Source organism: Chiloscyllium plagiosum, unplaced genomic scaffold (assembly GCF_037043375.1).
Source record: "Chiloscyllium plagiosum isolate Xiang-an unplaced genomic scaffold, Cpla_swu_hap1 HiC_scaffold_4, whole genome shotgun sequence".
Lineage (NCBI taxonomy): Eukaryota > Metazoa > Chordata > Chondrichthyes > Orectolobiformes > Hemiscylliidae > Chiloscyllium > Chiloscyllium plagiosum.
The window spans coordinates 48,113,278-48,185,366 of NW_028270142.1; positions in this window are offsets into that span (position 1 = coordinate 48,113,278).

A 72,089-nucleotide genomic window follows, 5' to 3' on the forward strand; every position below is an offset into this window, starting at 1 on the left:
GGTATGGAGGGCGATGCCGATTTCGAGGCTTGGGACTGGGATAAAGTGGGGGGAGCGAAAATGAGAAAGCTGTTGAAATCCAGATTTATCCCGTGTGGTTGGCAGGGTCCCAAGGCAGAATCTGAGGTGTTCTTCCTCCAGGTGTCAGGCGGTAACGGTTTGGCGATGGAGGAGGCACAGGAACCGCATGTCCTTGACAGAGTGGGAGGGCGAGTTGAAATGTTTAGCCATGGAGCAGTGGAGTTGATGGGTGCGGGTGCCACAGAGATGTTCTCTGAAACGATCTGCAAGCAGGTGTCCTGTCTCCCCAATGTAGAGGAGACCACATTGGGTGCAATGGATGCAGTAGATGACATTGGGAGAGGTGCAGGTGAATTTCTGATGGATCTGGAAGGATCCCTGGGGCCTTGGACGGAGGTGTGGGCACAAGTTGTGCACTTCCTGCGGTGGCAGGGAAAGGTGCCAGGAGAGGGTGTGGGCTGGTGGGGGGTGTGGACCTGACGAGGGAGTCACGGAGAGAATGGTCTTTTTGAAATGCTGATCTGCGTGGAAAGAGAACTATATCTCTGGTAGTGGAGTCCATTTGGGTGTGGCAAAAGTGGCAGAGGATAATGTGTGGTATGCGGAGGTTGGTGGGGTGGAAGGTGAGGACCAGAGGATGTTCTATCCTTGTCTTTTGGGAGGAGTGGGGTCCTCACTTTCTCCTAACATGGATTGAAGCTTGGCTAACAGACTAAAAGCCTGGATTAGGAATAAATGGGTAAATCTCAGTTTGGCATGCTGTGACCATTGGGATACTGTAAAGATCAGCACTTGGGCACAAGCTGTTCACAATCTATATCAATGATTCAAATGTGGGGGCCAACTGTAGTATTTCCATGCTTGTAGATGATACAAAACATGGAGGTAAGGTGAGTAGTGAGGAAGATGCAAAAAGGCTTCAAGGGGATTTAGACAGCTGAGGGAATGGACAAGAGCATGGCAGTTCGAATCTACATGTAAGATTTAGTTAGGAGGAATGAATGTTCAAAATATTTATTGAATAGTGAGACATTTGAAAGTGTTAATGGTCTTTTTTCATTTAGTGACTATTTTTTGTAATATTTCACAAGAAGAAAACCAGTTTTGACATTTAGAACCATGCAATCCTACAATGTGGAAAGGGCAGTTCGCCCCACTGACCCTCCAAACAGCCCCCAAGCATATCCCTGTAACCCTGCGTTTATCTTGGATAATCCACCTCGCCTGCAGATACCTGGACAGTATTGGCAATTTAGTGTGACCAATCCACCTAACCTGCACATCTTTGGACGGTGAAAGTAAAGCAGAGCACCTGGTGGAATCCCACGCAGAAACAGGGAGAATGCCCAAACTCTATGAAGACAGTCACCCAAGGCTAGAATCAAACCTGTGAGGCAACAGTGCTAACCACTGAACACTGTACCGCCAGCTTTAATTCCTATACATTTGTTTTTTCTCTCCCTTTCATTGTCATCTTCTTTAGTCAATGTATCTTAAAAAAAGGTTGTCCTGTCAATTCCCAAAACATGCTAACAATCTGAAGTGTTAGTTCAGCCTTGGTGGTTTTGCTCTTATGTATGTAGGGTTATGCTCATTTGGTCAAATAAGGCAGCCTTTATAAATGTTATGTGATTTCTGTCTGAAACAAGCTGGCTGGGACGGTGAGCTGTGAAGAGGATGTAGAGATACTTCTATGTGACTTGGACAAGCTGAGTGAGTGGACATGTGCATGGCAGATGCAGTATAATGAGGAGACATAAGGGGTTGTCCATTTAGGAACAAAAAGAAGAAGACAGTTCAACACCATGGCCAGCCAGCAATGCGTGTCTTCCCAAATTAGATTAAAAACAATTCTGAATGGTTATAAATTGAGAGGGGGGAAATGTGCAACAAGATCTGGGTGTCCTTGTACACCAGTCACCAAAGATAAATGTGCAGGTGCAGCAAGCCATGAAGAAGGCAAATGGTATGCTGGCCTTCACAGTGAGAGGATTAAAGTACAGGAACAGGGATGTCTTGCTGCAATTATAAAGGATCTTGGTGAGACCACACCTGGAATATTGTGTGCAGTTTTGATCTCCTTATTTGAGAAAGGATGTTGTTGCTATAGAGGGAGTGCAGTGAAGGTTTACCTGACAAATTCCTGGGATGGCAGGATTAAAATATAAGGACAAGTTGCATCAATTGGGATTATATTCATTGGAGTTCAGAAGAATGAGAGGGGATCTTCTAGAAACCACAGGATTAGATTGCTGCAGGAAGGATGTTCCCGAGAAGGGTGCAGTCCAGAACCAGGGGCCACAGACTAAGGATAGAGGGGAAACTATTTAGGACTGAGATGTGGAGAAATTTCTTCAACCATTCTATGGAATTCACTCACACAGAAAGCAGTCAAAGCCAAAGCATTACATTTCAAGATGGAATTGAATATAGCTCTTGGGGCCAAAGGGATCAAAGAACATGGGGAGGGAAAGTAGGAACAATCTAGAGTTCGATGATTCGCATTTCTAGGATAACACATGACTCGATGGGCCAAATAGCCTACACCTACTCTTTTCTATGTAAAATGGAAATCCTTTAAAAACTATATTTAACTTTAAACAAAAACTGGACTTCAGACAATTGTGTGAGAAAACTGCAAATCGTAGAATTAAACAAAGTTATTTCATCTGCACATTGAAACATATATAATGCACCAATTTTAACACATTTCCACTTGCAATGGAGACAGCCTACAGTGCATTACTAAATTGTAACACAAGTAAAGATTACGATAGCTTTGAGATTCAAACTTAACATGGTTTCATCCTGACATTCGAATCTTACCATGGCATTGCAACACTCCCTAGATCTCTCCTCTAACTTTTGCCCAGCTCTGCTTCTTTGAGGCCACATTTATTGTGAATGGAACCATCAGATGGAGCAACAGCGAGCACATACAGGAACATAGTGTTGCAATGTGATGCCACTGCCCAGCAACGGAGTGGCAGGAGCAGCTGTCTATCACAAAGATGGCACCGCTGATATAATCACACAGTGGTTATACACAACGGGTAGAAAGAAAGCAGCTTCTGAGAGCTCTCAGATCTTGGCTAATTGAGGAGCTTCCTTTTGAGGAGCTACATTCAACATATTGAGAAAATAACTTACATAATGTGTCAGCTTGCTTTGCAGGACAGCTTGTTGGAGTAGGAGGCACTTTGGATGGAGGATTACACAGTGTTAGTCCTGATTTAATTTAAAGGTGAAATGCTGCCCCTGCTGTGCACAAAACTGAAGGTGAAGGATTACATCAAACAACTGGCATCCTGCAGTCTCTGCTTAGCTCTTTGTTAGGCAGCTGTGTACATTAAAGCACCAATGCAATATATGTCTCTCATTCTGGCCATGCACAGAGGGTAATGTCATTATACACAGAATGTAGTGTTGTTAACTCTGCAGATGCATTGTGGCTTAAAGATATCTATTTCCAGTAACTGGCATCCCTGGGCCTTTTGGTGCTTGCGAATGCAGCCATTTTGAAGGCCAATTACTCTGTTTCTTCCTCTCATCCATTGGCTGCCTTCAACTGCCTGGGTCTTAAGATCCACAATTCTTTCCCTAAACCTCCCAACCACTCTCCTGAGCTCCCATCTGATGAACTATAACCATCTTTAAATATTTTATAATCAATTATTTTTACTTATTTCTCTTCCATTAAGAGCTCTTTAGAGCCTTACTTCTTTAACCAAGTTTATAACATTCCTGCAAAGAACCATGGAATGTTCTGCTGGGATAAAGGGTGTACATTTTTTTTAAAAAGGGTGACGTACAGACTCCCAGCATCAAGTCATGCAACCTCCAAGTCTATGTTGTTGAGATTAATGTTACTGACTGATATCATAGATCACATCTACAAATAATATAGGAAGTATATTAAAGACAATATATAGAGACAGGTTCACATGGTTCACAATCTACACCAATGAAGGCTGGCAGTTTATGGGCCTAAACTCTGATAAGCAGAAACCAGATTTGGTTAGAAACACGGGAAGACGTTTTAAAGTAACAATCCTTTTGGTGTTTTGTATCAAGGTTTGGATAATGGCCGTTGTGAACATTTGTTCATTCTGTATTCAATGATTAGTGATTTACACGCAAATACAATGTCAAAGATTGACAATATTGGTAATTTGTGAGAAAATATCAGCATATATAAAAGGAAGGCTTGTATGCATGTAACATCAGGATGTCCCAAATATTTTACAGCCAATGCAGCAGCTCCATCACTATTGCGACGTATTAAAGGCAGAAGTGAATTTGCACAGAGAAAGATCCCACAAACTGCAATGTAAATCAAACCAAACAACTTATTTTATTTTATTGAGCTTGACTAAGGGGTAACTATTAATCAGGATGAATTCCCCTTCTGCTGTTCACACTTGTGCCATAGGGTCATTCATGCACATTTGAGAGGGCATGTAGAGGACTTAGTTTATGTTGCATGTGAAAGCTAATGCCTTTGGCAGGACAACACTGAAGTGTTAGCTTGGATTTCATAATGAAATTAGTTTTGAGTCCATAACTTTTAAATAACTAATGAGGGAAGTGCCCAGCAACTGAACTACAGCCAATCATCACAATTTTCTACATTGTATTGTAATCTCAGTTACTCAGAATTGTTACGTTTCAGAAGGAGGTCCATCATGTCTGTATTAATGTGCTGGACTACAGAATAAAATAAGTTCCATGGGATGACAGAGGCATCTGCACCTTGACAGAAACATACTTGCACCAATCATTTCAACCTCAGTTTGAGCTTCCCTCTTAATGCCTGAGTTAGTTGTGGAATGAAGCAGCTGAAAATGAGAGAAATATTATTATTTTGTGTATACTTTTTAAAAATCTTTTCCTGACTTCTTATTTGGAACCAACAGTACAAAGATTTCTCATAAAAATATCACTTTTAAATCACTTCCATCCTACTCTCTGGCTCCTTGATTTAATGCTGATGATCAATAAAATACCTATATCAATAACTTTAATTGAGTGGGAAAATTTCATCCACTAAAGGAATTTATTATAATAAATTGGAAAGATAAAACTCCCTTCATAAGATCATTCTCAGAATGTTTGACATGAAAATTCAACTGAAGCTTTTGTTTTAAGGAATGAGGGGACTGAATAAATCCACTTTCTGATTTTAATGAACCTTTATCAATAGTAGCATGTAAAAATACCAGAACAAAGCTCTGACGAAGAGTCATCGAGACTCGAAAGCTTGCTCTCTCCATGGATGCTGTCTGAACCTCTGTGATCTCCAGCATTTGTTATCTTCTGTAAAAATCTTACAATCTTTTAATTAATTCGAAAATCCTTGTCAAACCAGTTTTGCAATAATTTTTACAGTTCCCTCCCACTTTCTAGCTGGTCAATGTGACCTTTTTTTGCCAAGCATCTGCCTCTCGTTCTCCCTGCCTTATTTAAAATTCTGTTCCCATATTTCCAGACTTTAACAATAATGGCCTTGACTTTATCCTGTTCTAATGATTAAAAGTATTGGCATAAAATTCTGCAGTCTGCTATTTTAACATATATTAATTGATTGATTTTAACAGAGGAATTAAGGCCAAATATTTCGAGTAAATTCACACATCGGTTGAAATAGTGGAGGGAATGAAAAATGAATTCCTTTCTGCCAATATTTACAGAATAACTTTAAAGTGATTGTTGTCAACTGCCAATTTTATAAAACAGATTAACCAGTCAGATTAACATTGTCAGTACGATTTGACCAGGTGCAACACATTTGATTTACTTACATGTACTTACATAAGAACTGTAGTGCACATCAAAATAATGCATTGTTCTTCGGAGTAGAATTATTTATGAACAGCAACAGTTGAAGATGAGGGTTCACTTACTTCTTTCTCAAGGACAAATGGGGATGAACATCATAGTCTAGTTGTTAATACCGAGATCATGCAATTTAAAAAGAAAATAGACTGGCACGTTTCTGAATGAATTGCTTGAGTTCGAGTACATTTTTCAACGTTCTCATATTCTGTGTTACACTCCTTGCCTTCTGCCATACATTCGTTTTATTTTTAAAAATCTTTGCAGTTTTTTTGTAAATTTCTGGGAATTTGCAACAAAGTAATGCAGAGACTTGCAAGATTAACACTGCCGGAGGAGCAAGCAAGTGGCAGGTTAAGCTAAAAGGTGGGCTCTGCAGTCGCCAGGATACACGTTCCGGCCAATCTTAGCTGGTGGGAGATTATGGGACTGACAAAGATCCTGGCATCTTCTAGCCCCACAAAGGAAAGATCATTTCTCATCCAACCAAACCTGGCCACGCTCACCCCACCCCCTCAACTGCTGCTTCCAAAGTCTCCACCCGGATGTCCGTGTCAAACTGCTTGAAGTTCAATAACAGCGGCATATCCTTTTTACAAGCAGAATATTTCCTGATCATTTTGCTTAAATACCTGCAGGGATCAGATAAGACAGGAGATAAAACCTTGACTGTCAATTCATTTATTCTTTTAGCGTGAAGAACCGATTCGGTTCTGTCTGTACCGCTGGGCTAAGTAGGGTTAAACGAGAAGCGGTTTGCAAAATAAGGGAGAAAAAATCCGTATGCTCTGAGCGGAAAAAAAAAGCATTTGATTATTTTCTAAACTGCGAGAAAAGTTCACCGCTGAGACTGCCAGCTCTCTGGGTGCTGATAAAAAAAAGTGTTCGCGTAATAAAATTTTAGCCATGCTCTCCTTTTCTTATTGGTGGAGACAAATTATAAGCAATTTTAAACAATTTCAATATGTTTAATGGTCCAAAGTTAAGCTAAACTGTTCCACTCACTGAGTAAAGTGCCAGATCCGTAAACGGGAACGCTGAGCTACCCCAAGAGTGTACTCATTTTAAATTTTGGTTGGAAGCGGGATGTACATGTTTATTACAATTTCAACAAAATGCTAATGTCATTAAACAAATGAGGTTTACGCAAATTAACTGCATTTTAATATTCCAAAGACTATGACACAGGACATTGTGCAACGAAACATTGGCCAGAAGTATCAGTTGCAAGCGTGCTTTTCATTGCTGCAAATCTCAGGAGAATATTTGTAATTAGTATCATTTGCCTAATACTTCAGGTTAATTAGAATATTTAATTGAATAGCTGTAATCTTCAGAGATGACTATATTATGATCAAATTAGTACCATGGTTACGCACACTGATCACTGTTGCAAAGTGGCTTTAACTTCTGCAGCATGTTGTTTCTCGAGTGTATTCCACACACACACACACAGGCGCGAACACACAAAAAAAAATCTGCTTTTTTAACACTTCTGAATTTCAATGAACCATTTGAACTCTGCCATCAACATTTAATTATTTTCAGAAAAAAAATATAAACGTCTCCGCCACAGCTCCCATATGGCGTGTTGGCAAACATACTTCCCCAGCTTGCAGTGTGTAGCAAGATTTCAAACAAGCACTGAATACAGAGGCTTCTCGCCAAAGACCCCCACCACCCATCCTGCCCCTTTCACCAACACCCCCTGCTCCCCTCACAATGTTTACAAATACAGACCATATGAAGCCTCACAGGAGAGGTTACCAGGAAACCATTCAGATGCTATTAGGTACAGATGAGTTGATTTTTACAATGCAACAATGACTTTAATTCTCCAGTGGCTGAGGTAGAGAATGCCTATTCTGCATTCCGTAACTTTTTTGACAAACAAAACTTGGGATTCAAGATGTAGGGAGTGGGTGGGTTGGGCAGAGGTAGTCGCACATGGATGGGAAATGAAACCATTCCCAATCACGGTTGTCTTGTTCAAATTAATGCCATTCATGCCAGTGTTGAGTAGAGTAAAATGAATTGATGACTAACATCTCCAGGTTGATATGTTTCCAGCCATAAGTACCTTGACAGAGAGTTGGGCCAAAACAGATGTGACCCTTTTTCAAGACATAGGGCAATCTAATAATCGGCAAGATCTGTCGTTAGCTGTCCTCTTTTCTGTGGCATAGTGGCCAAAGAATGTCTTGTCAAGTCAGTGCAATTTGGACACAGCAAAACAAAAACCACTCCTGGTACCACTCAGTAGCATTGGCCAACCCTGTGATTAGGAGCAGCATGAGCAGCATTGAATAAACAATGAAGATTTAATGTTAACTTTGAGATTATTTTATTTGATTTATTATTGTCACATGCTCCAAGGTAAAGTGAAAAAAGGGGTGTGATACGTGCTTTACAGGTAGATTGTATTATACAAGTAAGCGAATGCTTACTTAAGTGATTAAGAAAGCGAATGCAATGTTGTCTCTTTATCTCAAGAGGGTTGGAATATAAAAGCAGAGATGTACTACTAAGACTTTATAAAGCTCTGGTTAGGCCCCATTTGGAGTACTGTGTCCAGTTTTGGTCCCCACACCTCAGGAAGGACATACTGGCACTGGAACGTGTCCAGCGGAGATTCACACGGATGATCCCTGGAATGACAGGTCTAACATATGAGGAACGGCTGAGGATACTGGGATTGTATTCATTGGAGTTTAGAAGATTAAGGGGAGACTTAATAGAGACATACAAAATAATACATGGCTTGGAAAAGGTGGATGCTAGGAAATTGTTTCAGTTAGACGAGGAGACTAGGACCCGTGGACACAGCCTTAGAATTAGAGGGGGTCATTTCAGAACAGAAATGCGGAGACATTTCTTCAGCCAGAGAGTGGTGGGCCTGTGGAATTCATTGCCACGGAGTGCAGTGGAAGCCGGGACGCTAAATGTCTTCAAGGCCGAGATTGATAGATTCTTGTTGTCTCGAGGAATTAAGGGCTACGGGGAGAACGCTGGTAAGTGGAGCTGAAATGCGCATCAGCCATGATTGAATGGCGGAGTGGACTCGATGGGCCGAATGGCCTTACTTCCACTCCTATGTCTTATGGTCTTATGGTCTTAAGTACATCAAGGTAACGGAACCGAGTGCAGGATACAATGTTACAGCTGCCGAGAATGTGCAGAGAGAGATCAACTTTAACATTAAAGAGGTCCATTTAAAAGTCTGATAACAGCGAGGAAGAAGCTGTTCTTGAATCTGTTTGTTCGTGTATTCAAATTTTTATATCTTTTGCCTGATGGAACAGTTTCCTTGAGAAATTAAAACCCAGAAATTTGTGCACTTCCACTTTTTGCATCAGTATATCTGGGTGGGGCTCAAAAGTTGTTATTGGTTGCAGCCACCATTTCAACATTGAAACCATGTAACATGTTTGTACTTGAACTGGCGATGCAGAGGACTGGAGACTTGAGTTCAACCCCCAGTGTGAATTTAAATTTGGTTAATTAAATAAATCTGGAATCAATGATTAGTGGCGGTAATGGTTACCAGATTGCCAAAACCACCCATCTGGCTCATTAATGCCCTGAAAGAAATTCTGAAATATAAAAACCAAAGGATCTGCGGATGTTGGAAATTAGAACCAAAAACAGAAATTGCTGGATAAGCTCAGCAGGTCTGGCAGCAAATATGGAGAGAAATCAGAAATTACATTTCAGGTTGAGTTCTGAGGAAGGGTCACTGGACCCAGAATGTTAACTCTGACTTTTTTTGTTTCTATTGTTCTTTACCTTGTCTGACCAAGACAAAATCCAGACCATGTCATATGGTAGATTGTTAATGTCCTCTGAAAAACAGTATTTGTTAGTCTTGCCAGCAAGATTATATGTATAATTTCTTAAAAATAGTTCTATCAATGATCCTTTAGTGGGAGTTAGTTTGCACAGTGGCTATGTTGCTGGACTAATACAGAAGTCCATGATAATGCACTGCGTACATGGGTTAAAATCCCACCATGGTAGCTGATGGAATTTAAATTCAATGAATATATATGGAATATAAAGTTTGACCCAGTTACCTTGATAATAGTTACCTTGAAACTATTATCAAATGTCGTATAAACACATCTGGTTACAAATGTCTTTTTGGGAAGGAGATCTGATGTCTTTACTGGCTCTGGCTTATGTGTGACTCCAGACTCACAGTGATGTGCTTGACTCTTACCTTACCTGAAAGAATCTGAAACAAAAAGAACACCACTCAGTTCCATGGACACTTATCGGATGGGTAACACATGCTGCTGTTGCCAATGAACCCCACCTCCTCTGAAAGAATAAAGGTGAGGAATAAACTGAGCACCTTCAAACTCATAAAGAGTTATCAGGCATTCGTATCTCATCTCACAGAAATATAAAATAACTAACTTAACCCCATTGTACTAGGATGCAATGGTGTCATCTTAATTTGGTTGGTTGACTAACACAAGTGCTCATTGGTACTGAGGAAGAACAAGCTGCTAATGGTACTTACTGCACAGATCTTAACATTTCAAGGAAAAACTGGTTGAGACGACATCTGGAAGACGTCTCACATTTTACATCAGGTTCCAGAAATTTACACAAACTCATTTTTTGGAATGTGTGTGTTGGGGTGGGGTAAGATTGTCTGCTCATAATATAGATACATTCCCAGCATCTGATTGGTGAAATCTGAACCTCTCCTGATGGTGTTTTATGCCTGAATCTTATGTATGGCTGTCATCATGGTGTCAAGACTGGTTACTGCACAAAACAAGGCCTTTCTCTCACTTGTTCTCAGGATGTTGGCATTGCTGGTGAGGTCAGCATTTAATGCCTAACCCTAATTACCCAGAGGACAGTTAAAATCTAAACACATTGCTGTGCACCTGGAGTCAAGTGTAGACCAGACCAGGTAAGAAGGGCAGTTTCCCCTCCCCAAAGAAGATTAGTGAACCAGATGATTTTTTTAACAGCAATAGACTATGGCTACATGGTTGTCATTTGGTTAGCATCTTGTTTCAGATTTTTATTGGCGTCAAATTTCTCCATCTGCTATGTTGGGATTCAAACCCATATTCCCAGAACTTTAACCTGGGCCGCTGGATTACGACCCTCTGGATTTAGCCCTTTGAGTCCTTATAGCTCTTAGTAGGAGCATTTACAAACTATTCACATGTTCTGCACCTATTTGGTGGGTTTATAGTGGTGATCAGGAAAAATCCTAACTCCAGATACTCCTGATATCAACCATGAAGATTGGGTCTGTTACTATTTCTAAAGATCATGGTCTCCATGTGTATCCAATTCTGGTTTGAAAGTATTGATTGAATCTGTCTCCTCCACAGTCTCAAGAAGTGTACACCAGATTGGAACCAGTTGTTGTGAAAAGAATTATGTGCTGCTTTTAGTTCTGTTGTCTAACCATCATAATGTTAAATCTATTTCTCAACTGTCCACCATTGGGGCCGTCTCTCTGTTTTCCGTTCAGATCTCTCATGATTTTGCACACCGCTATGAAATCTCCCCTGAAACTTCTCTTTCCTGAAGCGAACAACCCCAGCTCTGCCAAAATGTCCTTCAACTGAGAATTCTTGGAAGTCTTTTCTATAACTTTAAGCTCCTACCTGAGGTACTGCGCCCAAAATTTTTAAATCAAGACCAAATAAGCATTGTATAAAGGTTCAATATGACTTCATTGTTTTGATACTCAAAAGCCTGGATTTTCATGGACCCAATCAGGATTGAAATACATATAGAGCCAGAATGTGTTTGCAGCCATGCCCAGTTACAGATTCCCAGCTCTAATCCTGGCACCAGATATTTTCAATGGTGGGAAAGGGTGTCAGTTTGTGACTACTAACTACCTGTAATTTAAAGTTGCTGACACTATTATAAATAAGAGCTGAAAATGTGTTGCTGGAAAAGCGCAGCAGCTTTTCCAGCAACACATTTTCAGCTCTGATCTCCAGCATCTGCAGTCCTCACTTTCTCCTAGACTATTATAAATAAGGCCAGTTCAAATTCCCCTGTAACTCTTCTGGAGGCGGCCACAATGAGAAAAGTCCCCAGATTTAGCTCTAATGAATAAGTTCATGAGTTTAAATCAGAGTGGTGCTGGAAAAGCACAGCAGGTCAGGCAGCATCCGAGAAGCAGGAAAATCGATGTTTCGGGCAAAAGCCCTTCATCAGGAATAGAGGCAGGGAGTCTCCAGGGTGGAGAGATAAATGGGCTGGCGGGGGGGGGGGGTGGGGGTGGGGGGGGGGGGGGGGAGGAGGGAGAAGATAGCAAAGAGTACAATAAGTGAATGGAGGTGGGGATGGAGGCGATAGGTCAGAGAGGAGGGTGGGGGAGGGTAGCAAAGAGTACAATGGGTGAATGGGGGTGGGGATGGAGGTGATAGGTCAGAGGGGAGGTGGAGCGGATAGGTGGGAAGGGAGATTGGCAGGTAGGACAGGTCATGGGGACAGTGCAGAGCTGGAAGGTTGGAACTGAGGTAAGGTGGGGGAGGGGAAATGAAGAAACTGGTAAAGTCCACATTGATGCCCTGGGGTTGAGGTGTTTTGAGGCGGAAGATGAGACATTCTTCCTCCAGGTGTCGGGTGGTGAGGGAGCGGTTGTGGAGGAGGCCCAGGACCTGCATATCCTTGACAGAGTGGGAGGGGGAGTTGAAATGTTGGGCCACGGGGCAATGGGGTTGATTGGTGCAGGTGTCCCAGAGATGTTCCCTGAAGCGCTCTGCGAGGAGGCTTCCAGTCTCCCCAACGTAGAGGAGACCACATCGGGACCAATGGATACAATAAATGACATTGGTGGATGTGCAGGTGAGAAGTGTGTTTCCTGCCTTACACGTCATCAGACAGTACTTCAATTTGAGGTATCCCTGTGTCACCCATAGGGTGAAGCTGCTTTACATGTAAAGCATAGCAAAATGTTGCCTGGTTAATTTTTACAGCTAATGGTTTTAAAACTCTGATTATTTCGAAAGCCTGATGACTACTGGGGTGATATCTTTTTCAAATGACGACTTTTTACTTTGACACATTCCTGACCATTAAAGGATTGTAATGTATAATTATAGGAGGACCAAAAGTGAATGTGGGTGAGGCTAGTTGGTGCAATGGTATGAGGAGGGGTGCAACTGCGTGTGTCGCTGGTAGGTTCGGGATTGGGGGGTGCAGGCGATGGCAACAAATGGGGTGGGACGTTATAAAATAGATCCAGATGTTTCACTTATTGTTTCAAGCAGTTGATGCTCTAATGAGAGAGATAGGTGTTGAAACAGAGGCAGAAAGCCAGTCTCCAACTCATACCCATCTCCCCAACGCAAAAGTAGGGTAGGTGTCTCCTTGAAATGGAAATGAGGTTATGGAATCTATAACATTCCCAAATCCAGGCACAATCACAAAAATCTGCATCTATATTACTATTTATAAAGCTCAGGATCCTCAATATCATAATAACCACTTTCTGAATATGACTTCATACCTAAAACAGCTTTGGCAATGGGTATACTGTCAAGCAGTTTCTTTGTTAGCATTCATTTTAAAATATCTATCCTTTAGTTCACATTAACTGTGACACTAATCCCTGAGTTCTAGAATAACATTATTAATTTACATTTCCAGCTGTTAGTGACATTAAGCATCAATGCAACCAACCACTGGTATCTTCTGCTTGGATACTCTGATGCTACCAATTCTCCTTTCTGTACTGGGTTCAAGCACCTGGTTAACAGTAGTTGAGAATGAACCACACATAAGACGTAACAAAAAACAAGACCTTTTTTGGCATGAGAGCAATGGGTACAGATTACATTAGCTACTTCTACTACTTATGCCTAATTACAGAAACTATCAGGAGCCAGAGATGATATGGATACCTGACATCATCAGGATCTCGAGTTGAAATCTCTGTTCTCTACCCAAGAGTATGTGACATCATCAGGTCAGGTCGATTTGAATGCAATCTCCAACATTGACTGTTTCAGAACTATTGCCTTATAAAACATTTCTTCCCGAGCTTTTCTTCCCCATTGTTAACATTTATATGTTCAAGAATATACCTACTTTCACATTTATCATAGCTCCATCTCTCCACGTATCTCTGACTTCACAAATTAAGAATCCTTAAGGTTTCAGAATTTCTTTCAAAACCTGTTTTCGTCAAATTAAGAAAATTGGTAAATTTTTAGATTGAGGACTGTTCACTTTGATTCTGATCTCCTGTCAATCATCTCCTCACTGGAGAATCTTGGAAATTCTTTGTGGAGGATGTAATTCCTGCTAAACCCAATATTTGGTCCAACACCTTGTGTGGAGGACCATCGATCTCCTGAATTCCCTTGCAGAGGAATTTTTCCCTTCTAGCTCAGGTTTTTACCTCATAGAATCATCTGTAGGACATTTCATTTCATGAATTTTTAACTTGGAATATGCTGCTCTTTTGAAACAGTACTTTTCTCCTTACAAAGGCCTAGATTCCCAGACAAGGCAATTTCTTATTCCTGACCGCGTCGCTAAAAGTGTAGATGTTAGTTTGGCTTGCGTTAAGTTGCATACAGTCAATCTCCATTTTGTTCAAATAAATATTCTGACTCTGCTGAAGATTGTTAACATCTGTGTTGAAGTATGCAAGCTTTTTGCTTTAACCTATTGAGTAAGTTGGATGACTACATTCACTCTTTCTGAATACCTTGCTGACGAAAAAGACATTTCAACATCCTCAGTCATGGCACTCGAGGATTGCTATTTAATTAACATTATCTATGTCACTGTTACTGATTATTCTTCCTTGGAAGTCAATGGATTGATCAGGAACTTGCGTTAGCTCATGACCCAGCAACAGAATCAAATCTACTGCACCAATTTGACGAGTGGACTACATTGCCATCTGAGTAACTTTAATTAAAGATTCATCAGTGAGATCAAGTGGACTATACCAGCCTTTCTTGTTCTCATTATTTTCTTTTCCTGGCAAACTTTGCTGATTTTTATCTTCGAGAGTTTCCTCAGTGACGATAAGGATGGAAAATATTTCCACAACTCCCATAAATTCACAGCCTACCTTCCTGAGCAGTATGCAACAACTTGTGCCAGTTCCATCTTTGAAGGCCTGTGGTTCACCCAGGAGTCTGCCCTGCACTGTTGCTGTCCTTTACCCCATACATGGCAGACAGGGGAAATCGATGCCATGCTTTACTGGCAGATTTCGAAGGCCCTGCTGAATGGAGGCCATGATCAGACCATTCCAACCTGGTCCAAGGTTGCCACTGGATCAGTGCTGTCTCAGCTATCTGAAAGAACACACAACACTGCATGAAGAAGGAAAATGCTCACTCTGCCAGGGTAAGTCCCACCTTTTCTCTGTTCCCTCACATTCACTATATCTCTGCTACTGCACCTATCTCCTAACAAGGCTCATGCACTGTCACTCTTACTATCGCCTGTAACATCTTCCTCACTCGATCACATCCACCCCAAAACCCCCACACCGCTCACCCTGCATGCCCACTGCCTACTCACCTGCTGAGGACACTTCCCTGCCTGCACCAGCAGTAGCTGTGCTACACACTTACATCTTTTCTAGTACATGTCTCTCTCTGTAATTCAACAAGGAAATCAGCTGACAATAGGACAGAAGGAATCTAGATGTATGGTGGGTTGCCTGATGTTCAGCTCCTCATCTCTTGTATAAAGAGAATGTTGACTCTGACCAGTCTGAGCAGGCCCTGGACTGGTTTCAGAGGTTGCCTTTGACTTATTGTACCAGGAGCCCCTGAACAAAGGCTACCCCTTAGGTTTGACTAAAACCTGCTGACAACTATGACAAGTCTGTGCTAAAGAGCAAATCAAGATATGAGTGATATGAGCCTGGTATTTATGGCTGAGGGGCAATATGCAAAAGGGCAAGCCAATACAAGGGATGCTGTGAAGATCCAGCTCACTGGCGAACAGTGACTGTGAGCTGTGACAGTGAGCAAAGAGTGCGGAGATGCAGCCTGGTCCATTAATGGATTGGATGCGACATTACAATGACAGTTGCCAATGTAGCACTGACATGTAAAAGCATCCCTTAAATGCATCAGAGATATGCCATGAAGGTTCTGAGAGGCTGGCACATGTTGGATACCCATGAACATGGATAATGGTCGCATGAAGCCAGTGCCCATGGAAGATGTCTTGAGATGTTTCTGTTCAGTGTCCAACATGGAGGTCATTCAGAGCAAGCTTTGAGCTGAATCTAGCAGGTGCTCACCTTGGTTTCTTTGTTGAATTTACCTGACTTGCTCGGTAGGTTTGGAAAGATGGGAGGCTGGATATTATTGAGGTGAATTGTGCCATCAACAAAGCATTTTAACAAGCAATAGTCCTCCTTAATTAACAATTCATGCTTGTCCAATAAGAATCTCACAGTGTCTCTTATGGAAAACGTAAAAGGAGGTGTGAGTTAACATCAAGATAGGTCTTGCAGCACTTGATGCCTGATTCTGCAACAAATACAATAGTTCACATCACTCAGATCTGGACAGGACTCTGCTCCTTCTTTTTGTATTCCATCACGGCTAGGGAGCTCAATGAAGTCTTTCACTGGTTTGCCCTTTACAGGTTAGTTGACAACGATTCATTTCTGAAATAGTTGTTCTCAGGGAACTGATCAAACTCAGACCTGGACAGGATTCTACTCCTTCTTCTTTTTGCATTCCATCACATGTCTAGGAAGCTTGATGAAGTCTTTCACTGGTTGTCCCTTTACAAGTTAATTGACAATTCATTTCTCATGATCAGGGAACTGATCAAACACCTTTTGCTGCACCAAGACATGAATGCAAGCTCAAATGAGTGATGTGCCGATTGTGAATTAATATATATATTTTCAAATTTCTTTACGTTGCAGTGTTACTTATAACTTACATTTAATTTTGAGTTATTCCACTAGGTATATGTAGCTTTATGTCTGCAGACTGTAATTTTGTTTTTCCAGCAATGATATTTGATCTGATAATACATTGACGTGTGTTCCTGTGTAAAACTTGAAATTAATGAAATGACCATTGATGTAAAATGTTCTGTCAAACCTGGATTGGTTGAATCTCTGATTTCCTTCAGGAATGCCTCAGGTATCTTTTCAAATGGAGGATTTTCTCCCACATTAAGCTATTTGTATGAGTATATTTGTCTATTTGCTGCACTGAAACTGTGCTCTACATGTGCACATCTTCTGGAAGTGACCTATAGTTTTGCAGATGAAAATTCTTTTGATATAGCTGGACACTATTTGTGCCTGTGAGGCTTTTTTGTTTCACTATACTGACACTGACTTTTAGTATCTGCTATTTTGCCTACTCATTGCTTTAGTATGTCACATATTTTATGGAGTGTTTTTAGCTTATGAAGTGAATAGTTTCTATTACTGTTTTATGGTAAAGTTGTCCTTCTCATGATTTAACAGTGACTCTTCCTGGTTTCTGATTAGAGTTAAAAACAATTTAAATAGTTTTCTCCCAAATTAAATCCTGTTTAGACTGGAATAAATCTTACAAAAATCATCAATCATTCCAACAGCAATACAGTGTCTTATGAAATCTGATTTTAAAACTCCATTGTGTAGTTTTCCAGTAATCTGTTGAGGTCATTAATTAAACTAACTATGAATTCCCTCAAAGGCTGAACTTTTAAACTTAATCATGTTCCATCAAGGATTTTATTTGTTTCAGATTACAGCAATTATCAAAACCTGTTAGGATTTCTTCAGAAATATTTTCTTTTCTTTTATATTTTAATGATTTGTAAGATCATCAGCATCCATGCCTGCTGAATATAGTAGTGAATTTATTTATGCAGGTTGAAAGGTGATATTTCGTTTTGAAGCAATTCAATACCTTAAATGTTTTCTTCAAGATGTCAAATCCTATGTTCTGTTTGCCCATCTCTGCTGTTTGATTTTTGAAATGTGTCATTTCTCCACCCATTTTCTTTCTTCATGGAGTTGTTCATTCTTAATAATAAAATGCGAATTGCAATTTGCAGCATCTCAATGCTATTTGTAGTTTGTTGTACTCTAAGCTGCTAAACTTTTAGAATTTTTAAAAATTCTTGTTTTTTCAAGTCTCTTTGAGTTTTTAAAATGTGTGAACTCTGAAAAGTTGTTTTCCAACCAAACCTGGAAAATGGGGCTGTCTCAACAGATCCTTCCTCTATGTGTATCTGCCAAGTTTAACTCGCCTTTAGAATGCTGTTCCTCACCCAAACTCTTTTTTTCACTCTTACCAGCTGTGGCGTGAGGGTGTTAGACTGGAGTACAGCTTTTATCCTGCTATTCCTTCTACAAGCTCCCCAGACTGCTTCTTCACTCAACTGCTTGCTCCTGTAGATTGACTTTCTGAGAAGACTTAAAGCAGCACTGTTCTTCTTTGTCCTCAAAAACGAGGGTCAAATTGATTATTTTCACCACGATTAACAGGAGGTGTTTAGGCAATGCTTCCTCCCTCCCCCTCCACCATCCCCACTGATCACTATGTGGCATGATTGAAAAACCAGTTTGTGTTTGGGTAGATTCTGTCATCCTCCTTCCTTTCATTACTGGATCTAGAGACCTGTTATATTAACAGTCGTAGAGGATGAACCATTCATGGGCCATAATAGGAAGAAGCACTTGCCTTAAAATAAGACATTGTTCATTACATAATAGTTATAGATACAAGTTACATTGGCCAGTTAAGAATTGGTATGAAGCCTGTCTGGAGCCAGGGATCATGCCACCCCCCCATTGGGACCTACAGGTAGATCCTCTATTCTTAACTCAGCATTATATGATAACATGAGATTGGGTGGAGCCTAATACAATCTCTGACATTAACCCTTTCAGAACCATTACTTTATAAAGCAAATGACATAATATTTCGCTGTATTGTTACATTTGATTAATACAATCCTAATCTTCCAAATGTTCCAAACTGTTATTCATTGCTTTTAAGACCAACTTTTATTTTTCTCTTAACAACCCAGAATAATGATGAACATTTCATAGGACTTCCAAGCAAACTGTACAAAAGAACTCATTCCATGATGAATGAATTGGCACATAAAAAGCATTATATTATATTAATCATGTTTTATGTACATTTAGAGACTTCCATCTGAGAATTCCTTGTACTGTTTGTCCTTCACCTTTGAAAGTTTGTGGCACTTTAAAATGTTAAGTCATTTTGTGAATATGGTAATTAGTGTGCTGGTAAGCTCTCACCTAAAATGAGCTCAGGTCCTCGGAGTACAATGGAATCTGATTTAGACAGGTAAATTATATGATATATTACCCAACAGATGGCAAACAGTGATATAAAATTATATATGCGATATGTTAGCTTGACACATTTTATGTTAATATTAACAGTTTGCATCAAAATAAAAGCCTACAACACAGTGATGCTTTTTGTACAGCGAACAACGCATTAACCTAGAAAGATTTGCATTCAACTGGACTGCACTCCTCCATGACAGAATAAGTGTCCCTTGATTAGGGAATGTGGGAGACAGCAATGAAGTGATGTTTCCAACTAAAGGCAGTCCAACTAGTATACATAATCCAGGAATTTCAAATGCAACTTACTTTCAGAGCAAATCCAGTCTCAATCTTTTGTCCTAGTTTTAGCTTTAAAAAAGAATTAAACTGGAAGTTGGATTGGTCAACAACACTGGCAGGATCCCAAATTAAGTAACTTACCCTTGCAAAGATCCAATAATCGTACATGTTTGTATGCCTTTAAGAACTTATTTGAGACTCAAGGATACTAATCTATGTCTTTTCAATATGATTATGTAGAATATATAGCACATTCAGAACAACCAGTCTACACCAGTATTTGTGCTCCACTGCAGTCTTCTACACTGTTTCCTCACTAATTTTATCAGTGTAACTTCCTATTCCTTTTTCCCTTACATGCTTATCTCACTTCATCTTAAATGCATCCAAACTATTTGCTTCAATCATTCACTGACATGGTGGGCTTTAATTTTCAAAGTTATCCCTCCAAAAAGAAATCCCAGTAATTAGATTGATTTTAAAAGTAGACTTTCAAATATTAAGACATTAATTCATTACTAAATAGTTATGTTGTTTTCAAAGTTATTTTCAGTGATTTTCAATCAGGTTACTCACATGGACTGGACCTTTTATTAAAATGCTTAGTTTTATAGATAAATCCATTTTCACCTATATTAATAGCACGTCACTAAAATACCACTCAAGTACATGAAGCAACATTTATTAATGCAAGAAAAAAAGTATTACTTATGTTTCAAAATGTTGCCTTGGATGATTTTACATCCAGCAGTATATAAATGAGTTGGAGCAGAAAAGTAAAGATTTAACTTGGTTGGGAAAGGCTGGGAAGTTTCATGTTTAAATTGTACCCAGATTATGGTTACATCCAAAGCAGAATCTCTACCCCTCAGATTGTTGCATGAATTGTTTGTGAGAGATACACATTTCAAATGGTGGTCTCATTACTGAATTTTAAAATGTATTTTTCAGTGTTAAACATAATCGTTTCTTTCTAAAAATTACATTTGATCAACATTTATTGTCATAATGTTTTTAGAAGACACTTCACCGTGGGTTCTCATTTTGTCCTCAACTTCCTGCATTGATGATTTTGTAAACGCTCTATAGGTCTCTAATGTCATATGAAAATAAAAGGACCACCAACAATTTGCCAATATATAATGGCAATAAAGCCCAGTTTCAGATTTACTGTGTACCTCCTGTATACCTCCCACTTGGGACTGCAGAAAAATTCAGACCCAAAAATGGGACTAAAGAAATTTTAGCTCTTTAAAGAAACTCTACATATTTCTTTAACGCAGAAGGTGAAAAGAGAAAGGCAGAGCCAGCCAGTTCTTGTTGCACCCTTGTACTTATGCATTCTCTAGTTGCTTTTCCTATTCAGTTCTATCATTTGAACCTTTGTTTAGGATTGGAAGGTCACTGCATGAAGCAAATATAATCTATGTAACCCATGACAGCAGTTAAAAGAAGAGCAAGGGAACATTCAGTGGTATCCTGATCAATATTCATCCCTCAACAGCATAAACAGATACTCAGATCATTATCATGCTTTTGTTCATGTGAGATTGCTTTTTACAAGTTTTTTTTTCCATGTTTCCTACATTAGAGAGTACAAAAAGTATGATTCCCATCTGGAGGGCTGAAGGGAGAACATTCCAGAGGACAAAATCCTAGAATAAAGGAAAGGCCAGTTAGGATTGAAATGAGGAGCAGTTTCTTTGGAATTCTCGATGCAGAGTGCTATAGACACTTAGTCATTGGGCAGAATTGTCTGGTCCTGAAATCAGGAAGGCAACTTAATTAGGCGGAGTGGTGGCATACCTGAACCTGCCATCACTGGGCAAGGAGGCCGATGCTTGACCTTCACTCTTGCAGCCAATTAAATACTTTAAAGTTGTCAATTAATGATAACAGTAAGAGTGCATTAAATGTGCTTATTTTGTTGCTTTGCAATATTCTGATGTTATAAAAATACTATACAATTGCAAATCTTCCATTTTCATTCTCTTTTGTACAATATTAAAATAGTTTGTTACATTATGTAACAGAGTAAACTGTTCTTTCTCACTTTACCAATTCTTTTATAAAATATTAATCTTTACTGTGGTGAAGTTTCCATTCCAAGAACATTAAAGGTTGGAAGGAAATTTGTTCTGATAGTTCGTGCAGTTGTTAAACCAGATTAGTCTCTCAGTAATCATAAACTCATGTTCCACCATTATTAGTTTTGAAAAGTATTTGCATATTTTATTAATGTGTATAGTCTCTTTGAAGAGCAATCATTTTGAAAAGAGATACAAATTTCCCAGTTATCAATGGTAAAAATTGTATGATAAGAAGGTACTTTTTAAAACATTTACTATTAAAACAAAGAATTAAAATCAACATAAACTAGCCATTAACTAATTGGCAATTAATACACCAAGCTACAGGAAAGATTCTTCCTCAGAAAATAATTTATCCTCTGTTTGTACATTACATTGTACAGGCAACACATGGGTAGCCTTGTGGATTAAGGGCCTGATGAAGCAATTAGTTTAAGGCAGGGAATTTCTAAACTTGCCACACCTGCCTCAGGAGAAAGATTCTCAGACGTTATTGTGAGGAGATCAGGATTGCTGGGTGGACATGAACATGATGGAGTCAGGACCACCAACCTTTGAGCAGAACATAGGCTTGCCACAGTGCTCTAGCACTTTAACACATTTGTTTTAAAGGCTGTCAGGTCCTCAAATTCTCACCCCACAAACACCCAACTGTTTCCCTTTCTACTTCCATGACTGATATTCTAACTCAAGCCAATTCACACACCTCCGCACATACCTATGAAAGCTATTGCTCCCATGCCAACTCCTATTTTCATCCACCTTCTCATAGGCCCTTCATCTCAACTCATGGCCCTTGCATTGCCAATCACTGTGTACAAAATCAAAGAGCCAAATGGCGTAGAGATATACAACAAGGAAACAAACCCTTCGGTCCAACCCGTTCTTGCTGATCAGATATCCTAAATTAATCTATTCCCATTTGCCAGCATTTGGCCCATTTTCCTCTAAACTCTTCCTATACATATACCCATCCAGATGCCTTTTAAATGTTGTAATTGTACCGTACTCCACCACATCCTCTGGCAATTCATTGTATACATGCACTACCCTCTGTGTGAAAAAGTTGCCCCTTAGGTCGGTTTTAAATCTTTCCTGTCTCACCCTAAACCTATGCCTATAGCTCAAATCCTCCAACCCTGGCAACATCCTTGTGAATCATTTCTGAACCTTTCAAGTTTCACAACATCTTTCCCATAGTGGGGAGACCAGACTTGAACACCGTATTCCAATAGTGATCTAACCAATGCCCCGTACAGCCGCAACATGACATCCCAACTCCTGTACTCAGTGCACTGACCAATAAAAGCAAATTTACTAAACACCTTCTTCACTTCCCTGTCTACCTGTGACTCCACTTTCAAGGAACTATGAACCTACACTCCAAGATCCTTTTTGTTCAAAACTCCCCAGGACCTTTCCATTAAGTATATAAGTCCTGCCCTGATTTGCCTTTCTAAAATGCAGCACCTCACATTTATCAAGATTAAACTTCATCTGCCATTCCTAGGTCCATTGGCCCATCTGATCAAGCTCCTGTTGTACTCTGAGTAATCTTCTTTGCTGTGGCAATACACCTCCAATTTTGTTGTCATCTGCAAACATTCCAACCATATATTCCAACGTTCTATATTCACATGCAAATCATTCATATAAATAATAAAAAACCCAGCACCAATCCTTGTCTGCACTTGGCCCACATCCCTCTAAGGTAAAAAAATGACTGCAGGTGCTAGAAACCATAGTCTAGATCAGAGTGGTGCTGGAAAAGCACAGCAGTTCAGGCAGCATCCGAGGAACAGTAAAATCAACATTTTGGGCAAAAGCCCTTCATCAGGAATACAGGCAGAGAACCTGAAGAGTGGAGAGATAAGTGAGAGGAGAGAGAGTGGGGAGAAAGTAGCATAGAGTACAATAGGTGAGTGGGGGAGGGGATGAAGGTGATAGGTCAGGGGGAGGGTGGAGTGGATAGGTGGAAAAGAAGATAGGCAGGTAGGACAGGTCATGGGGACAGTGCTGAGCTGGAAGTTTGGAACTGGGGTGAGGTGGGGGAAGGGGAAATGAGGAAACTGTTGAAGTCCACATTGATGACCTGGGGTTGAAGAGTTCCGAGGCGGAAGATGAGGCGTTCTTCCTCCAGGCGTTGGGTGGTGAGGGAGCAGCGGTGAAGGTGGCTTAGGACCTCCATGTCCTCGGCAGAGTGGGAGGGGGAGTTGAATGTTGGGCCACAGGGCGGTGTGGTTAATTGGTGTGGGTGTCCCAGAGATGTTCCCTAAAGCGCTCTGCTAGGAGGCGTCCAGTCTCCCCAATGTAGAGGACACCGCATCGGGAGCAACAGATACAATAAATGATATTGGTTGATGTGTAGGTAAAATCTTGATGGATGCAAAAGGCTGCTTTAGAGCTTGGTTAGAGGTGAGGGAGGAGGTGTGGGCGCAGGTTTTACAGTTCCTGCGGTGGCAGGGGAAGGTACCAGGATGGGAGGGTGGGTTGTACGGGAGCGTGGACCTGACCAGGTAGTCACGGAGGGAATGGTCTTTGCGGAAGACAGGGGTGGGGAGGGAAATATATCCCTGGTGGTGGGGTCCGTTTGGAGGTGGCGGAAATTGATAAGGTAAATAGCAAACGTCTTTTCCCTAGAGTTGGCAGATGATTTGGTTTATGCTAAGGTTGGTAGGGTGGAAGATGAGTACCAGGGGCGTTCTGTCCTTGTTACGGTTGGAGGGGTGGGGTCTGAGGGCGGAGGTGCGGGATGTGGACGAGATGCATTGGAGGGCATCTTTAACCACATGGGAAGGGAAGCCATCTGGTGTGTTCTGTGGTGGAACTAGTTCTTCTGGGAGCAGTTACAGCGGAGGAATTGGGAATACGGGATGGCATTTTTGCAGGAGGTAGGATGGGAAGAGGTGTAATCCAGGTAGCTGTGAGAGTCGGTGGGTTTGTAAAAACTGTCAGTGTCAAGTTGGTCGTCATTAATGGAGATGGAGAGGTCCAGGAAGGGGAGGGAGGTGTCAGAGATGGTCCAGGTAAATTTAAGGTCAGGGTGGAATGTGTTGCTGAAGTTGATGAATTGCTCAACCTCCTCGCGGCAGCACGAGGTAGCGCCAATGCAGTCATCAATGTAACGGAGGAAGAGGTGGGGAGTGGTGCTGGTGTAATTACGGAAGATGGACTGTTCTATGTAGCCAACAAAGAGACAGGCATAGCTAGGGCCCATATGTGTGCCCATGGCTACCCCTTTGGTCTGGAGGAAGTGGGAGGACTCGAAGGAGAAATTGTTAAGGGTGAGGACCAGTTCGGCCAGACGAATGAGAGTGCTGGTGGAAGGGTACTGTTGGGGACGTTGGGAGAGGAAAAAACAGAGGGCTTGGAGGCCCTGGTCATGGCGTATGGAGGTAAAGAGGGATTGGATATCCATGGTGAAGATGAGGCGTTGGGGGCCGGGGAAACGGAAATCTTGGAAGAGGTGGAGGGCGTGGGTGGTGTCTCGAACTCATGTGGGGAGTTCCTGGACTAGGGGGTGTCGAGGTAGGCAGAAATGAGTTCAGTGGGGCAGAAGCATGCTGAGACAATGGGTGGCCAGTGTGGTCAGACTTGTGGATCTTGGGAAGGAGGGAGAACCGGGCAGTGCGGGGTTCCTGGACTATGCGGTTGGAAGCTGTGGGTGGGAGATCTCTTGAGGTGATGAGGTTCTGTATGGTGTGGGAGATGATGGTTTGGTGATGGGAGGTGGGGTCACTAAAACATTGCTATTCATATACCTATCCAAATATCTCTCAAATGTTGTAATTTTACCTGCATTTACCACTTCCAGTGGCAGTTCATTCCACACACATTCCACAAAAGCTACCCCTCAGGTCCATTTTAAATCTTTTGCCTCTCATCTTAAAATTATGTCCTCCAGTTTTGAACTCCCCAACTCTAGGGAAAAGACGTTTGCTATTTAGCTTATCAATGCGCGTCATGATTTTATAAACCTCTATAAGATGCATCCTCAACCTCCTACTCTCCAGTGAATGAAGTCCCAGTTTATCCAGCCACTCATTATGGCCCAGTCTCCACTGCTCCCTGACATAGAGAATTTAAAAGATTAATGACCCTCTGATTGAAGAAATTCCCCTCGTTCTATATTCTCCCATTAAAAGAAAAACTCTCTCAGTATTTACCCTCTCAAGGTTCCCTTAGAGTCTGACATGTTTCAATATGATCGTCTCTCATTCATTTAAGCTTTAATGAGTGGAGGCCCAGCCTACTCAATCTTAGGACAATTCTCTCATTACTTTTCTCCAGCACTGGAATAGAATTAATGCAAACTCTTTTGAATCTCTGACTAGAAATTTGGTGAAGGATTGGCACAAATGGAGATGGTTATGGCAGTTGGACATCAATCTTTTTAGGGGAGAAAGTGAGGACTTCAGATGCTGGAGATCAGAGCTGAAAATGTGTTGCTGGAAAAGCACAGCAGGTCAGGCAGCATCCAAGGAACAGGAGAATCGACGTTTCGGGCATAAGCCTGAAGAAGGGCTGATGCCTGAAATGTCGATTCTCCTGTTCCTTGGATGCTGCCTGACCTGCTGCGCTTTTCCAGCAACACATTTTCAGATTCAATCTTTTTAGCCCCAGGACATCTCTGCAGGAGTACATCCCTTGTCCCAGCCATCTTCAGCAACTATTAATCAATGACCTTCCTCCATCATAAGTTGGAATGTTCTTTGAATATTCAGTACCATTCACTTGCATAACCTTTTCAGGTGCCAGGCAACACCTGGAGTGACTGTTTTCTCAAGACCTTAATATATCTTCAATGATACCCTGTGTGTAGTACTTTGGAAATGCTATACCTATTCTGTCTTCCCAACAGTTCTGACCTCACAATAGGCATTAGGAGAAATTTCTATGGAATTCCCCTAAATTACTAACATTACCAACAGCACACCATACATAAAGGATTGAAGAAGTATTTGTCTGGAGAGCAGTAATCTATTTGCCCTACAGCCTTTGTCTTTTTTGTTTGTTTGATACAATTTCACAGTGGATAGCATTATGTAGAATCCCTATAGTGTCGAAGCAGGCCGTTCAGCCCATTGAGTCCACACCGACCCTCCAAAGAGCAGACCCACACCCCTACCCTATCCCTGTAACCCCACATTTCCCATGGCTAATCCACCTAGCCTGCCCATCTCTAGACACTACGGACAATTTAGAGTGGTCAATCCATTGAACCTGCATATTGTTGGACTGCAAGAGGAAATTGGAGCACCTGACGGAAACCCATGCAAACTCAGGGAAAATGTGCAAACTCCACACAGGTAGTCGCCTGAGGGTGCATCGTACCCAGGTCCCTGGTACTGTGAGGCAGCAATCTTAACCACTGAGCATCTGTGTTGCCTGTGTAGATCAAATTCACGAGTCAGCAAAATGCATTCTCAATAGTTAATTGCAGCTCAGTTATGAAATAATTTTCTGGCAATAAGAAACAGCGTTTCAGGAGAATTCATAATAACTCTAGCTTTTACACAATGACCTCAGGCAGTATCAAAGCTGAGGTGGCAACAACGTTAATATATTTCTTTTTGGAGTATACAAATATTTGAGGACATCTCCCTGCTGATCACTTTAATTACAACCCTTACTTCTCATAGGTACAGCACAACATGTAACATGCAACTCGCTCATTATTTGGGGAATCTTTATACAGCTAATGCCATTCAATATGCCTAATTGGTAGCATAACAACATTCTTGGTTGGCTGTGCTAACATGATGACATTTCACAGTTCATCACAGAATCATCACTGTCACCACAAGATACATTTGCTTAGTCGCTTGAAGTCTTGCAAACACTTAAATGTCAAGCAATTAGTGGCAGTAAGACACACCTCACTACTAAGAGTTCAGAAAGGATGAACATTTAACCTGATCTAAGTGAACAGTTGCAATATGTGTATGGGCCCCTTGGGAGACAGCATTCACTTTCTATTGAGTGTCAAGCTGGACAGCATCACCTTTACTTGGGAAAGTAGCTTTATGGATCTCATCCTGGATTAGATCATTTTTCATGCATCCTTCATTTCCTTTTCTGAAGGGTAACGTTTAAGTTTGCCAAATTGATAGTGATTTTTGTCCCAATACAATTGGGGGTATTCCCAACTGAGAAAAGCTGAGGTAGACATCAGGTTGGGGTTCAATGTAGCTTTGAAGAAATAGCAAAGGTGAGTGCATTACAGCCTTAGAGATGTAAAGCACCAAAATAGAGCCTTCGGTCCAAATCATCCATGCCGACCAGATATCTTAAATTAATCTAGTCCCAGTTACCATCATTTGGCCCATATCCCTCCAAATCCTTCCTATTCATATACCCATTCAGATGCCTTTTAAATGTTGTAATTGTACCAGCCTCGACCACCTCATCTGGCAGCTCATCCCAAACTTACCCCACACTCTGGAGGAAAAGGTTGCCCCTTAGGTCACTTTTAAATCTTTCCTCTCTCACCTTAGAACCATGTCCTCTGGATTTGGACTTGCCCACCCTGGGAGAAGACCTTGTCTGTTCACCCTATCCATGCCCCTCATCATTTTATAAATTCCAATAAGGTCACCCCTCAGCCTCCAAAGGTCCAGGGAAAATAGCCCCCAGTCTATTCTGTGTCTCCCTGTAGCTCAAACCCTCTAACCTTGGCAACATCCTTGTAAATCTTTTCTGAACTCTTTTAAGTGTCACTTCCTTCCATAGCATGGAGACCAGAATTGCACACAGGATTCCTATTCTGCACACAGAATAGCGGCCTAACCAATGTCCTGTACTGCTGTAACATGACCTCCCAACTCTTTTCCTCAATGCACTGATCAAGGAAGGCAAGCAGGCAAAATACCTCCTTCACTATCCTGTCTACCTGTGATTCCATTTTCAAGGAATTATGAACCTACACTCCAAGATCTTTTTGTTTGGCAACACTCCCCAGGACCTTCACATTAAGTGTATAAATACTACCCGGGATTGCCTTTCCAAACTGCAGCACCTCACATTTATCTAAATTGAACTCCATCTGCCACTCCTCGGCCCATTGGTCCATCCGCTCAAGCTCTCATTGTCCTCTGAGATAACCTTCTTCACTGTCCACTACACCTCCAATTTTGATGTTATCTGCAAATTTACTGACTATACCTCCTATGTTCACATCCAAATCATCTATATAAATAATGAAAAGCAGTGGATCCTGCACCGATCTTTGGGTGCACCACTGGTCACAGGCCTCCAGTCTGAAAAACAACCCACCACCAACATCCCTAGCTTCTAACCTTCGAGCTAGTTCTGTATCCAAATGGCTAGTTCTCCATGTATTTCATGTGATCTAAGCTTGCTAACCCAACTACCGTGATGAACCTTATCGAACGCCTTACTGAAGTCCATATGGATTACATTCACCACTCTGCCCTCATCATTCCTCCATGTTGCTTCTTCAAAAGATTCAATCAAGTTCATGAGACACGATTTCCCACTCACAAAGCCATACTGACTATTCCTAATCAGTCCTTGTCTTTCCAAATACAGAAAATCTGGTCCCTCAGAATTTCTTCCAACAAGGTGCCCACCACCAATGTCAGCTTCCTTGCTTTTACTTACCATCTTTCTTAAATAGTGGCACCATATTAGCCAACCTCCAGTCTTCTGGCACCTCACCTATGGCTATCCAAGATACAAATATCTCAGCAATGGGCCCAGCAATCACTTCTCTAGCTTCTCACAGAGTTCTAGAGTGCTACTGATCAGGTCCCAGGCATTTGTCCACCTTTATGCATTTTAATATGTGCAGCAGCACCTCCTCCACTGTAAATGGGCATTTTTCAAGATGGCGCTATTTATTATCCTCCCTGCTCTTTATCTTCCATATCTTTCTTCACAGTAAACACTGATGCAAAATACTCGTTTAGCATCTCGCCCATCTCCTGTGGTTCTGCATATAGGCTGCCTTGCTGATTTTTGAGGATGCCTATTCTCTCCTTCCTTACCCTTTTGTCCCTAACGTATTTGTAGAATTCCTTTGGATTCTCCTTAACCCAATTTGCCAAAGCAATCTCATGTCATGTGCCCTCCTGATTTCCCTCTTACGTATACTCCTATTGCTTTTATACTCTTCTAGATAATCACTTGATTTCTGCTGTATATACCTGACATATGTTTTATTCTTATTCTTGACCATAACCTCAATTTCTTTAGTCAACCAGCAGTCCCCACTTTGCCCTTCATAGGAATATACTATCTTTGGACTCTGATCTCATTTCTGAAAGCTTCCCATTTTCCAGCCATCCCTTAACCTACGAACATCTGCCCCCCAATCAACTTTTGAAAGTTCTTGCCTAATACCATCAAAATTAGCCTTCTTCCAGTTTAGAACTTCAACCTTTAGATCTGGTCTATCCTTTTCCATCAGTATTTTAAAACTAATAGGATTATGGTCACTGGACCCAAAGTGCCCCCCCATTGACACCTTAGTCACCTGTCCTGCCTTATTTCCCAAGAGTAGGTCAAGTTTTGTACCTTCTTTAGTAGGTACATTCACATACTGAATCAGAAAATTTTCTTATACACACTGAACAAATTTCTCTCCATCCAAGCCTGTAAGACTGGGACTGCCATAGTATATGTTGGAAAGTTAAAAACTATAACCATCCTAGTATTCTTAGAGATAATCTCCTTACAAATTTGTTTCTCAATTTCCTGCTGACTATTGGGGGATCTCTAGTACAATCCCAATAAGGTGACCATCCCTTTCTTATTTCACAGTTCCACCCAAATAACTTCCCTGGATGTATTCCTGAAGAAGGGCTTATGCCCGAAACGTCGATTCTCCTGTTCCTTGGATGCTGCCTGACCGGCTGCATTTTTCCAGCAACACATTTTCATCCCTGGATGTATTGCCAGGGATATCCCTAAGTATAGCCATAATGTTATCCCTCACCAAAAACGGCATTCGCCCTCCTCTCTTGCCCCCCCTTTTGATCCTTCCTATAGCATTTATACCCTGGAACATTGAGTTGCCAATCCTGTCCAACCCTGAGCCATGTCTCTGTAATTGCTAAAATATTCCAGTCCCCAAGTCCATCTACCTTATCTGTTAGGCCTCTAACATTGAAATAAATGCAGTTTAATCTATTGGTCCGACCTCGTTCTCTGCTTCATCCCTTCCTGCCCTGTCTGTTTGACTTACTCCTTTTGCCCACTATACCAGTCTCAGACTGATCTCTTTCCTCACTATCTCTCTCCTCCCTACTAATTTAAAATCTCCCAATCAGGTCTAGCAAATCTCCCTGCAAGTATATTAGTCCCCTTCCAATTCAAGTGCAATTCATCCATCTTATACAAGTTACATCTACCCCAGAAGAGATACCAATGATCCAAAAATGTGAACCTTTCTCCCTGCACAGCTCCTCAGCCATGCATTCACCTGGTCTATCCTCCTATTCCTACCCTTATTAGCTTGTGGCACTGGGAGTAATCCAGATATTAATACCCTCGAAGACCTACTTTTTAAATTCCTGCCTAACTTCCTGTATTCTCTCCTCAGAATCTCAGCTTTTTCTCTTCTTATGTCATTAGTTTCAATTGTATGTGCCTCTAACTACAGACTCCCCTATGACAATAGACCACTTGGAGCCTGGCATACCCCTCATTTGAGCCAGTCTCGGTACCTGGCTGTCTGTGCCTCAGTCCCCTGAGAGTCCATCAACCCCTGCATTTTCCAAAACAGCGTACTTGTTTGAGATGGGGATAGCCACAGGAGACTTCTGCACTACCTGCCTCCCTCTCCTACGTTTCCTGGAGGTTTCCCATCTACCTGACTGTATCTTTGGTTTATCTTCTTCCATACAATTGCCATCCATTACACCCACTAGCTCCTGTAACTTCCTCATTGCCTTTAACTGCAGCTCCAACCAATCCATGCGATCCAATAGGATTTGCAACCAAACTCACTTTCTGTGGACATAATCATTCAGCAACAAGGAAACTCTTCCTAATCTCCCACACCCAACAGGAAGAGCACAGCACTCTACGAAAGGCCATCTTTGCACCTTAACAGCCTAGAAACCCACAAAATGGTACAGCCGCATTGCTCTAAAAGCACTGCTCCAGTCTAGATTAGTATCTATGTCTTTATATTTTTGAAATGTAATCAATCGACAGATCTCAATAACAACATATAATTAAAAAAAACTCCACTTTACTCACCATTGCATATTTACAAAAGAAAAACAGTAAGATTACACTTTTAAAAGCCACTTAGCTGCTATCTCCTGTGACCTCCCACACATCAGTTTCTCCGATGTTAGCTGTGAATTTCACTGCTTGTTTATTTTTCTTAGAACAAACTCTGATGTCCAGAGATACTTGAAACCAGACAGCAAAATCAGCAGCTGTGCAGTTTACTGCTGGGTCAGACAGCAGTGTAGGTTTCATTCTCTGATTGAATCACTTCCGATGTGGGCACTGCCCTTTGTCTGTCTTCCTCCTTTTTAAAGTGTTGTTGTTTTAATCTTTATACACTAAAATTCAAAAACAATGTAACAGTTTATAAAACAGTCATTACTGTGCTGAGAATTTGAGGAAATCAGCTCCAATACTAAAAATACCTCAAAAAGCAGCAGCTCTTACAGCCACAATTCTTTCCCATATTAACCCTCGACAATGTCACACCTCAACCTCCAAAGCACCAAGGAAAGTAGACCCAGCTAAATCAGTCTCTCCCAATAACTCAAATCCTCCCATCCCAGTGGCATCCTTGTAAATTTTTTCTGCACTGTCTCAAGTTTAACAATATCCTTCATATAGAGGGATGACCAGATTAGAATACAGCATTCTAAAAGTGACCTCATCAACATTCTGTACAGCTGCAACAAAACATCCCAACACTCAACATTCTGACCAATGAAGACAAGCGTACCAAACTCTTTTTTCACTACCCTGTCTATCTGTGACTCCACTTTCAAGGGATTATGCACCTGAACCCCTAGATCTCTTTGTTTGGCAACATGTCCCAAGGCCCTACTATTACCTGTATAAGTTCTGCCCTGGTTTGCCTTACCAAATTGTGTTCCAATTAGATCACCGCTGATCTGAGACCTAACCCACCTTTCTCTGAATAGCTTAATGCTATTTTAATGAAATGTGAAAAGTCTCAGAATTAAAATTAAAAATAGTTATTTGTGGAAGACAGTTCCAAACTCTCACCTATCCTTTGTTTGTTGAAGTGTTTTCAAATTTTACTCCTGTAACATTTATTCCTGTAAAGGTCTAACTTTGCCCCCTAGTCTTAGACCTCCCCAATTCTAGCAAGAATGGTTTATTTCCTCTCTCCATATCTATTCCCCTTAAATATCATGGGCAGCTTCCAGTAATTCAGAAAGGCTGCTTGGCCAACTGTTTGTAGATGCTTACAAAAGTTACATTCCCTACAGTGTAGAAACAGGCCCTTCGACCCAACAAGTCCACATTGACCCTCCGAAGAGTAACCCACCCAGACCCATTTCCCTCTGACTAATGCACCAAACACTATGGGCAATTTAACATGGCCAATTCACCTGACCTGCATATCTTTGGACTGTGGGAGGAAACCAGAGCACCTGGAGGAAACCCACGCAGACACGGGGAGAATGTGCAAACTCCACACAGACAGTCGCCCGAGGCTGGAATTGAACCTGGCACCCTGGTGCTGTGAGGCAGCAGTGCTAACCACTGAGCCACCATGCTGCCATGATTAATAATAAGAGTTAGGCAAGATATCTGCAGAGAAATCTAAGCCAATAAATAGAAAGGAGTGACTTATCACTCAATAAAAGAGTCTCAGTGATGTCACACACCGCAAAAGCGGTTGAAGCCATTATTATTGAATTCCAGCAGAAACACAAAGAATTGAATTACTGCTCTGAAACCACTACCAGCTGTTTTATTGTAGTGTTGAATACACCCCTGAATACTCCTCATTTGGTTTGTGTATTGTTTGTTTTTTGCCATTGCACAGTCAAGATGCTGAGGTGAACTAATGTGACATCAGTGGGAGGACAATAAAACTAACCGAAGTAATATAACGTAATGCAATGTGTATTAAAATGTTTTGGCCAGTAGATTTTCAATCGATAAAAATTAACTCATGTAAATTATAAGGCCTTGTATGAAGATTCTACCATTGGATCTAAACAAAAATGTCTTACAGAAAATACACAGTAGACTTTCACTTATAGCTGGCAGGCTTGATTTTATGGAATTCACCAAGTTCAGTGCCTTGCTACAGATGGTATCATTATAAGAACAGCTGTTCTGAGCTGTTACTGGAATAACACTGTCTCCCCACCTCTCCAGTGAAAGACACAAGTGGGTGTCATTTTTGTTGTGTGCAAAGTTAGAGAAAAAGCTTTTACCAAACTGTCATTATAAGCTAATGATGGCTTGGAATTGTTCTTACATAGAATAGTGATTACACATCCAAAGTGTTTCATGGCTGCAAAGTGCATTGGAACATCATAAGGTCATGAAAGGCATGATAGAAATGCAAAGCTTCCTGATACTTATCAATCAAAAATGGCAGACAGAGGGAAAAGTGCCCTCAAGATCTTCAAGAAACTTTGTACAGTTATAGTAACAGACTTTGCTCACTTCTGAAAATCAAAAAGCACTATCTTGTGTGTGTAGAGTTAGCTTTTTTTAAACAGCATCAGTGTATAATTCCTTGTGACAGATAAATGCACATGGTGAGAAAATTGTGAACTATTCCTTTAATGAGACCTTTGTCAGCTAGCACAATTGATGGAGGTGCTTGTCATTCTACATTAAGGAAAGGAAATTATAGAAATTAAGAAAATAGAAATGAAGAATAAAATTAAATTTAACAAAGGAAGGCAACTTAAAGTTGAATGAGATCATAGAAAAGCCTTCACAACTTCTATCTTGCCTATAATAATTACAAGCAGTTTAAGACTGTGTGTTCACTCACTTATATAATCTGCTTTTGGTCTGACCACATGTTAAAATTATGGCAGATATAAATTGAACTTAGTATGATACTAAACATGGAGAGAAACAAAACTAACAGTTAATTGTTCTGCACCTACAAAGTGGGCCTCTATATTTTTCACAGTTTACAAATGAGCAGGTTAAGATGCATGTAAATATGATTTTATTTATGTTACAAGCTTACAACATTATTCTCAAGTGAATGAGTTCATGTATTCAAAGCATGGTTGAAGAACAATGAAGATTTAAATTTTACGCTAATAAGCTACACATCATCACCACTACTGATTGGATTATTACCATCTAAGTTATTGATGGGAAGGAAATTGAGAACAAAACTTCAATCCCTGTCAGAATTTACAACCTAATATTATAGGGAATGAGCAGAACAGATTGAAATGGCATGAAGAAATCCAAAGAGATAACTAGACTAGAAATTTTAATGGAAGATACAAAGCTTGAAAGTTACCAGAACTACAGCCTAGGGAGCATATATGTATAAGTGATCAACAGGGAGGAAGAATTTACAACCAAGATCATACACATTTAAAATGGATAATAGGATTATAAAGAGAAATTGTAGTTCACTGAACAGGAAAGCAAAATAAATTTGGGACTATTTCTGACGGAAGTGAAGATGAAAACTTTAAACCATCTAGGATAGGAAAACAGACACTGACTGAACACCCTAGATCTCAGAATTACACCAGAATAGGACCAGTGTGATTTGTCAAAGTGACTGAAAGAATGACTCTGTGAAATTTAAGACTTTCAGGTGAGATATTCATAATGTGGAAAAGAGTAACATAGACTTGGACATGATGGGGGGGCATGATGTAGTGTACTGAAATTAATATTAGCAGTGTGTATTTTGATGATGTATAATGATGAAGTGATTTCAATGTCACATTATTGTGCAGCGAACTGGAAGGGAACAGAAGTTCTAAAAGGATCTTAAATGAAGGCGTGTATAGTTCAACCCGCAATTCAAAAACTCATGCAGTATGTTTCATGGACTCAAGAAATACTTTGAATAACTAAATAGCGTTAGAGCGCAAAAACAGAAGAAAACTATGTGGCTTCTTTTGTCTGTGATGATAAATATCATGGATTTGAAGATTCTATTGAAGAAACCATGGTGAGTGGGCATAGAGCCGGTTGTAGATGGTACACACAGCAGCCATGATGCATCACTGGTTGAGGAAATGAATATTAATGAGTCTTTCATCTAATCTTTCAGCCCCTTCCTCTGAGGCTGGCGACAGACTGTGGTGAAGTAGTTTTATTGCAGAGTTTTAGGAATGATAGAAGAAACCATGAAGTTCTTTGGGATTTTCTTCCCTATAATTGATGAGCCATGACAGATGAGCAGATGACCCAAGTTAATTATTATTGAATTTGTTATTACTGCCTGGTTGTCACCCAGCTCACCCAGAGTAAAATGATGGCTGTGGAAATCTCATTAAAACAGCTGCATCAATTAAAACAGAGAGGATGTTTAAAAAGTGAAATCTCTAAGTTTATTACAAGCAATAATTGATTTTTTTTTGTATTGCTTGCAATCCAACTTTCTACATTTTATCTCCAAAAGCAACAGAACTTAATGTACAATTTTGTTTCAACTGATACAACTGATATGCCCTTGTCTTTATATATGTCTGCATATTTAAAGTGCAGAAACAAATAATAAAACATGTTCAGGAAGATTTTCTTGCTTGTTAGAAGATGTTCATCTGTTAGTGTTACCCTACCAATGATATCACAACCATAACAAATATAGTGAGTGATTGCAATAAAATTAATTTTGTGATGAAAGTTGTCTCGATTTTTGGTGTTGATAATTGCTTTTGTCTCCTTATCAATGTGAGTAAGGCGCAATAAATTTATTTTTTGTCATTTTAGTCATTGTATTTTACAATAATAAACCAGAAAGAAAATATTAAGAGAACAAGTGATTGAGAAATCAATAGGCTCAAAACTGAAATATGCTTGTATCAAACATTTTGTCCTGGAGTACAGAGTGAATAATACTCTGTGAAAAGTTTCAACAGCTTATGTCTCTTTTCAGTGAAGTACAGTAAGTGTCACATCATCGAGGGTGGCAGGTTCATTTGTGAGCTCAGAAGGTGGTCATCCCAGACTCAGATGGAGGGCCCATGCACTTGATTACAAGAAATGGCTGGTGGAGAACCAACAAACCTTCATTGGTGATGGTGGAAGAGGTGGACCCTCGAGGGTCAAGCGATCATTTCATTTGGAGGATTCTTTGGACACACTTGAAGATTTTGTGAAGCCAGCTGATGTATTATTTTCCATAGTCATATCATTCATTACTCATTGGAGTTGGAAACTGAAGGCTTTTATGAGGAACCAAAGAGGAGATGTGAAGAAAGGAACAGAACACTGCCCTGAGGCAAGATGCATTATTTGACGTAGAAAAGGCGTAGATGAGCAACATCTGCATTAAACAAATAACTTACTGGTCACAGTTCACAAACCCCATACAGTATATGGATATTAATCATGTTTTGATGGATGACAGTACAATATATAACAGCTTTCTAGGAAATTCAGACACAATATGATTGCAATTTACAACTTGAACTGGCCATGTAATAGACTCAAGAATTCAAATCTTCAAATAATCTGATATAAAAGAAGGAAAATAATCAGTGAACACGCAAGAAAAAGCATTTAAACCGAGAAAAAGTTACGGCTAATGTAAACTGTCACTGTTACTGTAAAACCCACACACATACCTATGTCGTTACCTAGTTTTCAATGACCAACATTGGTTTGTGGTCCAGCCATGTCTGGATTTTAAAGTTCTCATCTTTGTTTTCAAATACCTCCCAATGGCCTAACTCCCACATTAGCTCAGTGTACTTCCCCAGCTCAATGAGCTTTCAAACCTCTGCACTTCTTCAATTTTGGTCTGTTGTGCATTTCCTATTTTCCTCATTCCCCATTTGACAGCTGTGCCTTCAGCTGCCTGGGCCACAAGCCCCAAGATTCCCTCAGCAACTTCTGCAACTCCTTATTGCTCTCTCCTCATTCTGTTTTGGATCAGAACCCTTATTTCCAATCCAGATTAAACAACACGTAATTGCTTCCTTTCCTATGACTTTTTAAGCCCATCTTCTGATACAAGATCCATCTGAATGATGCAGTGTAGCAATTCTTACAAGAAGCAGGAGGAAGAATCTGCATAGAATCCACACAACACAAATGACTATTTTCCAGTAAGAGTTTAAATGCCCAAAGCCTGTTGGAGAAATAATGGAAAGAAGATGAGGGGGCAGGGGGTGCAGTGAGTGAGGGGTGGCATGGCAAGTGTGAGTAAGGGAATGGGGTGGTTCGGGAGTATTTGGTATGTTAGATGGTTAGTTGACTGAGGTCAAGGAAGGACCGGGTTTGGTGGTTACCTGATGGGTCAAGGCATAGTTGAGATCAAAAAGCCATTGAAGGGGTGATCTCTCAGGCTAGTTGGAGATCCAGTGGAGAGTTAGGGACTTCAATATAATAGTTACCCTGAAGTTAGAACTGGTTTGAAACCTTTAACATTTCCTGGCTAACTGTCGAGGTATGCAAATTGGAACCAGTTTCATGACTGTAGCTCGCTTACTGATTTATGCAGAGGACTCTTGCAGCAGAGTAAGTGCCCATTTAAACATCCCAGTCAATTCACTCATAGTCAGTATGCTGGCACTTCTGAGGGTTATGGTTGTTCATCTTTTGATACTTACAGTCTCTGACTATCTGGAAAAAAGAAGGCCTGGGCCATTATCTCTTTATGATTGATGATTCTTCTGTGGTGTTTCTCAGTTTGACTTATTACATGAAAGGCACTATATAAATGCAGTTGCTATTGCTGCAAAATACAATCCACTGCAATATTTTTTAAATGAATCGATGAGGGCAACTAGGAATGACAATCAAGTGCAAGCCAGCCAGTGACGCCCATATCCCATCTGTGAATACAAAAAATCTTTATAAAATCAATATTTATGTACAGTGTTTCTGTTCATTATTTCAAAAATATTTACAAACAATAACCTAATACCACTTTATCAATTTTAGCATGTTTTAGATTAAAAATATATGCACTTGATATGTGCACAAATGAGCACAGTATAAGCTACAAAAGATTAGGATTACCCATCAATGAAATACTGCTCTGTGAGGTTTTGCTCTTGCTTGTCGATCCTTACTGTCATTAATATTATATGAGGGTTTCAAGAGATTAATATTCATTTTACATTGGCTCCACCCATTCTGCTGGCATCACACACAATTTGTGAGTAGAGACTAGAAGCTCTCCTTCAGTTTTTGGAGGGGGCAGATTCATCTGTACCAGCTCTCTTCACTGTAATGGCACCTGAGCAAACATCATTGTACTTATTGCTGCCATGCGAGAAACCTTCTTGTCTAAGAACAATGCCTGTCCTGTAGAAGCTGTATGGTGGTGCATCAGATAAGCTCATGGGATCCATGGTAACTTGGCAATTTGGATCCAGAATTGGCTTTGTGGCAGGAGGCAGAAGGTGATGGTATAAGGCTGTTTGTGTGACTGGAACCTGGTGTACAATGTGTACAAGAAGATTGGAACTGGGCTCATTATAGTTTGTGGCATTCATAAATGATGTAGATGAGAATGTTGGGGGTGATGATAAGTAAGTTTGTGGATAGCACAAGCTTTGGCTCTGTGGTTGACAGTGAGAAGGAAGGTCTTCGGTTATAGGAGGATATAAATGGATTGGCAGTTAGAATTTAATCCTGATAAGTGTGAGGTAATCCACTTTAGACGAAGGAACAAGGGAATACTCAATGATTGACAGGACATTATAAAGCTCAAAGGAACAGATATGTCTTGTCTACAGATCCCTGAGGTTGGCAGGACAGGTAAACAGGCTACAAAGGCATGCAGGGCACTTGCCTTTATGAGTCAAGGCTTAGATTATAAAAGCAGAGAGATTATATTGGAGCTGTATAAACCTTTGGTTAGGCCACAGCTGCAGTACTGTGTGCAGTACTGGTCAACACACTATAGGAAGGATATGATTGCACTGGAGGGGGTACAGAGGAAATTAACCAGGATGTTGCCTGCGGTGGAACATTTCAAGTATGAAGGAAAACTGGATAAGGTTGAGTTGTTTCCTTTGGAGCAAAGAAGGTTGAGGGGGGTACAGATAGAGGGCTTTAAGATTATGAGGAGCATGGATAGAATGGATAGAAAGCAGCTGTTCCCCCTTACTCATAGCATCATGAACAAGGGGTGACATTTTTAAAGTGAAAGGTAGGATGTTTATTGGAGATTTAAGGAAAATATTTTTCACTCACAAGGTGGTGAGGATCTGGAATGCACTGCCTGGTAGGTAGTTGAGATAGATAGGAGAAAGTGAGGTCTGCAGATGCTGGAGATCAAAGTTGAAACTTTATTGCTGGAACAGCACAGCAGGTCAGGCAGCATCCAGGGAACAGGAGATTCGACGTTTCGGGCACAGGCTCTGTCACCAAGAGAAAGTAACAAGGGCCTGTGCCCGAAACGTCGAATCTCCTGTTCCCTGGATGCTGCCTGACCTGCTGTGCTGTTCCAGCAATAAAGTTTCAACAGTTGAGATAGGTAACCTCACAAACTTTAAAAAGTGCTTGGATGACCATGTTAAGCGTCCTAATATTCAAGGCTATGTGCCTAGAGTGGGAAAGCAGGGTCTGTGGAGATAGTAGTGCATTTTTGCTAGTACAGATTTGATGGACTGAATGGCCTCTTCTGTAATATATGATTCTATGAACCATTGCCCAGCACCAGATACTGGTGAGTACTGCTGAGAGGTCACAAATACCACATGATATCACATGAGTGGTCATCTGGGAAAGTAACACAATTCAGGCTATGGATTTGCTAGACAAAGGAAGAATAAGGTTAATCTAATTTGCCCTCTACTCTCATGACTGTCACCTGATACAGCTACAGCACAGTCAGTGACAAACCACAGCAAACAACCTCAGCAGAAGAAGACATGAGTAAAGCTCTCTAAGATGTTAAGGGCATTGGAAACTTTAGATCCAGCATTATCTTTTTGTTCCTGCAAGCATACTCCACTTACCACAACTTATGTTTTCACTTACTCCTATTGTATCTATAGTGCTGCTTTCCAAAAGAAGTTATTCTAATTTGCATTTGAATGAGTCAATCTAACTGCTTCCATCTTTTTCAATTCTGATGGATGGTCATTATTGACCTGAAACATGAACTCCATTTCTCTCTCCACAGATGTTGCTAGACTTGCTGAGAAGTTCCAGCACTTTCCTATCTTAGTTCGGCATCCATAATATTTTAATTTTGCTTCCAATATCCAAAGGGAGACTGTTGCATGGATTGACTAAAGGGCCTTTTGCAATTGTGCACATCACAATTGAATAAAATTGTGTGCAATCTAGTCTCATTAATGTGTGCATTTGTATGACTAGTCTGCACTCTGATATGAATGCCATTTGATTTATTACCATTTCCAGAAGCTATGGAAATGATGGCAAGACTGTTAGAAAGGTCAAAATCAGTCTTGTCTGGTTTGCATGACTATGTGTGTTTTTTTGGAAATCATCTGGCTTGTATATTGGTGGAGTCCCCACAAGAGGCAGTCAAGCATTCCCAAAAATTAAACATTCCTGTTTCTCACCTCTATGGAATGTGGTCCCGAGTGACATGCTTACTGCCATTAGTATTCCTTATCGTAAAAAAAAACTGCTGCATGGTAGACTCAAGCATAGATCAAAAATAAAAATTAAGGTCTGAAATATAGGATCTTGCAGTGAAGGAGACCATTTTGCCCAACATGCATATGCCAGCTCTTTGAAAAAGCTGTTCAGTTTACCCACCCTGTAACAATACAGTGGCTTCAAAGATGGTACTTTTCACTTATACGATGCTGCTGTCAAAAAAGATCTTCTGTCTCCCACAGAACTGAGCAAAGTGATGTGTGAATATCAATTCTGGAATGCTACCAGTGAATGTTGACTCTGAATACCAATGATTCTTTGACTGAATCAAGCAGCACGTTCATTCAATTATTCATAATAGGTATACTATAGATTGAGGAGAAAGTGAGGTCTGCAGATGCTGGAGATCAAAGTTGAAACTTTATTGCTGGAACAGCACAGCAGGTCATGCAGCATCCAGGGAACAGGAGATTCGACGTTTCGGGCACAGGCCCTTCTTCAGGAATGAGCAGAGAGTGTTCAGCAGGAGAAGATAAAAGTTAGGGAGGAGGGACTTGGAGGAGGGGCGTTGGAAATGTGATAGGTGGAAAGAGGTCAAGGTGAGGGTGATAGGTCGGAGTAGGATGGAGGCGGAGAGGTCAAGAAGAAGACTGCAGGTCAGGAAGGCGGTGCCGGGCTGGAGGGATCCGGCTGAGACAAGGTGGGGGGAGGGGGGATGAAGAAACTGGTGAAGTCCAAGTTCATCCCCTGCGGTTGGAGGGTTCCCAGTCGGAAGATAAGACGCTCCTCCTCCGACCGTCGGGTTGTTGTGGTTTGGCGGTGGATGAGTCCAATGACCTGCATATCCTCGGTGGAGTGGGAGGGGGAGTTGAAATGCTGTGCTACAGGTTGGTTGGGTTGGTTCGTCCGGGTGGCCCAGAGGTGCTCTCTGAATCGCTCCGCAAGTAGGCGGCCTGTCTCCCCAATATAGAGGAGGCCACACCGGCTGATGTGGGTGGAGGTGCAGGTGAATCTGTGGCGGATATGGAAGTTTCCTTTGGGGCCTTGGAGAGAAGTGAGGGGGGAGGTGTGGGCGCAAGTGTTGCACCTCCTGCGGTTGCAAGGGAAGGTGCCGGGAGTGGAGGTTGGGTCGGTGGGGGTGTGGATCTGACAAGGGAGTCGCGGAGGGAGTGGTCTCTACGGAAAGCTGATAGGGGAGGGGAGGGAAATATATCCTTGGTGCTGGGGTCTGTTTGGAGGTGGCGGAAGTGACGGCGGATGATGCGCTGTACATGGAGATTGGTGGGGTGGTAGGTGAGGACCAGTGGGGTTCTGTCCTGGTGGCAGTTGGAGGGGCGGGGCTCAAGGGCGGAGGAGCGGGAAGTGGAGGAGATGCGGTGGAGGGCACCGTCGACCACGTCGGGGGGGAAATTGCGGTTGAACTGAACAAATCCATACTTAGAAAAGCCAACACAAAACTTTTTGAATTGAAGCTTACATTTATTGATACTGAAGTACAGTAGGAAGTTTTAATGATATATCTTCCACTCAGTTTTGTTCTTAATTCTGATAATTTTTCTTTATGCATGTGCAGACAGGTTGGGCCAGGCCCAGTGCATCCAAGCTTGCCAGATGTTAGAGCATGTGTTAACACTCACTGTGCCCCTTTGTGAGCACTCACCAGAAAAGAATGAGAGAGAAAGAGGGAAGAAGTGTCAGTGATGCAAGGAGTATGAGTGAACTGGGGCAGCTAAGGGTTGAATGTGAGGTGGAAGTGTTGGACACTGGAGTCTTGAAGACTCCAGTTGAGATCTAACAAGTGTCATAGACACGTTGAGCATAGACTTCTTGCTCTTCTACTGTATGTCCCTATTAACCAAACCAAGGATACAGAATCCTTTATTAATAGCTTTCTCAATCTGTCAATGATCTGTGAATGTATATATCCAGTACCCTCTAGCTTCTAGACCACATATTCCATATTGTCTAACCATGTTCTCCCTACCAAAACAAATCTCTTCATACATCTCAAGATGCTGCTTAACTTTCTAAACTTTTCCAGCATTTATGTCTATATTCTGTCAGCTTAAGTATTTTGCCTTTGAAATATCTTTTCTTGGTTCTTTAAATCTGATCTGACCTTTGTCCCACTGCATAGCAAGTTTAGACACTAATTTTGTACCTAGGCAATTACTACTGAGTGCTACTTGGACTGGGTAATGGTACCGTCGATCCCTGTGTCATTTCCTGATCAAAACAACAGGCAGTGGGCAGTGGAAGTATTAGGCATCTTTGTCAGATTGGTGATTGCCAGAGACTCTGACTGGGACTTCAGAATGTTAGTCCAGACTATTTACAACTGATTTATCACCGAAATCCAGAGTTAATCCCTCCTTGCTTCCTTTTCATCCTTTTGTGAATCAGCCTCTGGGGTCCCTTTATAAAAAGATCGTCAACCAGAAATGGCTGACATAGGTTAGTGGATTATCCCAGGTGCAACTTTTAGAGACTGATCGAATCATCAAAAAAACATTCCCTGGCACTTGCAAAGTTAGTGTCGAGTTTGAATTTTGTTTGGTGAGCTATCTGAGAACAGCTCATTAACAATGAATTCCCAGGCAGCAATTCATCTCAGATATTTCAAATAAAAATAGAAGTAATTAAGCTCAGATACTAATTTTTCATTCCTTCATATAACAGATTGTATAATTAAGATAAAGCATATTTATTACTTACACTTTGGCTGTTGTGCCATGTGTACAGTTGTTGTTTTAATATTAAGACTGACTATGATGTATTGTTTGATTTTGTTTTCTTTTCAAATCTGGCGTAAGGTTAGATCAACTCAATTATCCTGCCCCTATTGCACAATTGCTACATAGTGCAAAGTTAAAAATCACACAACACCAGGTTATAATCCAACAGGCTTATTTGGAAGCACTAGCTTTCAGAGTGCTGCTCCTTCAACAGGTAGCTGTGGAGTAAGATCACAGGACACAGAATTTCTAGCAAAAGATCATAGTAAATCAATGCAGTGCATCTAAAGGAGGTTTTTGCCTGAGTACATCCAGCTTTGGTGAGCTGGTCCCTTCAGTGATTGATTTGTACACCTTCACTCCAGACATCAACATCCCCACTCTCCAAACAATGCAGGCTAATCTCCTGACAGGGTTTGGTAAAGAAGAGAAATAAAACATTTGCTTTTTTTTTCTCTCAACCTTTCGGTGTCCAGAAGTGCTCTACTTTTGAACTATAATCACTGTTTGCTTGAGGCAGCTCTTAAGATAACCACACCATGGGACTTCTGAAATGATGCCTATGGATTGAGCTTCTTGATAGAGACATGCACAATGTCCCTTCATGGATTCTACATTCCCCAGGTTATCTTAGGTATTGAGTTTTCATATCACATTCTTAGATGCTACTTAGTCTGGATATGGTGCCATTTCGTAGAGTCTGTTGCATCTCTAGCTTATTACAGCAAGTCTCTCATTCTCAGTAATACCCTAAACCTGTTATTTCGACTATGATATTTATCATACTTAATATACCTCTTTAATGCAGTGTTTCTCTCCCTCTGCTCTGCAGTGCTCTGCTGCTTTCCACTGAGGAGAAACTAGTATCATCATTTACATCATTGCCATGAACACATTCATATCCTTTTCTGATACAAGTGTAATATAGGAAAATCTGCAGCCAATTTACGCACAGAAAGCTCTCACAAACAACAATGTAATAACTGAACAATACATTTTATTTTTAGTGAATGAAATACATTTGCCAGATCACCAGAAATTCTTCCCAATGTTTTTGGAAATAGTACCAAAGAAATTTGCTTTTGAGGTGGTGTGATTAGGTTCACTACATTAATTCTTGGGAATCAGAAGATCGTCCTCTGAGAAAATAATGTGCATAAAGGGTCCATATGCTTGAGTTTTAATGCAGGAACAGCGCTGTTGTTGAAACATGTAGGCTTCTGTGAAGTTTTAAAAGGGATGCTGCTATAAACCCTGCTGGTGGTATAGAAGGAGGGGACATAACCTCAATGTAATGGGTCAGCCATTTAGCATGAGAAGAAATTTCATCACTACAAAGGATCATGAATGCTTGGAATTTTATACCCAAGAAAACTAAGTGTTCAGTGATTGAAGGTAGGATCTTGTGGAGACCTCAGTGGCATGGACAGTAGTGAGAAGTCCAGTAAAGCTGATCTTGACGTCGCCAGCAACTTGTTGCATCTTTTAAGTAGTTTCCAGACAACGGAGTGAGATTCTCACTTGAGATTCAGGAGTTGTCTATTAAGGGGAATTATTACTTGTTAACAATGTTATTAATTGCATATCCTGCCTCATTAATGGTCAACCTCCCAACCCACCACTCTCCATGAGCAAACTGGAAGCTAAGAATTCTCACCATGGAAGTTAGAGTGGCTTACTGCTACATGGGAAGAGCCTTCATGTTGCTCAGCATGAAATGGCACCTCAGGGCGTGATCCATGGGCACCAGCCACACACAACCCTTGTCCAAGGATACTGCCATCCAATATTTGGCAACCCTTCATGTCACCCCTCTAATCCATTTACAGGGCTATTAGGAAGCACCGACTTGCATTGCACGATGACCAGCAACTAGCTCTGGCAGGCTGCAGCAAGGACAGTTTTACTGCAAGGCAGATACATGGCTCACAGAATGGATCAGGCTACATCAGGGGGCTGCTCATTTGTCCTCTTGGCCATGTCAGGTGTTACAAGCCATACAGGACCTGATTGACTCCCGGTTCCAGTAAATGCAAGGTGAGTGCAGCAGACCATTGTGGACTATAAAATAGTCATTGCTTATCATGACAGCATCTCATTTGCACATTGCCGGTGAACTGCAGCCTACAAAATACCATGCAAAGACTGTAACAAGCACTACATCGGACAGACAGGCAGAAAACTAGCCACCAGGATACACAAACACCAACTAGCCACCAAAAGACATGACCCACTATCACTAATATCCTTACATTCAGATGAAGAAGGGCACCACTTTGACTGGGAAAACACATCGATCCTAGGACACGTTAAATAGAGACACCCACTGGAATTCTTGGAGGCCTGGCATTCAAACCAGAACTCATTCAATAAACACATCGATTTGGACTCCATTTACCAATTACTTAGAAAAAGAACTGGAAATGATATCAACCACATTAACAGAACAAAACACATAAATAGAAAGCGGGACAGAACACCAACATTTCACCAGAGGCTCACTGATGATGTTGCCTAGCATCATGAAGAAACATCTGAAAACAAACCTGCCAGCTCAGCGAGCAAACTTACAACCAGAAGCTCAACCTGAGCTGCAAATCTTATTAAAAATCACAATCAAAAGATACATATGGATAGAACAAAGAGCAGTTTATTTGCTTTCCACATCTGAAATTGCTCTCTAAATTCACAGGGATCATAAACAAACAACTGTCCAGCCTCCTGAGCAGGGTTTAAAGCAAAGTTAGAATAACCAAGGACACAATTTGACAATGCTGCTCTATAATTGTTAGATCCTTTACAAGGTAGGATTTATTCGATTGTTATTCTTCTGATGTATCTTCCTCTACATCACAGAGCATTGCTAAGAGCAAGTCAAACTTCACTAAGACTAACAGTGAAATTCTTGTGAAATTCTCATTAGAATTTGAACTCCCAACTGTCTGTGGCAGAGCCTCATACTTTATTGCTGAATTATTGACCAGTTTGACAGTTTGATTCATAACCAGTGGCATCTGCAACTCCACTGGTCTCCCATTGAAGTCTAGATGAGACAGCAATATCTGAGGCACAGATTTTAAAAGTAAATACCAAGTCTTTGTGGTTCATAACTGCAGTTTTAAATTGAATAAGTAAAATTGAAGTTTGAATTCTCCAGATACTTCCTTTGTAAATGCAGATCATTTCAGAATCATGCCCTAATGTTATCTTAACTTCTTCCCCCGAGAGCTCCCTCACAATGTTCCATTCTTCAGTTGTCAGATAACAGAGTTTTAAACAGAAGTCTAAGTTGCCATCTTGCTGCTGCTGTCTCACATGTAGGTAACTGGGATGCAATAGCCTATCAATATCCCATTCCTACTGTATACTTGTTTTACAAGAGGCCTGGTTTTGTCTGACACAATGCGAAACAACATTTGTCATTCATTATCAGGGGTGATATATTTGTTAGCCTGCAGAGAAACATCTGCTATGCTTTAATCTCCAGTGTACAGGCCAATATTCATGGGATACAGCTGCATAAAATCAAACTACTAGATCGGCTGTCCAGGATGATGACATGAAGACTAGCTGGCAGTCAGCCATGAGCTGTCCTATCACCTAAAGCTTCTATACTAATACTTCTTTAAAATATTTCATCATAATCAATTATTTCAGTTTCCCCTTTTAAGCAAGCTATCATTCTAAGGGAATCTATGGACAAGCAAATCAGAATCTATGGCAAATATTTAAGAAGAGCAATGGGTTATCAGCTGTATTCAAACCTGCCCAATCACCCCTAAATAATGAATGAGAAGTGGATATGACTTTATTTGTTCTGTATTAAGCCCACCTGACCCCTGCCTGTCATTTCATCTCAATAAAAGCATTAAATGATAAAGAGAATAATGGAGCATTGGTGAATGATGGAGCATTGAAGATGGGAGAATGGAGTGTTGGGGAGGGGAGGAGAGGAAGGAAAATCTTCTGTGCATAAGTGCATTGTCATGGAGTCATAGCAATGGTTTGATATTTCTCAATCACACACACACACACACCTTCCAAACTGAATACTTCAGAAGACAAAGGGTGGAGTGCTTATGAATATTTGTGACTCTCAATCTGAAGATACTACAGTAAAGGAAGGCTTTGCAATTAACCAAATGAGTGGCCATGATTTGCACTGAAAAACATAGTTGTGTTTTTGCTTTATTAATTTTAAACAATATGATCTAATAGTCATTCTATATTAAAATGCTAGCAGTAAGCAGAGTTGATGATGGAAGTACAATCGGGAATGAATACATTAATGAGATTTCTGTACATGGAGATGCAACTCTGAATCAATAATACCTGACGGACTATTGAGACTTTAAGAGAATGGAAGAACTGTAGTAGAGAGCTGTCATTAGCATTGTGTATATTAGAATGTAAATAAAGAGTTTATAGTATTTACTGAGTGTCAGTTTCTCTTAGATAAGGTAAACGTAGAGATGCAACAGACTCAGAGTATAAACCAACTAGCTAAGTAGAGCAGCTCTAATGTGCAGTACAGACACTCATCATCCAAATCTTAAGGTAGACAGCATTCATGAGGGGAGAATAATGCAGGCTTCAGTCAATGGGAGAACAGAGTCTACAGTTAAGGCAGTATCAGCACAGAGCATGGTGGCAGCTGGAGAGACTTCAATATCAACATGAATTGAAGCTACAAATCAAGATCCATGAGGAAATGGAGAAAACAAGAGGGAAGACTCTCGAAAACCAGAACCGAAAGTCAAAATGAACCAGAAGATAAAAGTTGCAAGATGTAGCCAGATTAGTCCGGTACAGGAACCTAAAGGAGTGGTAGCACCAACTGAAAAGCTACTGTTAGCATAGCTGTTTTCTGAAGGCCCACAAATAGCCCATAAATGGGAATTGTGGAAGGCACTGGACAGCATCAAGCTGACATGCAAAAGGGGAAAGATATCACATCAGTTCATTCCTGTGTGCAGATGTGCCTACCACTGATAATGTCCTCATAATGCAGGATATACAAGATTTTGAATCCATGGTCAAGATATTTGGTACTTATTTAGTCCAAAGAATTTGGCCATGATAGAATGGGCTGGATTTAAGCAAAGTTCTTTGAGCCAAGAGGAATCAATAAAGGGATTTCTTACTGCCCTTTCTATGTCAGCAGGGTACTGAGTATATGGAGCAATAAAAGATAGCTTTGTATGGATCAGGCTGATATGTTTATCTACTCCTAGGAGGATACCATATGTATTGCTAAAGAAAGTGAAAGTACAGCATCCTACGACATGAAGCAATACATCAATTAGCGACAAGATGGTGCTCAGGGTGGTTATAGTTCCCAAACCCATTAAGAGTTCAGATTATGCAGACCTCGCACAACAGAACAAAGTGGTTCAGAAAGAAATCCAACCAATTTTGTTAGTGGATGACAGTTTGACAAAAAGTAACGAGTAATTGATTTTTAACAGAATTGGACATGAACAGTGAACTTTGGCAAATAGCCCTAAACCACAAGTCAAGATTGTTAACCACTTTCATTATACTATTTGATCAATTTTTAGAATCATAGAATCCCTACTGTGTGGAAACAGGCCATTCAGCCCATTGAGTCCACATTGATTCTCCAAATAGCATCCCACCCAAACCCTGTAATCTTGTATTTCCCATGGCTAATCCACCTAACTTGCACATCCCTGGACACTATCAGCAATTTTGCATGGCCAATCCATCTAACTTACACATCTTTGGACGGTAGATGGAAACCAGAGCACCACCCACAAAGACACAGGGAGAATGTGCATGCTCCACATAAACAATTGCCTGAGGGTGGAATTGAAGCCCAGGTCCTTGGAGCTGCAAGGCAGCGGTGCTAACCATTGAGCCACCATGCCACCCATGTTTCAATGTTTCAATCATCTATTTGAAATTCAGTCAGCACCAGAAAGCTTCCATTGTGCGATCTCAAAAATCCATAAAGACCAGCAAGGTTTAATCTGTCAGTTAGATGCCAAACTGGTGCAGACAATAAATGGAACATGATCAAATGGTCCAAGAAGCCTAATAAGCATTTAAAACTGTGGGCCTCAGACTCAGTGAGAGGTTTCAGCTTATAAAGACATGAATCACATTTTGGAACGCACAATATGAGAGAGCAGAGTCAGAGTAAAGCCAGAATGATAAGGACAATAACGAGGTCTCACAGATATATAAATAGTGACAAAACATTTGTCAGGTGTAAATTTTAACACTACATTCTTCAGCCACCAAAAGAGAAAATGCTGGAAAATCTCAGCAGGTCTGGCAGCATCTGTAAGGAGAAAAAAGAGCTGATGTTTCGAGTCTAACTGACCCTTTGATAAAGGGTCAGTTAGACTTGAAACATCAGCTCTTTTCTCTCCTTACAGATGCTGCCAGACCTGCTGAGATTTTCCAGCATCTGCAGTAATTTGCTTTTATTTACTCCATTCTTCAGAACTGATTTGCACTCAACTATTATCTACACAGTTGTCAGGGCTCTCTTCCTCTTCTTCCAGGGGGTCTTTGGGGTTGACGCTGACTTTGGATTTGACTTCATGTTATTCTATCACTTTTCCAAAAACTTTTATGTTGCATCATCTCCCCCGCCCCCCCCCCCCCCCCCCCACCACCCCACTCCTCATTACAAAAGGCCCCTATCCCCGACACCTGCTCCACAGTGCCATATGCAACTCACAGTCAAGGAAATATGAGTCCACACACTCGGCTATGATTGACCTGTAGGCTCTGGAACAGTGCATTAATGGAGAAAAAGTCACTAGGGCATAACGTTCACGTTCATTTGAATGGTGCGGACAATGATGAGAAAGTTGTAAAAATGCAACAAGATTGAAAATTCCGATTCTCAGTGTCAGGAAAAGGTTTTGTAAATTACCCTCAGGTTTAAAATGGAAAATTGTGAACTTCACTGATGAATAATGACTACCATATGTATTTGTATCTCATTCTACCTCATTTCTCCACAGCTCCTAATTTGTCCCTCCTCCTGGTAGAAACTTGACAACACCAATTCCTGGTATGAAATGTCAGAGTAGTTACATGCTGGTAGCACATCACTAGTTCCGACAACTCAGCCTTGATTATCATTTTCCTGCATGTTCCACGGAGATCCTAGTTTTCCACTCTTTGTCCATGTAAGTCATCATCGCCAAACCATCAGTTCCAAAATATCATCTCAGCAGCTTTTTGACCAGGCCCTACCATTAAAGCCCTTCAGGATCTCACATTTGATTTCAGGGACACTTATGACTTGTAATGCTTCTGCTAGGTCATCCTGTGTACAGCTTTTAGCTCACTTTCATAGAACTCATTCACGTTGTACAAGCTTGGAAACTGCCAGTATTGTGTTGCCTTTTAGCAAGAAGAGAGAGGCAGGGAGTTTGTCACAGTTCAGAGCATTGAAATGTCAGTGAGGTGGACATGTTGCTGTTTGACAATGTTCTATCTCAACATCAGCCTGGCAACATATGGCAGCAGCTTATGCAACAAATAAACTGCATATGCTACAAGCAAATGGCCTTGCCTGAAAGTTCAAGAGCAGCAGTCTTACCGGGGTCATGGGGAACAACATTTAGTAAGTGAGTGCCACCACAATCAGTCAAGGAGCTGTCCAATTTCGGTCCATTTTTGTCCATGGTCAGTCAGGAGGTAGGTCCTACCAGAGTCTGGGGAATAGTGTCACTACAGTCTCGTGATTAGGCCATGGTCAGTCCTCTAGGTCAAGTGCAACCAGTCCAGAGATCTTGGTTATGTCAGTTGGGCTGTTGTGGAGACTCAGTTGTAGGGTTCAGGAATTAGCAGGCAGGGGCTTAGCAGAAAGCAGTTTGTAAAGTCCTGGGGTAGAAGAGAAGTCTGGAACTGTGGTTCATTGGACTGAGTCACTGAGGGAACAATTGCAGTGACAGCGGACAGTTCAAGATAGAAGAGTAGGATGTGATAGAGTATCGGAAAGGACAGGAAGCTTTGAGAGAGAGTGTTTTCGGAAGTGACAATCGCTGAAGCCTCAATATGGGGAGAGTATACAGCCAACAAGGGCATGTTAATTCACAAAGTAATGGACTCAGGAGGTAAGTTGAGGAATTTAATCATTCAATTAAGGGTATAAATAATAATTGGGGGAGACAGACAAGTTCAGGATTGCAGGAAGAAAGACATGAAAGGGCAAACAAAGGACGGGTGGGGAAGAGGGATCATTCTGTACCTCAGGCAATGCCTGCAATTTACTCTCAAGGACAGTAAGTTGAAACCTCACCATCTTCAATCTAAATTCAACTGTTTAAGAGTGAGACAAAATAGCTTCCTCTACATGCAAAGGAAGTTACTTTTTTTTCTCTTTGGGCAGGGAGTATAGTTGCTTCAATTTAAGGCCTTACTGTAAACTATTATATCACTTATCAATCCAATTATTCACTAATGCTAAAATGTTAAAAATGTCAAAGAGTCATAACGGATTTGAAATGTTATCCCTAACTCTCTCTCCGCAGATTCTGTCAGAGCTGTTCAGCTTCTCCAGCACTTTCAATTGTTATGAAAAGTTATGGCTTCAAGCCGTCATGACCTGCTATCGTTTGCATCACTTGGCCCCTTATTTTACGATGAGCAAAGCTGTGCAGACACAACCTTAAAAATCTCTTTCAGATTTCCCTTTTTTGTATCACAATTCATGCTTGATATTAGAAGACACTGCTTGGGAGCTGCCTCTCTCCTATTCTGAACTGTAAGTATGCAAGAACATGGACTGTGATGTTGAATGGAAGCTTAGTTTGGGAGTGGACACTATCACAGTGGATGTACCTGAATTTCACTCACCTAATATAGCATTAGCACTTCACTTCTGGAACATACATCTGGATAAGGTAAACCTCACATCAAGGCATGTCATCGACTTTCTTGAGGAGCTTCCATAACACACACTATTAGGACATAACACATCACATCACAGCATACTGATGGAAGTGAGGGTTCAGCAGTTAATGAAATGCTGTTCAATTCTGACATTCCCCACATATTATTGGCTGATACATCTGAGATGGAACTTATGGTTAGAGGATTCCGTGTGGCCTTGTTGCAAATCTGACAACAGCATTGAACAAGACAGCAATTACAATGTTGAAACCAAGTTCAGAAGGACTAGCAACCTCAAATGATTGCTGCATATCCTCCAGAGGGGGAATCAGTGGATGAAAATCCCAAGAAGAGTGAAGGAGAATGACTCGACCCCAATGCTACTGGTCTTACTGTCAATTTCCATAACTCTCGGAAATGCAGTGCAAGTGAAGATGAAGAATGTCCCAGATCATTGTCAATGAACGGTGTCATCAGCTGGAGCTGGATTTGCATTCAGAATGAATGGGGAAATTCCATCCTGGAATCCACCAAAGTTATGTCTGCCCTGAGTTTCGACGCCAGAGGCTCATTCCAAGGACCAACTGGGGATGCCTGTGGCATTTCCCAATCTTTGACCTATGAATGGATCCAGGATGGCACAGATGTCACTTTCTCTAGGGTCTACCAGTTTATTACCTTCACATGACGGAGAGAGTCAAGTAGCTCAGTAATGCAATTCTCCACTGTTGCTAGCTTCCTGCAGGGTAAGGACATTATAGATTGCATCAGAGTTGTTTGAGAGCACCCTATCACCAACATGCACAATTCATCAGCCAGGCAGGCTTCTACTCCGTCAATGTATAGCTCATCTATAACCATCAATTCAATTCTTGCAGCATAGCCTAGAAACGGTGTATCACATTGCTGTGACAAGCCGTACCTTTCACAACTGGAGCTGACAAAAGGTAATGAGGATCAAGCACAATTTTCTGAGGATGATGATCAGGACATTGACTGTGAGGGGCATCCAAGAGACTTTCATGTAGCTATGCGCCATCAACTGAGAAATGTCATACAGAACCCCACTGAATTCATAAAGGAGTGCAAAAAAGGTTCTTGTTCCCTGGATGGAGAGAAAGTCCTATGGAGAGAGATTGGGTAAACTGGGCCTGTATTGTCCAGAGTTCTAAAGAATGAAGGTAATTTAATTGAAACCTACAAATACTTAAAATAGGTAATCAGGGTAGGGGCAGGTAAGCAGTTTCCTCTGGCTTGGGTGTCCAGAACCATGGAGCACAGTTTAAAAATAAGGGGGATGCTATTTAGGACATGTGTTCCTTTGAAAAAGTTGCTTATTTGGGATCATCACTGACATTTTCTTCTCACCCATAAGGTCCGTGCAAAGGTGAATGATTTGTACCAGGCCAGGTCTGACAATAACCTCTGTGCATTGCTTTTAGCTTCAATATTGTCCACATGTCATCAACATAATGGTTCATGGATCCCTGATGTCTGAGGCTACCTGCAGTGAAAGAGTCAGTTGCTTCTTCGAGATGAATAATGTGTGGCCACAACAATTTCTTTCTTGCCTCAGGATAGTTGAAGAGGCTTCTTATTTCTCACATGGATGTGACTTAACCAGTTCTGATAACTATAAAGAGGCTGTGTCAGACATTTTAAGAATGTGACTGAACATATAATGACAAAAGTACAAGGTTATTTACAATGATGTGTTGCCCATGTGCTGTCAGTAGGTTTTTTGTTTCTTTCTTTCTCTCCCATTACATTGAAGTACAGTCTCAATGTCTGGAGCCAGGCTGGAAGGAGTCTGATCTGGAATTGGCCCTTTGGCCTGGAACTTGACCCATAATCCCCAGGAAGGCTGAGGTCTAGAGAGCCCAGATTTGCAGGCTCACACTCCTTAGCTCGAACTTCTTCAGGTATCAGCATTACATGTAGTGGGGAGGTGAAAGGGACCTGATAACACTAGAGTGTCCTTTGATATGGACCAAGCCAGACCCCCTCAAAACATTTCAAGAAGGTATCCCAGACCCTACCTTTTCTAGTTTTTTTCAGCAGGTGTAAAGTGGATATTCCAGGAGTGCTGGCCTAAGCACTTAGTTTTAAACAAAACAGAATTTATTTGCAAGATTACTGAATGAAACTCAAACAAAAGAGAACAGAATATAGAATAACCTAATTATTTAAAAACCCAATTTACTCTATCGCAGCTTAATGATGCTGTTCCAAATACTTGCAACATCCGCATAAATACCCCCTTTGCAAAAAAGGTAAAATCAAACATAGGTTTTTACAGGAGAGATGTCAGAGACAGCAGGGAGATTTACCATGGAACCTCCTTCCACTGTAGCTGTTTCTTTGGGTTTCCCAGCTTAAAATGACCAGCAGTTCTGAACAGCCAGACTTAAAATACCAAACCAAACCAGAGAAAAGCTGAGCTGGGAAAACTGGCCACTCTTCTTTCATTGTACAAGTGTTTCATATTAAACATAAAATCATTTTGCCTGAGGCAGTATCTGTTAGCCGTAGTCAAGTTGGTCCTAAAACCCATACAAACCAGACACACTGTAACCTATGCATTTACAACCCTTATGAAAAGAACTAGGACAATCTAACCTTATTGAAGGAGCAGCATGATCGCACCTTTAATGGCTCACATTTATGTTTCTTTTCCTCCTCCCCCCTGATATCTGCTGCCACCAGCCCATCTCTCTAAGAGGAAGTGGCAGCTGGCATGAAGATGAAATCCATCAACCTGCACCCTTCTCTTCCCCACACAGATCTTACCATCTGTGGCTACACAAATGAAGCATAAGTCCATGCTCACATCCAGCAGGCACTGGGTATGTTGATTCGGAGTTTCCATGGCAATGGCCTGCCTGTTCATGAAGACATCCAGACCCATGCATGGTAGAGCCAACACTACAATAATAATGTTGGCTGGCTCCTCCATTTTTGATCCAATTTACTGAGTACCGCTAACAAAGCTGCCCACTGTTCCTGTGCCTGCCTGTACAATTTGACAAAGTCAGTAACAGCCAAGGCCACGGGACCACCTCCTGCCTGAAGCTGAGCAGGTGCCTGGTCTCAGATAGTCCTCTGAGTGTCAGAGACAGGGGGGGATCCTTCCTCAACTAGCTGCAGAGATATGTCAGTGTTGTGCTCTCCGGATTGTGTTCCTGCGTTTGAACTTGAAAAAGAACGCATCAAGGTGAAAGTCTGGTGGAGGGTGCAGGAGAAAACTGCGTCGGTGTTGTCCTCTGAGGGTTCAGCAGCTTCCTCCTCAGAGGTGGAGGTGGAGCTGAGGGCTGGTGGTGCTGGCCCTTTTTTGTCATGGTTCACTGGGTTCCACTCATACCTGCATAAAAGAAACATTGTATAAAAGGGTTAAAAGCTGTGCACATTAAGAATAAGTGAGCAGTGGCATTTCTGCGAGGGCAGTGCAGCACAAGGAGGTCACATAAATGAAGAGTTAATTATAACAGAAGTAGGTGGGGAAGGTGTTAGTGATGATGCAGCGACAGGAGAGGTGGTAGTGTGCCCCCAGTTATTGAATAGAAAGTACAAAGGACTGGGAGAGTTGTAGGTTGGGGGAATGAAGTGGAGGTGAACTCTTGAGTGGACATGCTGCACGCAACAGTCAGAGTTACAGTCCATGAAATTTGCTGAGATGTGTATGCAGCTGCAGAGTTTGAATGAGTACTAGCCCAGTGAGCGTGAGACAGCAGAGAGAAGCTGATGGCACTTAACCTTGTGGAAGGTAGAAGCTCTTCAACTTTTCTGCTGCATTGATGTTTAAGCTGAGACACCAAACTGACCTAGGCACTGGTCTCTGACCAGACTGGCTGCATGTGGTGGCCTTCTTTGAAACATCTGTAAGGAAAAGACTGTTCTCTCTGTCACCCTGTCCAGCAGCACATCTAGGACTTTACTTAGTAACAACAGTGAAGCAGCAGTGTGTTGGGCAGTTTGTAGCTTGCACTGCCTGAAATACTGGAGTTGGGATTTACATGTGCCATAAATATCACAAAATCACAATGTGCCATCAGTGCCAAGCACTTATGCATTTCATAACATATGATTCCATGAGGCAAGCACCTATGAGGTCTGTTTAATGACAAAAAGATTGCACGAGAAACACACTGACCTCCATGAATCTCAAAATAAACATTGCCAAAGTCTGGGAAAACCCAGCCCACACTTTAACTTCATTCAATATCACAAGATCTTATTTTCCATGTTGCAGGAAAAGCAAATGCACATCGAGTTCTATCACTTTGACAATCACAATAGACAGCAAAAATTGAGCTATCTACTAATTATGACAACCAATGTCTAAATAAGTGTTTACAACTGACCCAGATCTGATGCCACGCATATTTCCAAGAAGAGGACCTACAGTCATTTATTCTTCTGAAGTCTGCAAGTGGAAATAAGTGTACCATTCAATGTTGACCACAGATCTAATGCAGGATTCAGTTGTAAGTTGCTTCTATGCTGCTAGTAAAAGTGGCAAGAGCAGTGGTCAAGATTAAAGTGGTGCTGGAAAATGCAGCAGGTGACAACATCCGAGGAGCAGGAAAATCGATGCATTCCTGATGAAGGGCTTTTGCCCGAAATGTCGATTTTCCTGCTCCTCGGATGCTGCCTGACCTGCTGTGCTTTTCCAGAACCACTCTAACCTTGAATCTAATCTCCAGCATCTGCAGTACCCACCTCCGCCTCGGAGCAGTGGTCAGCCAGTTAAACATTAACTAGGTCCATGAACAGATGGATGTTGGAGATATTCGTGCAACAAATAATTATTTGGTTTGAAGTGACTAACTATGCGAGAAAACTGACATTTTAAGAGTTTTGATTGTACTGACTCTCAAAACCAATGGAGCAAGTGGCTGAGCTGAAGAATTTTGAAAGCCTGTGATTGCAGATTGTAGCAGATAATGTTATGATCAGGTGAGGAGGGATGATTAGGCTTCCTGCTTTTTCACCCTCCCCAGCTAATCACAACAATGATCTAGTCCTCTTTAACACATGGCGATACCTTTCTCCAATTGAAATGGGGTCAACTGTTGTTTTCAACAGAAACAAAGAGGAGACAACTACAAATCTTTCTTCAATGAAAGAAAGAGTAATTTTATTAACCGCTTACCACAAGAAAAATAGTAAAGGCACACATCAAGTATGCAGACTCTGTGAAATTATATGGACACACATACATGTGCTTACTATTCACCCACATGGAAAATATCTAGTATTAACAAAATGAAAGAATATACAGTTTAAAGGTGATCAATTCTCCTTGATGCTTAAAACTTTAATCCGAGATCACAGTTGGTCAGTTAATGCCTTGCACCATCAGCACTTGCGAATATTGCAGTTACCCCTTTGAGTTCTCAGTGTGCTAACTTCTTTCTAATCAGTATTCCTATTGGTGCTTTTTTCTCTTCACAGACAAAGAGTCCATATACAGCCTGTGTTCGCCCTCCGTTCCATTTCCTATCTCTGGTACAAATAGCTCCTTGAAATACCAGCTTCTTTCCTTTTTTTTCCATGTATGCAGAAGCTATGGTTTTAAAATTGTAAATTGTAAGCCAGGGTCTATCTCCAACATATGAGGTACAAATCAAAATAGGAGATAAGGGCCTTTTCAAAATTTCCCAGGGCCCCTGCTGTTTGTTTTAATTGATGTTGTTAGAGTTTAATTTCAACTCATCTGTCTGATCTTAAACCTTATTGATTTCATATTATTTATCTGACCTGCATGGTCAGATGATCACTCTGGCCAAATCAAGTCAGTGTTGTTTGTCACTTCTTAAAAAACAAAATTCAAGTCCATTAAAGTTTCCGGAATTAAATTGAATAATAGAATTCAAAGATCAATGCATCATATTTTATAGAATCCTGACAATAAGAATGAATTTTTTTCATAGACTGAAGTATTGGGTCTACGAGGTGATTTCTATTGCTTATAGGTTATTTTTTTCTGGCATGATTTCCAGGCTCAAGATAGAAATTGGCATAATTTAATATTGGCAACAATGAGCCCATCCAGCAGCTAAAAGGTTAAGAATTGAAATCTTTTCTTCAGAAAACTCACACTATTCCAAGGAATAAAGGGACTCACCTAGGCAGCACTGGTTCTCCTGTTATAATAAGTCTCAAACATGCCAGAAATCTCACCCAGAAGAGCTTCAGTACCGGCAGTGACACTGGGACCAATAACCAAAGACTGAGTTGCATTCAGGCTTTCAAGATTGTCGCTGTGAGTTTAGTTGGGGAAAAGCATACCGGGAGGATGGCACCAGTGAGGTGAAAACAAGGGCAAGGTGGCAGCTTCACTCTCAATGCCAGGTCTCTTGATTTGACACAGTGTACTTGAAAATGAGGTTCCCATATTCCATTCAGCCACAGGTAAATCCAACAAGGTTTGTTGAGTGGTCTCCTAGATAGCAAGTTCTCCACTAACAGAGGCAGTGAGATAAGCCCTTAAGTAGCTTCTTAAGAATCTGAATTGGCCTTCAGGCTGGAAGGCTGCTCTTCACCTTTCTTATTTTGAGCTTCATCAAGGGAAGACAGCAGGGTCTCCACCCCGTGCCCGTCTGCCCAATGAAACCTGTTCCCCTGCTTCAAACCTACCTCCATAGGGCATTGGATTCCACCAAACCAAGTGAACAGAAATATGTTTTGATTGTTACAAATGTGTTACAGTGTGTTAAAGTGTGTGCAGAGTGTTACAAGGGGACATAAATTTAAGGTGAAGGGTGGAAGGTATAGGGTGGATGTCAGGGGTAGGTTCTTTACCCAGAGAGTGGTGGGGCATGGAATGCGCTGCCTGTGGGAGTGGCAGAGTCAGAATCATTGGTGACCTTTAAGCGGCAATTGGATAGGTACATGGATGGGAGCTTAAGCTAGGACAAATGTTCGGCACAACATCGTGGGCCGAAGGGCCTGTTCTGTGCTGTATTGTTCTATGTTTTATGTTCTATGTTCTATATCTGCAGAGTCACTGACACATTATTGTGCATTTAAGCAGCACTTTTAAACAGAGTAAAATGTCTTCACAGAAGTGTTGTCAGAAGAAATTTGACACAGAGTCTCACAGGGAGATCCGAGGGCAGGGGAACAAATATTTGAGGAAAGAATGGATGAGTTAGATTGAAGGGTCTGTTTCCATGCTGTAAACTCTATGACTCTAAGTAGGTTTGCAGGAGTTTCAGAAAGGAGAAACAATGGTCAGTGAGGCATAGAGTGGCTTATTCTACACTGAATGTTTTCCAAGCTTCTCTCACATTTTCAGCGGAGATTTGTGCTTTTAAAACTCAGTTCACATGCATCATAGTATATTTATATATAAACATATGGTTATTTGATATATCATCAGAAACATGGGACAATATTAGTATTATTCAAAAGGTGTGTGCTGGGTACTGACAGCAGTTGGGAAAATAAGGAATCAAACAGTTTACTGGTTACAAAATCATTGCATGCTCACATAATTGAATTTTGGTTCCAGGGCAAGAAAAATCCATTTTCAACAAAACACTTATCCCCATTATTTGCCTGTACATAAAACATGCATGGTACTTTGTACTGTTGGTATCAATTAAAAGCATTTTGGTTTCCTCTTTCTAATGTTAGGGTGCACTCATTATTCTGCATTTACAGTAACAAACAATATGGACGATAGTAAATTTAGCTCCTGGGGTTACTGGGTAATAATAGTTGCTTTGAGGCAACATAGAAAGCGACGTTTCAGAGTAAACATGGTCAAAGGAAAAGATTAATAATGCCATTTTATGGTTAGATCTTGTGGTCTAGATATTTTAACTATTTTCAGATCTGAACATTTTTGGAAATTAAGAGACGAGTTATTGATGCTGGTATTCAGGATTAATAAAAGCAAGATACTGCAGATGCCCAAAATCTAAAATAAAACAGAGTGATAGCAATACTCAGCAGGTCAAGCAGCATCTATAGAGAGAGAAACAAGGTCAATGTTTCAGGTGGAATATGATGCTTCTTCAGAAATCTGCTTCTCTCTCTCTCTCTCTCTCTCTCTCTCCCTCTCTCTCTCCCCCCCTCCTCAGATGCCGCCAAGCCTACTGAGTATTTTCAGCTTTTCCTGTTTTCGTTCAAAATAAAATATTGAACTCACAGAAGTATATCGAACAACAAATAATAATGATCAACTGGTAAACAGAAGATCCATGGTAAACAAATCCTTTGTTGTGGTGATAAATATTAACCTTTGAAATGAAGCAGAGGTAAGTCAATAAAATATTTCTATTACACTTTGTGTTTCTAGCTGTTTTGAACAAGTTCAACATTCATAGGTAAAGCAAGCATCAGATGAGCATTTCCATACTGTATTTCACAACCTCAGGACATCTCAAAGTTCTTTGCAGTGTGACGACACCCTGGTTCTCAGAGGTATATTTTGTCCTTTTTTTTTGTGAAGAAAGATTGAGACAAAGGTGGTGGGCAGTCGGTTCAAGTTCAATAGAGTAAGCAGCTTGTGAAGTTGGAACAATGGGAGCAGCCTGTTTGGGTGAGGTTAAGCTCCCCCAGAGCCAGGAGTTTTAGTTTTAGCTTTCAGCACTTGCAGGGGCCTTGAAGCTGGATCTGGAAGCTCTTATTCCTCTCTATGTTACAGCTAAAAGCTGGGGTTCTCTACTTGCTGCTAGAATTGTGTGTGAGACAATCTATTTCAGTGAAAATGCCTTTGCCCAAGGGTGTGTTTACATTATGTTATTATATTCGAATTATATTAATTACATTATGTTATTAATTAGTAGCAGTTAATACATATATTATCTTGTTAAGATTTCTATATAGTTACAGTTAAGCCAAATCTTTTCTTTTGTATTTAGTTTGTCTGTATTTTAAGTGCAGCCTAAAAATAAAAGATGTTTTGCTTCAAGTCAGTAGTCTGACCAATCGAGTTGCATCTGAAATGCAATGCCTTGCACTTACCTTTAATATAAGAACAAGTTAGGATCTAGACTATCTTCTTAATATATTTTGAGAGGGTTAGGTCTGATCCAAAACTGCAACCACTGAATTATTTAGTCAGGAGTAATAATGCTTGAAATCTTAGAATGGAAAATCCACCTACCCCATCAGTTTTGTTGATCTTTTTTATATATCCAGTCTCCCTTTCACAGATTGTTAAGTTAATCTGTAAAGGTCTGAGATTTATTTTACTGTCACTTCCCCTGCTGTATGAATTTACATGCTGCCCATATTTATGTCAGTGCCTTGTGTAATATTATTCAATTACTGTCTGTACTAGCGCATTAAGTAATGAAGTTGTCAATGTGGTGAACCCCAGTTTAGGCAGCACATTTGGTGACCAATTAATTTATTATATCAGAGTTGAGGAGAAAATTATAAGCCAGCATTGCACAGATGTTGCTCACAGACGTCAATTATAAACTACTTCTTGTAACACCATTACTTCTGAAGGCTGGATCATCTCAGAGGCAACAAGCTGGCCTGTGATAAAAATGATTACTATATTACTCATTCATAGTTTTTCATAAAGATACATGACTTTACAAATCCACACAGAGACATTTTTGCTTTATTTCTAGTCAAATGATGTATTTGCTCCAAAATAGATACATTTCTATTTTTCACCTCTCCTGATTTGTTCTAATATCAGGCTTTAGATCTCTTCGAACTACTGCAGCTGCAGTCGCTGAAATCTGTTCCAGATGATGACTTTTTCACTGAAAAATATGTAAGCCCAGACATTCCTGATGACAGAAATGCTTCCTCATGTGGATTTAAGAAAATCATAAAAAATGTCTGAACCTTGGTGAAGGGGGACTTACAAGATTTTTTTTAATAGAGAGCCGCGATGGAGTCAATGGGCTGAATCTCCTCCTTCTGTGCTATAATGACTCAATGATCCTATGGGCTAAATGTTGAGGGGGGTGGGTAAGTGGACTCATAGGCCCGGATTGCTTGCTGCCTGCCTGCCTGGACTAAACGTTGAGTCAAACCACTACCAGCAAAGAAAGATCTGCTCTACAACAATACTGTGCAGTGGATGGCAACAACAGGTTTAAAGTGAGATTTTCATCCCTTACCAAGAGAGGAGGTCTCATTTTCTGGAGCAGCTAACTACACTAATTGTCTAGCAGATCCAACTGTCCCAGCAATGCCAAAAGCTGACATTAGGCACTGCCAGTACAGTTCCATGAAGAAGATAGCCATGGCTCCTGCAGTGAGAGACAGAAGGATTATCAGGCAAGGAGGGTTTGCCATCTTAGGGAGAGATGCACGATGGGTGGAGCAGTGGACTTTGAAGGAGAGCCAAGTAGGAAAGAGGGTGGGAGTTTCCTACCTTCTCGAGGGGATGCCCTGATGAGTAAAGAACACACTTTAAAGGAATTGGCACCCCAATCCTTCCTGCGGTTTTAAAAGCTTTGGAAAAACCAGACATGGGATGCCCACTCCTGTCTGTCTGCCAATGCCAACCACTTTTTGGCATGTAAAAGATAATGTTGGGGTGATTTGAATTTTTAACAAGCCCAACTGACTCCTAATTATTTATTTCCACATGGTTGGTAGATTGCCAATTTCAGGAGAGAGTGAACTCAGGGTTGGGTGGGAAGCTGGTGACTTGAGCACCTTATCTATTTCACATGTCCCCGATGGTGAAAACACACGGGCACATGTAATATCCACCCCCTGGTCTCAGTATACCAAGACGAAGCAGGAACGGAGCTTTCTCTTGAAATGGGATGATTTAGGAATTGTTTGATAGAGGCCTTTATAATTATAAATGAGTTTGATTTGAAGTACGTGTAAAAGAGATGTTTCAGTTTGAAGTGGGAACCTAAACTAGAGCCTACTAATCCCCATTAGGCACTAATAAATCCAACCATAAATTCAGGAAGCTTCTCTACGCAGAGAGTGATGAGAATATAGAGTCATAGAGTTGGAGCTTGGAGACAGGCCCCTTAGCCCAAACTGGTCCGCACTGACCAAAATGTGCAGCCACACCAATTCCATTTCCCTGCACTTGGCCCATGTCCTTCTAAACCTTACTTATTCAGGTATTTGTCCAAGTGTCTTTTAAATGTTCTTAATGTACCTGCCTCAACTACTTCGACTGGTAGCTCTTTCCACATGCTCTGCATAAGAAAAGTTGCCCATCAGGTTCCCTATTATTCTTGTCCCTCTAACTTTAAATAGATGCCATCTAGTCCTTGATTCCCCAATCCTGGGGGAAAAAAAACTGATTCCTTCACCCTATCCATGCCTCTCATGATCTTTTACATTTCTGTAAGGTTTTCCCTCAGTCTCCTACACTCTAAACAAAAACGTCTTAGCTTGTCCAATCTCTCCCTGTAACTCAGACCATTGGATCCTGGCAACATACTTGTACACTTCTTCTGCACTCTCTCCAGTTTAAAAGCATCCTTCCTATAGCAAGCTGACCAAAACTGTACACAATACTCCAAATAAGGCCTCACCAACATCCTGTACAACTGCAACATAACTTCCCAACTTCTGAACTCAGCGCCCTGACTGATGAAGGCCTGTGTACCAGTAGCTTTCTTCACTGCCCTGTCTACCTGTGACTCCACTTTCAGAGAACCGTGCACCTGAACTCCATGGTCCCTCTGTTCCACTACACTCTTTAAGGCCCTACCATTCGCCATGAAACTCCTACTTTGATTTGACTTTCCAAAATGCTAGACCTCACATTCATCTACATTAAACTCCATTTGCCATTTCTCAGTCCACTTCATCAGCCGATCAAGGTCCTGCTGCAATTTCTGATAAGCTTCCTCACTGTCTATAATGCCTCCTATTTTAGTTGCACTTGCAAATTTACTAATCATGCCTTGTATATTCTCATCCAAAGCATTGATAAAGATAACAAACAGCAATGGGGCCAGCACTGACCCCTGAGGCACTCCATTAGTCACAGAGCTCCAGTCTGACAAACATCCTTCCACTATTACCCACTGCTTCCTACCATCAAGCCAACTGTGAATCCAATTTGCCAGATCCCCCTGAATTCCATGCATTCTCACCTTCCAAATCAGCCTACCATGTGGAACCTTATCAAAGGCCTTACAGAAATCCATATAGACTATGTCTACCACCCTGCCCTCATCAGCCTTCCTGGTCACTTCATCAAAGAACTCTAGCAAATTTGTGAGGCATGATCGCCCACTCACAAAGCCATGCTGACTGTTCCTAATCAAACCCTATGTTTCCAAATGCATGTAAATCTTATCTCTCAATATCTTCTCAAGTAACTTACCCGCCACAGATGTTAGGCTTACTGGTTTATAGCTCCCAGGTTTTTCTTTGTAGCCCTTCTTGAATGAGGACATAATATTTGCTGTCTCTAATCTTCCAGGACCTCACCCACGGTTAATGACGATGCAAAAATATCAGCCAGGTCCCCTGTAATTTCTTCTCTCATCTCTTGCAATGTTCTTGGATATATCTGGTCAGGACCTGGAGATCTACCCACCTTCATACATTCTAATACATCCATCACTGTCTGTACTGTGATATAGACTGTCCCCAAGATATGACCACTAAGTTCCACCAAGTTCCCAAGTCTCAATGCCTTTCCCTACGGTAAACACAGAGGAGAAATATTCATTAAGGATCTTGCCCAACTCCTGCAGTTCTACATTGATTGATGTCCACTTTGGTTCTTGAGGGGTCCTATTTGCTCTATAATTATTCTTTTTCCTATAATGTACTTAAAAACTCACCACCACAGGGAATACTTGAGGTAAATAGTATCCATTCTTTTGAGGAGAGCTAACTAAGAACATGATGAAAGAAAGCAGAAAATTTTGAAAAGGTTCAATGAAGAGTTGTGGGAGGAGGCTTATGTGGGGCTTAAGCATTACCAGGTCATATGGCCTGTCTCTGTCCTTCAGATTCAGTGTATATGTAACCAGGGAACTGGATATAAATAATGAATGAACTGACAGAATTTGGACTTGAACTAAGTTTACAAAGGAGCTGATATTGAGGAGAACAGTTCAACATTATACACAGATGACTGACTGAGCACAGGAAACCTGATATGGCCCATCACTGCACTTTCAGGTTCTATTGCAAAACAACACTTGTTGGTGGCAGAAAATCATTAGGTCAGGTGTTGAAAAAAAGATTCCTGTCTCTTGCTGTTATTGAGGCCTGTTTATGAATCGAGATACAGAAGCAAAATAATAGATACTGAAAAATGACTGCTTAACATTTGACTTATTGTCTTTTTTTCCAGCATCCTTTTCTATGGATGTCAATCAAATTGATGGATTGTCAGCCTGGGAACGCTCTGGTGGATGGCACAAGCCAGGAATGGCATTGAGCCTGTAACTGAGTCACTGAGAATGTGAACAGTGGCTGATCTGGGTATTGAGAGAGGGGGTCTAATTTTGGAAGTGGGGTATTTGTAGGCAGTCCTGGTGAGGACCTGGCTTTCCTTAGATGAGGTGTTGGAGCTGAGACCCTGAAAGAAGAAGCAGAAAAGCTAAGTGAACCATGAAGAAATGTTTCTATTCCTCTTGGCTCACAGGCCATGCTGTAAAGGCACTTAGCACTTCCGTGAAATGGTTTTTAACTCCCCTTACCTGCCACGCTTCCTGAGTCTTGAAAACCCCTAAGTGGTCATGGTTTACCCTAAAACATAAATGGTCAACTGACTCCTGCAAGGGAGTTGTATGCCAGCTTCCCATATTACATCTGTTAAAACTGGAAAGGTGGGTGGGGGGGAGGAGCCGAGAAATGCACTGGGCTGACATTTGAGATAGTTAAAAAGTGTCGCTGTCCATTCCAGGGCCCAGGACCACACATTTGTTTAGAGAGTAAAACTGTCCTCAATGTTTCTAAACAGAGCCACATTCAAGCTTGCACTTGGAACATACTTCTCTAAAAATCATGCTTTGACAGGAAAAACTATTCCTAATGTCACTTCCCTAACCAACCAGGCATCAATCCTGAACTTCAGACAGCTTCTGTGGTGCAAAGAAAATGAAAACAAATAAATTGCAGAAGATTGAAAGGTTTCATCCTAATGTGTTTATTCGTCATCGGCAGCTGATCAAAAGCTTGCTTTCTTTTCTGAGCAAATATTCCAAAGTGGATGATCAGAATGAAAGATAACAGTAAATATTTTTATCTGACTCCATTAGATTACAGTGCAAACTTAGGAGAGTCCAGCTACATTACCATATGGTTAATGCCATGCTTTCACAATAGCTTTATTTATTACAGAAACCTCAGTGTATATACATGATGGCGCCAGCAATGGAAATAAATTTCACGTCATGCATAATTGCCATGAATGGTAACTGAGTAGGAAATTTCGTGAATGCTACAATATTAACTTTTTGCTAGTATTAATATGCTTTTAATCTAATGGTTTTGTGTACTGACTGTTTTATGTGTGTCCTGGTCTTTTGAAGCCTTGTGATTTGTGAACTAAAGCTGATGTTGGCAATAAACTGTGTTGCTGTACTTGCCTATCTGTTAATCAGGTTTGAGATGGCAGCTGTTCCACATAAAGAGGATTTTAAGACTGGTTGAATAAAGGGGAGTGCAAACAAAGCAAAGGCAGTTAATTTCTACTTGAAGATACAAGATGAAAATCTACAGTGATGATTTAAATCCCTTAATGGATTTGCTTAGCACTTATTTAATGGACATTTTATGATACAAAATAAATCTAGTGAAATATGCTTTTATGCTACTATATTAAACTTTGAGCTGAACAAACACTGCTCCAAAAGTCAATACATCTTATTACAAACACATTTTATTTCTGCTTACTTCAAGTATATACTTCTCCTGAAATTAGATTTAAGTAGTAGCTCAATGCTGTCTGATATTCTGAAAGCACATTTGTATTTGTGTCTAGATTTGTGCTTTAAGTGTGTTTGTTTTGTATGCACTTATAGGTTTGTGTCTCCATAATGAGGCACATGTTTTGTGTGGTTGGGTATTTGTGTAGGTTTTTATTGTGTGTTTGTATGGATGCTTGCATCATATTTAAATGTGCTGTTATCTCCACCATACAGGTAGGTGAAGATAACGTTTTCATCTCTCTGTCTGTTTATGTAAACAATATATCTCAAAACAAATGGATCAATTTCAATGGATATAGCCCAATAAAGATTGAATTACAGGCTTTTGAAGATGCAAATCTGGATCCAGAATGAGTCACCTGTTAATGTTGGGAAGTAGTGTGAATGACCACTTTTTTAAAAAAAGAATGTTGTGGGCTGTTTTATTTAGAATATTATCACAATGTTATGGATTTCTCAGCTTCTGTGGTGCAGTTTGTAACAGATGCCAAAGAATGAACAGTGTTTTTAGAGCAGGTTATTGGATGTGAATTGATCTGAACTGTCCTTAGCAAGAGGAAGATTTTTGTAGTTACACAGCATCAAAGAAGCAGAGAAAAGCCTGATGAAAGAATTGAGTTAAACTACCAAGGCAGGTATACTTTGTGTGCTGTCTGCTCTTGTACTGAGTGGCATTTTAATGGTGTGTCTGTGTGTGTGTGTGCGCGCGTGTGTCTGCATTGTGTGATGTTGTGATTTTCTCTGAGAGTTTTACCGATGTATATTTGTATGTACATGTTTGTGTGTGTGTGCATGCGCGCGCTTGTGTGTGTGTGTGCGTCTGCATTGTGTGATGTTGTGATTTTCTCTGCAATGTATATTTGTATGTATGTGTTGTGTATGTGTGAACATGAGTTCATGAGTTTGTGAGTTGGTCTCTGTGCCTGCTTGCCTCTGTGCGCGGAAAGTAGCAATTAAGTCCACATAACTTCTTTTCAATCTTTTAAAAGGTTTGTAATACTTGCACTTACATTGCTTCCCATCATATTGTCACAGCAGGTGAAAAGGGATTTGAATTAAAGATGGGCACAAAATGCCTCATAATGTTTAATGTTGCAAAATAATTTTATTGTACATTTAACGAAAGGCTACAGACACCAAAATGTTAAAAGGTACTTTTTTTCCCTTTATGTATAATAGTCATTCCTGCTCCATTGATGTTTATTATTGACACAAGAGCAATAAAAATTCAACAAATGAGCACCGAGGGATTTGCGAGACTGAATGTCAGTGTAATATTGTGCTAATTCATAATATTTTTGAATATTTCCATCCCAAATTTACACATTGCTCTTTGGGTACAATTAAATCCTTCATGTCTAAGCATTAATGGTTAATTTTAAAAAAAGCAATAGAAGACGATTTGTCATAAAGAACCTTTATGGAACTGTAATTGATTTGAATTCTTTTATCTTGGTAGATTTGAAAACGATGGGAGTAAGGAAAAAAGCACTAGTATGTTGTTTGGCCACATTTAATTCTGAATATCTCTGCTGTTCATCATTTTATATACTGGAGTGTCATTTCCCAGTAATCAACTGTGAAATTTGGGAAGTTAAATGTGATTACATCTCAAATTCAATTCTTCAACAAGGCCATCCACATATATTAAATCATAAGGACTTATTCAAAGTTACCATGAGCTTTTCAGACTGCTAAAACTTTTATAGAAATTGCATTTATATTGCACTTTTGGCACCCAACCTAAGGATTTCACTATTTTAGGTTTCAACCATGGCTTCATTTGAGTCAGAATGTGGGTTCAAGTACCACTCCTGGGATTGATTATGAGAATCTTCTGTTTTCCAAAATAGTTTATACTGTGGTAGTTGACCCTGTATTGAGTATCGCTTGATATGGCTCAGGAGGCCCACTTTGACATAGCAGTCTTTGCTGCAGAGCAAGACCGTAGACTGGGAGGTGCATAAGTCACTGTCCTCTGTTTTTCTCTCAGCTGCCTTCTTGCTCAGCTGAGTGTTTTGCTTCTATTCTGTATGCAGAGAGCTTTGAGTAAATGGCTATCATCCAATAAATAAGTGTGGCCAAACCAGTGCAGATGTGATTGTCTTACCATTAGGTGCCAAAAAGTGAAGACAACTATTAACAAACAAGGCAAAAGTGATCCAACAACTAATAGATCAGGTCTGCAATTCTGCTGCATCAAGTGATGAATGGTGCTGAATATTTTAACAACTCTCTGGAGGTAGGAGCTCCACAAATGATGGGTTATCCCAGCACAACAGTGCAAAAAATAACGCTGAAGTATTTACAGGTTACCAGCATCACAAATGCCAGTCTTCAACAATGCAATTCACTCCATGTCGATTTTAAGAAACAGCTGAATGAACTGGATATTATGAAGGCCCTGGGCCTTGGCAACATTCCAGTGAACGTACTGACGACTTGTGTTCCAGAACTTGCCACACTCAAGGCCAAGCTATTCCAGCACAGCTCCAACACTGGCATCAACCCAGCAATGTAGAAAATTGCCCAGTTATGTCCTGGGCACAGATAAAAACAGGACAAATCAAAATACTATCCCATCAATCTACTCTTGATCATCTGCAAAGTGTTGGAAAGGCTCATCAACAAATGTTTCACACATTCATTTGCAACTAAAGAACTTGCTCACTGACACCCAGTGTGGGTTTCATCAAGAAGTCAGGCAGCATCTGAGGAGCAGGAGAATTTATATTTGAGGCATAAGCCCTTCAGTGTTTTTCCAGCACCACATTTTTTGACTTGGATCTGCAGCATCTGCAGTCCTCATTTTCTCCTTGGGTTTCACCAACGCAACCTGACTCCTAACCTCATTACATCCTTGGTCCAAACACGGACAAAATAGCTGAATTCTAGAGGTGAGGTGAGGTTGATTGCCCTTGATGTCAAGGCCACATTTGGTGAAGTGTTGCAGCAAGGAGCCGTACCAAAGCTGGAGTCAGTGGGACTTCGGGAACAACTCTCCTGTTGTTAAACACATACTGGGTGCAAAGGCTGTAGTTAGGGCCTGGGACAAGAGGGTACATCAAGGCCCAATAACCAGCTGTCAGGAGTCTCAAGGATCCACAATGCTTGGGTCAGTGACAAGGATACTATGCTTAGATCAGGAGCAACACCTAGAGTCACGTTGCCTATTCCTGCCCCTGGTTGAGGGTTGCTTGGAGGTCAGTTATTTCAGTCGCAGGGCATGACTGCAGAATTTTTTAAGGGCTAGATCCAATCATCTTCAGCTGTCTCAACAATGACTTTTTCTCCACCATTAGGTCTGAAATGGGGGTATTTACTGATGATTGCACAATGTTCAGCAGCATTTAATGTTCCTCAAGTACTGAAGCAATCCATGTCCATATGCAGCAACATCTAGACAACACCCAGGCTTGTATTGATGAGTAGTAAATAATACTTGTACCACCAAATTCCAATCAATGACCATCTCTAACAAGTGAGTGTCTAACTGTTATCCCTTGATGTTCAATGGCATTACTATCACTGAATCCTCTGCTGTCAATATTCTGAGGGTTAGCATTGACCAAAGACTGAACTGGACTAGACATATAAATACTGAAGGAAGATGACAAGAATCCTGTGGCAAGTAACTCACCTCCTGTCTCATCAACACCTTTCCGTTACCTGTTAAGCATAAGACAGGAGTGTGGTGGAATATTCCCCACTCGCTTCGATGAGTGCAACAGCAACAAGACTCAAGAATCTTGACACCATCCATGGCAAAGCAGCCTGGTTGGCTCATATCCCATCCACAACCCTAAACATTCACTCCATTCACATCTCCCGGACAGTGCATCAATGTATACCATTTACAAAATGCACTGCATTAACCCAGCCCACCCCCAATTTCCTTTGACAGAAATCTTCAAACCCATTACCTCCATCATCTAGAAGCGTAAGGGCAGCAGGTGCAAATCAACAGCTGTAAATTCCTTCCAAGCCACTCACTATTCTGACTTGGAACTATATTCCTTCACTTTCACTGAATCAAAAGCCTAGAACTCTTCCTAACAGCATTGTGGGTGTCCCTACACCTCAGGATTACAGCAGTTGAAGAAGACAACTCACCATGACTTTCTCCAGTCGAATTAGTGATGGGCAATAAAAGGTTTCCCAGCCAATGATGCCCACATCCCAGGAATGAATAAAGTCTAAATTGTTATAGAACGAGATCGCATTGAGTAACTTCAGCAAATAGCTAGTTGTCTTCAGTAGCTTAAACAGACTATCACTTTTTATTGTCTACAGGTTCAGTACCAGAAGACTAGAGGATTGTGCCTTTGTTTAAGGAGGGCAGTAGAGATGACCC